General features: G+C 35.2%; 4 protein-coding genes and 1 long non-coding RNA gene across 5 annotated transcripts; 3 read left to right on the forward strand and 2 right to left on the reverse strand.

Annotated features, from left to right (window-relative positions):
• Window positions 1–551: 551 nt before the first annotated feature.
• On the forward strand, window positions 552–2,648 carry LOC133305193 (uncharacterized). The gene is made up of 3 exons (XR_009750735.1): window positions 552–785; window positions 1,202–1,289; window positions 2,402–2,648. It is a non-coding gene; the product is annotated as an uncharacterized LOC133305193 (long non-coding RNA).
• Window positions 2,649–24,421: 21,773 nt separating this feature from the next.
• On the forward strand, window positions 24,422–28,107 carry LOC133305189 (uncharacterized). The gene is made up of 6 exons (XM_061505325.1): window positions 24,422–24,589; window positions 24,864–25,022; window positions 26,493–26,573; window positions 26,675–26,800; window positions 26,962–27,057; window positions 27,700–28,107. Exons 1-6 carry the CDS (start codon window positions 24,490–24,492, stop codon window positions 27,774–27,776), a joined length of 639 nt encoding a protein of 212 aa, XP_061361309.1. The 5' UTR covers window positions 24,422–24,489; the 3' UTR covers window positions 27,777–28,107.
• Window positions 28,108–31,033: 2,926 nt separating this feature from the next.
• LOC133305183 (uncharacterized protein At4g04775-like) lies at window positions 31,034–31,758 on the forward strand. The gene is made up of 3 exons (XM_061505317.1): window positions 31,034–31,186; window positions 31,255–31,620; window positions 31,735–31,758. Exons 1-3 carry the CDS (start codon window positions 31,034–31,036, stop codon window positions 31,756–31,758), a joined length of 543 nt encoding a protein of 180 aa, XP_061361301.1.
• A 4,562-nt stretch (window positions 31,759–36,320) lies between these two features.
• On the reverse strand, window positions 36,321–50,905 carry LOC133305185 (uncharacterized). Its single transcript, XM_061505320.1, has 12 exons — window positions 50,637–50,905; window positions 50,206–50,316; window positions 48,795–48,881; window positions 47,899–47,952; window positions 47,578–47,723; window positions 47,292–47,442; window positions 47,063–47,200; window positions 46,060–46,131; window positions 45,913–45,986; window positions 45,670–45,811; window positions 42,951–43,029; window positions 36,321–36,672 (listed from the first exon to the last, which is right to left on the reverse strand). Exons 1-12 carry the CDS (start codon window positions 50,793–50,795, stop codon window positions 36,575–36,577), a joined length of 1,311 nt encoding a protein of 436 aa, XP_061361304.1. The 5' UTR covers window positions 50,796–50,905; the 3' UTR covers window positions 36,321–36,574.
• Window positions 50,906–66,099: 15,194 nt separating this feature from the next.
• LOC133305184 (uncharacterized) lies at window positions 66,100–67,074 on the reverse strand. The gene is made up of 2 exons (XM_061505318.1): window positions 66,700–67,074; window positions 66,100–66,459 (listed from the first exon to the last, which is right to left on the reverse strand). The coding sequence occupies exons 1-2, from the start codon at window positions 67,072–67,074 to the stop codon at window positions 66,100–66,102; spliced, it is 735 nt and encodes a 244-aa protein (XP_061361302.1).
• Between the last annotated feature and the right edge of the window lie 5,015 nt (window positions 67,075–72,089).

Genomic DNA, 72,089 nt, shown 5'->3' on the forward strand with positions numbered 1-72,089 from the left:
GTGGATCTCTCTTTTATCTTTCCAACGAGACCAAAATCATATATATTGAACGAGTATAGCTCAAGTTGTGCCCAAAATACGAAATCATATTTTTGTTGTTAGAGTTACCTCGCTAGTTTGCTTGAACGAACAAGAAAATGAGCAAGCTAGTTAATTCACCTCTCCAGAATGCTTGAACGAGCGAGCAAATGAGCGAGATAGTCAATTTACTTCGTCAGTTTTCTTAAATGAGCGAGCAATATAATGACCTTTACATTTATTATAGATTTAATATTGAAGGATAATTATAAAGAAAAAGAAATAAAGTCACCTTTGGTGAAAGAGGAGTTAAAATGACAGTTAAGTGGTAAAAATGCGGGTAAATAAAGTTATCCAAAAAGTGAAAGTAAATATAGAAAAGTGACTAGAAAAATATTCTAGTCTATTGGGTGAAGTTTGGTAATAAATAGAGGTGCATAGATAAATAAGCTTATACCCACTAGAAAAATAAACTCACTTAAGTGAGTAGTGAGTCACTGTTTCCCATTCTTCTTCGTCGTGAGACAGAGAGCAAAAGGAGAGAAATGGAGGTTTTGAATAAAAACCTTCCAAAATTCGTAGAGAAAGCTAGAGACCTCCAAATCACTTTGTTCCAAAGCCAAACTTGTGAGAAATTTCGAGAAGAATCCATTGGTACCAGTATTTCTGGGTGGGTTTCACTGTAGAGAGAGATCTTCCTCATCTAAGATTTCGAATTTCATGGATAATGGGGATTTTGATGGAGCTTGAAGCCATGGGAGCTTGAAGTAAGCCTTCCCCTTCGTTCTAGGCAAGTTTATGTTGAGAAATCCTGGTTTTCTTTGAGTTTTGAGAAAGATTGAATTTAAGTTTTCATTTTGAAAGTTTGGTTTGATTGAGCATGTTAGTGCTTGATTGAGGCTTGGCTCATGTTGAGAAAAGTGTTCGGATGAAGATTTTAACGGTGAAAATGTATTTGGAAAAATTGAGATACCGTATTTTTGAATAGTGACGTATGTGAATAGTACCGTATACGTGAATAGTGACGTATACATGAATAGTACCGTTGAGATGAACAGTACCGTATGTATGAATAGTTAAGAAATATTTGATAAGTAAAAGATGAAATCAATAAATGGTGTGTCTGGTTAACTACTTAGTTTTGAACCATTTTATTGATATTTGTATGGATTTCCTATTCTAGGTGCGCCTAAGAGTCTTGTTGAGGATCCTACATCAGAGGAGGCTTGGTAACTCGGTTGTTGGGTAGGCCATCTATACAGCTTAGAGAGGTAAGCTCTATGTTTATGGGGTTCGCTCCTACTTTGTGTTCCGCCATAGTGTACGGACTGTGGTCAGGTTGTATGATATGTATGAGATATATGATATAGATGCATTCATATAGAGCTATATGATAATATGATATGTTTTGTTTTGATGTATTTACTTTGATATGTGTTAATATGATATGTTTTGTTATGATATGACTTCTGTAATATGATTTCTGTAACAATATATGGCCATTGATTGTATAGTACCCGGATGTTCGCTTTGGGTCCTCCCTCGGGACTGATGGTGTACGCCTCTGATATGTTCTGGTTCCGCTTTGGGGTCCTCCCTCGGGAACACGTGCGTTGATTTCCGCTTGGGGTCCTCCCTTGGGAATGACTGCGTACGCCTCTGATATGTTCTGGTTCCGCTTTGGGGTCCTCCCTCGGGAACACGTGCGTTGATTTCCGCTTGGGGTCCTCCCTTGGGAATGACTGCGTACGCCTCTGATATGTTCTGGTTCCGCTTTGGGGTCCTCCCTCGGGAACACGTGCGTTGATTTCCACTTGGGGTCCTCCCTTGGGAATGACTGCGTACGCCTCTGATATGTTCTGGTTCCGCTTGGGGTCCTCCCTTGGGAACACGTGCGTTGATTTCCGCTTGGGGTCCTCCCTTGGGAATATCTGCGTACGTTTCTGATAATATATGTGTATATGTTTTGTTTAGTTATGATATTTGATTATATGACATGTTTTATGGGATATGTATGATGATTTTGTAAATGATATTTGTTACGTACATTGATTTCCGCTTGGGGTCATCCCTTGGGAACGATTGCGTATGTCTCTGATATAACACGTTTTGTTCTGATGTGAGTATTGTGATGATTTTTGTAAAAGATATTTGTTACGTGCGTTGATTTTCGCTTGGGGTCATCCCTTGGGAATGACTGTGTTTGTCTTTGATAAGATATGTATATATGCTTTGTTCAGTTATGATAATTGCTTATATGATGTTTTGTATATTATGTATCTGACTGTCATGCAGGAAGTGAGCCCAGGGTATGGAGGGTTTTCCATAAACCTGGAGTTTACTAGAGATTCGTCTCTAACCCCGTTTGGGGATATGATTTCAGGAACACAGTTAATTGAAGAGCCTCATGGGACAAGGACACTAACCGTGGCTAGAGGTACTAGTATGAGGATGTGGAGTTCTGGGTGGTCGGATGCTACTATTTGTTTTAGACGTATTTTTGGAAAAGATGTATTGTTGCATAGTGTTCATATTCGATACATGTACATTTATGTATTCAGGCATGATGATATGACTATGTAGTATTCAGTTATGTTATGTATTGGATTGCATGCTATTAGATTTGTGGCACGGAGCCAAGTTCAGCACGCGCCCATAGATGGGTATCTGAGTATATTCTCATGACTGGTACTTCTGGAAATATATATTGTTTAAATTGTCTATCAGGAACTCTTGAGGGTGGGATTGGAAAATCCCCAGTTGTTCGATTTACAGAGGTTACTCTGTCCGATTTTCGTCTCCGTAAAATAAGAATTAAATTAGAAGAAGTATGCAATGTGATATGTCATGTGAAAAAGGATTAAAGAAAAAGAAAAAGTTAGTTCGTATTTTCGTAAGTTAAGTCTTCCGCTGTTTCTGTTAAGTATCATATGCATGTTAATTGAACCGGCTCGAGGCTGGGGATGTTACAAGCAACGTCGTAAATGGAGACCCATAGATATTTTCATTAAAAGGGAACGACCTAGGGTTTTTTCATTGATTATTCACGCGGCAAAGGCTTGAGGAGTAGGCAAAGGAGAGCTTTTGGAGAGGAGAAGGAAGAGCTTCACCGTGGATCATCTCTAATCAAGTTTTATCATGAACTTTCTTTTCTTTTCATCTTTTGTGTTTTGTTCCATAAACATGCTAGGCTAATTTCTTTTATGTAGTTAGGGTGAGATGGAATCAATGGGTTCTTGAACACTGTTTATGCTTTCTTGTAATTGATATTTATGATTTGAGTTATGTAATTAATCTGTTCACTGATGATTAGTTTTGTTTATGACTTGCACACTCATAGATAAACACTAGAGTCTTGTATGTCAATAGGAATATTAGTGTCTTGATTCCGATTGATTAATTCCTAGGATTTGTATGATCTATGCATAGACTTATAAATTCTACTGTGTGAGAGATTCCTGACCTTAATGCTTGCTCTAGAAAAAATGTTGTGAGGGATTAGGGCTTTGGATAAAGTAAATGATTAAATCACCAAGGGATTGAGGGATTTAATTAGTTTAGAAAGAATCGCTGATAACCCAATCTTGAATATTGATTGCATGAAAGGGTAAACTTGTTAAGAAAATATTGGAAAAATTGAATCCCTAACTACGCTTTTGAATATTGATTTTAAACTCGTTATTTCGTTCTTGTTTGCCTTCTTGTTTTTAGTTATTAATCTTGAAAATCAAAAATATTATTTTTATTAATCCAACATCATATTATCAAAAACTTCTAAGATCGATCCAACTTTGGTTATATAAATAAGTTATTGTTTGATAAATTAATCCTTTGAGAACGACAATCCCACTCTTTTCACTATATTACTTGTACGATTGGTGCACTTGCCAAAATTGCAACAAGAAGAAACTAAAAAATTGCATCCAAGGGTACAAAGATGAGGCATACCATTTGCATTGTTAAACTAATAGTTTATCTCAAGTGAAATGTTGTGCAGAGGTCATATTGGCCTATACCATGAAACGGTCTTTAAGAACTATTTAAAGGGTTATTCCCTTACTTTTTTAAAGTGGTTTTTATACTTTTAGAGGATTTTTCAGTCTCTGTATCGGCTCACCTCAATCCACCTTCTGAATGTGCACTTGCGTCGTACATATAATGGGGTTCATTGGACAAAATGTTTATGACTCTCCCCATTACGATTAGTAAATATTTTCTCACTTTTAAATACCCATCTATAGCCTTTTATCTTGTATTTACTGTTATATATCAAACTTGGACCGGTCATTAATTTGGTTGGAATACTGAGTCAATGAGTCATTGGTTCAACTAATGAGTCATTAGTTTAATCACATGAATTAAATATATAAAATAAAATATAAAATTAGAAGCATTATAGCTAATAGTTAGACTGAGTTTGGTGGTAAGTGCTATAAATTATAATTCACATGGTCTAGGTTTAAATCTCATTAGTGATATTTTTCAAGCATTTTATTTAAAATTTCACAAATCTGGTTCTACTTGAACCCGATTCAGAATCGGATCACTAGTTTCATACCAAATCAAATACATGAATGAATTGGGGATCCGGTTTATGAGTCAACCGATTGAACCAACATGTCCTTTACATCATTCTCTTTTTTGAGCCTGTGACTAAAATACTCACAATGAATCCCTCGTAGAGTTTTGATCCTTACATCTAAGAACATTATTACATCAAAATACTTCATCCCATCAAGAAAAAAACCTAATATCACCATCAATCCGTTCACCATAAATATTCAAAGTAATTTGAATCACTCTTAGGGGGCGTTTGGTTGAGGAGATATTTTTTGAATACTAGGGAAATGGAATTGATAGGGAAATGGTAAGAAAGTTAGATAAAGTGAGATAGATAGAAAAATGTTAAAAAAAGTTGTTTGGTGGGGAAAAACTTTACTGGAAAAATTAGGTAAATTTTAGGAAATGTATGTTTGGTTGGAGGTGAGATATAGATGGGAAAACAATCTTAAATTACTAAAATAACCCTGATTTTAAATTATAAAAAACCCCACAGCTGTCAAATTACAAAAATGTATATTTGACTCTTTCCAACGACCATAAAAACGAAAGGGGGAAAAATATTGCATCATATCATCTCTGTTGCTTTAGAAAGAACTTAATATTTGTTTGCTTCAGCTTTTCATTCTTTGAGGATTTCTTCTTGGTTTCAGTTTTGCTTATTGGTCTTCAATCTATCCAAGGTCACTTATGTGATTCTTATTTCAGATTTCCTCTCTCTCTTTTTTTCCTTTTTTTTTTGGTTGAATTTGGAATTTTATTGTGTGTTCTGGATTCTGCCCTTTTATTGAAACTACCCCGTTAGCATTTCTGGAAGAATATCGGTTGAGGTACTCATTTTATGCAGATAGTAGAATGCAAAACGGGTTATTGAATATCTGTACTATCCCTTTCTATTAGGAAAAAGCTTGAATTTTTACTCCTGGTTTTGAGTTTCTATACTTGGGTTTGATCTTTCTGGGCTAATTCTGATTATATTTAATTTTTCCATCGGTGTGAAGTTTGAAAGGAAATATGGTTTGATCATTCATTTACATCTCTGTTGCATTTTGAAAGGGTATATTGGTTATTCAAAAATGATTCAGACAGTGGAAAGCCGTTGTTTTACAAAAACCCACGGACGAAAACGCTTTTTAAACAGTACCGAAACCTATCATTTTCCATTTAAATTCAGAAACCTATGCATTTTGAATCACCAGCTTTTTGTGTGAATCTTTTCAACCAAACATTTCTATCGTAGAATCCTTCTCTCACTTGCCTAGGAAAATTTGGAAAAGACCCCATCCAAACACCACCTTAAAGTGATCATGTAAGATTTCCTTTTGTATTATGTGCAGTACATATAAAGATATTAAAATTACCGTCAATGCTGTATAAAATGCATGCAAATAATGTACCCTCCAAAAAAAAAAAAAACAATTAAATAGGACCAAGTCTGTTGAAACAGTGGTTGCTTATACATAAATATCATTTTAATAGGACTAGGGCCCTTCATACCTATCATAGACTAGTGATTTGTATTGTTATCAAGGATGTCTTTCCACAAACAAACAATCATGTGGGAATCACATGGTATGATCACATGGCATGTTTCATGCCATGTTTATAAGTTCCCGATTTGATTTGGTATTATGTTGGGGAATCACCACCACCTTGAGATTTGGCCACATTTAGTTATTTACTTCTCTTATTCTCGACAGAAGCAAATTCCCCACTGGCAATTCGTATTTTTTTGTGAACGAGAATTGATGTCCCAGTGCAAGTATTCATTTGAAAAATATACACTTGTTTTTACGCACCCTCACACGATAGAGTGGATTCATCTGCACATGTTAATTGACCAACACTACATATTAATTTTAAAATTTTAACACGTCATGATTCGTTTTGATATTAAATAATATTTTTAATATCAGAAAAGTATTTCTCCAGTCACTGGAGATAAAGTTATTTCCAGTAAGCTCAAAACGACGCTGTTTTGGGTTATAAGATTAAAAAATTATAATGATACAGACTAATATAACCCTGCAATATATTAGAATTACAAAAATACATTGATTTTTGCCCCAAAACAACACTGTTTGTTGGCTCACCGGAGATATTGAGCCTACACACCCAATTTGTTTTTGCATGAGGGGTTCACACTGGGGTAGTGAGGCAGAACTTGTTTTGGTGCTTAGTTGAAGAAGTGTAGCATTGGCTTGAGTTTAAGATGACAAGGGCACATTTTTTTTTTGTGATATATAACCATTTTCAAACCAAAAAGCCAACCATAAATCATCCTTCATCGAGAAATTCATTTTGAACCTTTAGCCTTTTCTTTTTCACATACCCACATTTCACCCTGCCCCACACATCAATCACACCTTTTAGTTATGATGGAAAGAAAGAAAAAAAAAAAAGAAGAAGCAAAGATGTTGTTGGCTGTTTTTACCAAGTGAAAGCAAGAAGCTGCTAAATAAAAGAGAAATAATAATAATAAAAGAAAAAAGAAAAAAAAAAGAAAGAAAGAAGAAATAGCAGTAAAAAAATGGCAGCCACTGTATTGATTGTTCAAGCTTCAGGATCATGTTAGTTTTCCATTGTAACTAAGTTAGCCGAATCCTCACTATTTGTCCACCCTCCCCTTAGCCAAGTTACAACCTATTCAAGTCCCTTTGATTGAGCTTAGGTCTGTGTATCACTTTAGAGACAAGAGCATCTTAGCAAGCCTATTTTACATCTTTTCCCAGTGTTGGATTGAGAGAAACAGAATCCTTGAGCATTGAGTGAATATTTTTTGTAATTGAGTGAGGATTTGAAAAGTTGCCATCTCTGTTGCATTTTAAAAAAATTCTGCATGCTGTGTTAGAAAGTAAATTTTCAAAGATCTCTTTTGTCATTATTCAACAGTTAGTGAAGCATCCATGCATTTGAATTTTGCACACTGCCTGCTGAGTAATTTTATGGAATAAAAGAATCACTAAGCTGCTTGGTTTGTGATTGACTGATTGCTGAATTAAATACATTCCTCTGTTCCATGTTCTTTGTGGAAATGTGAAGCCCTAATTGGTTTGAGTATTTTTGAATGATGTGCTAAAATTTGTTTCCTGGTTGAGAAGAATGGTTAATTTACTAAATCCATGTGCTAATTTTTTTCTGTTACTTGAGGACAAGTAACAAGTTAAGTTTGGGGGTGTGATAAGTCTCTTAATTGAGACTTAGAGCATATGATTTAATTGGAAAATGAAGAGAAAAAATATTTATTTTGCTGTAAAATACCCCAAAAATGGAGTTGTTGGATCTTTTGTAGATTAATTGTTAATGGGCTGTAACATTTCATTTTTCAAGACCATTTTCCTTTTGCATCAGAAATACCCATGAAAGGAAAGAAAAGAAGACAACATGAGAAGAAAAAAAGGAAGTGATGGGCCAGACCTAAAAGACTAAAGCCCAAAAAGGAAAGGAAGAAAGAAGCAAAAAGAAAAAGGAAAGAAGGAGAAGTAGTCTGAAGCAGAAACGTGAAGAAGAGAAAAAGACGAAAACCCTAGCGAACCCACATCGTGCAATCAGAACCCACATCCTCCATCCCTAATCCCTACCCCAAATCGATCCAGAAGGTCAGAATATCCTTTGACCACGGTTCATCTGTCCAAATTAACCCATACCCACAGTCCATGAAGGAAAAGAAAACACGAAAACCCTAGCCACTATTTTTGGATTCAGAAAAAGCCAAACAAAGATCCGTTACTTAGTGGATGCTGGAGCGATTGTGAGCACACGTCAGTGTACGGGTTGAAGGAACGACAATTCCATCCGGTTTGTAAGAGCAGAGGAGTGGAGCACTGTGGGGACCACCCATTTGCAGCGCACAAGCAGCGCGTCATATTGCTGAGCTGGAGAAAAAGAGGATAGTGTGCAAAGAGCCTTATAAAAAGGGAAATAGGAGTGAGTCATGACGCTCTTCCCTCTCTTCTGGTTCTGATTTACCGTTTTTTAGTTTTTGTTTTCTGAACAATTTTTATTTTATTTTCTTTTAAGTTCTGTTTTGTAATGAGATTCTGGTTCATTTGATGAACTTGATGCATGTCTTTACAGCACTGAGATTGCCGGTTGTTAGGCCAGTGCTGTAATTTAGTTTTTAGAATTTTTATTTTGTGATTTCTGTAGTTCTCTGTTACTGTTTGTAAGCTTCATCCATATGGATAGTGGCTAACTTTTTAGAGGTTGGGTTTAGGTGATACCCAAACCTCAGTGCTTGTTAAATGTTTGGTTTTCTGGTTTTAATTTTTCTATCTCAGTTGTTTAATGCTTTTTCTAATGTTTAAAATTATCTGCATTTTGGCCGAATGTCAGAGGTTTGGTTAGGATTTAGTTGTTGAGAAACAACTAACTCTGGATTCTGCATTAGACACATGGACTTAGATGGGAAATCATCTAAGGGATCTCATTTCAGAAATGAATGAGACCTCATGTAATGTTGGACCTGAGTCTCAAGAGTCCTAATCCCACTTGGCATAGAGATATGGAAGTGGGCAACTTTGGGATAAAATAATTTTTAAGAGATTAAAATTAACAATACAGTTCTGTTAACTGAGAATCTTAGGATGAGCTTTTTGTTAATCAAATTATTTTTCAAGCACTGTGGGGAAGGAGAGCCAGAACTCAACCCACCTTTTTGAACTTCTTTATCAACTCAGATTTCCAATTTCCTTTGTTATTTCATATTTCAATCTTTATTTTGTTTCCAAAATTTTTGTCACATCTGTCATTTAAGTTGCTTCATTCTTACTTCTTATTTTATAACTTAGGAAAGTAATTCAGAAGATTTTAAAAGAATAGTGAACAGTAGTGTTTTAGGTCCATTCTAGATTATTTTTTACTTTACAATTTTATTTCTTCTATTTTCAAATAGTAACTCAGTTTTAAGCAATTACAAATTTTAGTCATTTCAAAACGCCAACGATCCTTGTGGGAACGATAACTGGGACTTATAACAGCCCTATATTACTTGTTGTCGCGTATACTTGCGCGCATTACTTGCACAACGATCTGTAAATACCACTGCTCATCTCATAGTAATGCTTCCCCTCGTATCAAAATTTGAGATGATATATAGGTTATGTGAAAATTTTGTGTATATTTTTTTATATAAATATTAGATATGATATTACGTCTACTATTTTACATGCCAACTTTACATATTTTTCTCCTAGAATCTCAACTGATATTCACTCTTTCTCTCTGCTGTTGAGATTCCGATCCAATATTGTTGGAAAGGAGTATGTAAAGTATAATAACCCTAATTTGTAAAATATCAAATTGCATTAGATTAATTATTTAATCATGCATAATGGAGATTAATTAAGTGAGGGGCTTAATAAATTAAATAAATGTTGGGAGAGAATTATGAAAAAAATACTCAATTTGAGTGGTTGTGTTTGATTAAGTGAGAAAGTGGGAAACTATGTTAAAAATCCCCATCAGCCACTCCTCGTTGGCATACATGCTGAAGTGAGCTGTTCAGCGAGCGTTGTAATTGCTCACTGAAGCGAGGAGGCCGGCGAGCAGATATAAAATTTTAAAACACTCACTTAAGTCATCCTCCTTCCTTACCAACCCACTCTTCTCCTTCCCCAACTGAGGGTTCCCCCATTTATGAGCATTTAGAGCTCTTGAAAACTGAGTTTCTTCGATACTCAATGGAATCAAACATGGTTGGAAGCAAAAATGTATAGGAGTCTTGTGTGAACAAAAACCCCAACCTTAGAACCCATTGTGGAGCCTTGTGTGTGGAGAAATCCCTTGGAGAAAGTGGCAGTTTTGGTGGCATTCCATGAGCTTGAAGTGGAACATTATCTCTATTGTGTTGGAGAACATCCCTAGGGCTATTGTGGAGTGATTGATGGTAAGTATTTCTAACCTCCTTGTGTTTTATGGATATATGCACAATTAGGGTTTTGTTAGAATGTTAGTTTATTGGGTATGTTGGAGCTTGATGTAGGCTTTATGCATATTAGTGAAAATGTTAAGAAAGTAAAATAAACGGTGGAAATGTGTTTGGAAAACCATTTTGATCACACTCGTTAATTTTCGAAAATGCATGCCTATGTATTGGTGTTGCTTGTGTCTCAAGTGATGTAAATGAGTTGTATTTATTGTGTCTATGGTGTTTCTAGGATTGATACTTGTGGACCATCATTGATTGATCAAGCATTGGAGGATCCAATGGAGCTTGATTTGGAGACTTGAGTAATTTCAAGCCTAGGTAAGTTCATGACTTCCATGGATTGAGTGTGAATTATCTAGAGTATTTGTGAATATGTGTGTGTTCACTAGCTTGCAATTAAACTTGATTGTTTGTTAGCAATTTGTTGATTGCAAGTTCACCTTGTGATTAGGTGTAGTTTGTGAATTTATTGTGAGTGGAATTTTGGTGCTTGGAGCAAGCATTGGGTGGAGAGCTTTTACAAGTAAGTTTTCGGATCTTGGGATTTATCCCTTGATTGTTCCACCAAGCCCGTGTAGATTTTGGTTTATATGGTTATGCAATAGATTGAATATAGTGCATGTTGTGTGATGCTTGTTATGTGGTGTAAGAGAGATTCTTATACAGGTATGTGGCAAGACGATTTTTGCGTAATTCATACAGTATGTTGCACGGTTGCGAAATTCATACATTGTTTTCTGGCCTTAGGATTTTTTTTGTCTTAAGCATCCTATTTAAGGTAGGTTTACCAAGAGGGATGGCTAGGACACTGTCATTTGCATACATACATTCATGATTATGTTGTTTATTGCTTGTTGCCTGAAGTGAAATTTGGGGTGGAGAAGTCCTCCAATTACTCCTAGTTTACTGAGATGTTTATCTCATCCCACATTTTGGGGACCCCTTTCAGGTACCAGTGAAGCAGGAGTATCTATTGGCATGAGGTCACAATAGATAGCCATTACTACATGTTGCTACAGATGTAATTTTGTACAGCATGCTACTTTGGATAAATGTATATGACATGATTATGTAGTCTCATTTTGAGGATATGTACATTTGTTACATTTTGGGACTTAGCCCATGATCATGGTTTCTTGTTATCCTTTATGTTGTTGGTGCATGCAAGGACATTGATCATTGTTTTGTATAGCTAAGTCCATTGATGTATTTTGTTGGTACTACATGTATAATGGGGCATTATGTAATCATGGATTTTTATGTCTCTGTGATGGAAGGGCATTGACCCTTATTGTATAAGTTTTTAGGATTATTACTTATTTACCTTATTGGCAATGTGTATGAGATATGCATGAATTGATGGTTCAAGAAGGTCGAATTAAATATGTATAACTTGTAAAATAAGAAAAGAAAAGAACGATAGCTTGTGCAGTAAGAAAGTGTATAAATTGATACATGTGTTTGGATGTAAGTATACCCATGTTTGTTGGGCATGTGGTTGTGATTCCTAGCCTATTACGTACCCAAAAGGTGTGCGAAACATGTAAGGAATGAGCCATGAAATAAAAATGATATGTTCAAATTCTGGCTCTGCGAGTTCGCTTTAGCGAGGAGGCGAGCGAGCTAATTAAAAATGAGACAGAAGCTGAGTTGGGGCAAGGGACTGCTCGCTGTTGCCCTCGTGTAAGAAACTGCACCGTTAATTAAGGAAGTTAATTAATTAATTAAGAGAAATTAGGAAATAATTTCATAATAGACCCTAATAATTATTAAGAGGCTTTAATAATTATAGTAAGTGAGTTATAATGCTGAAAGTCACTTTTCGGACGAAAAGTGCAGATACCGGTTCTACTACTCAGTATAAATGCGTACCGGTGAAGTATCCCGGAAAATTATGAAAAGTGTGTATATGTCACTAGAATAATATATAGGACTTGTATAACAAGTTTCAAGTTAAAATAATGAGAACTGGTGTCAGAACTGATATTGGCTATGGAAAAGCGTGTACCGGAAAAGTGCTGCGAAAAAATAAAATAAAAATATGATAAATCTTAAAAAAATGAGTAGGTTCAGAATCCTAAGTTTGAGATTAAAATTCTAAGCGTATCTATTAGCGCTAATACAGTGTGATTAAAATTGATACCCCTATAAATTTAAGGGCACATGTCCCTAGGTCAGATTTTATTGCATGTTGCGCCTCCTTTCTGAAGCTGGTTGCCTCCCAAGCTTGTCACCTTCTCTTTTCCTCCATTTTTGTGAGCAAAGAGACCTTCTCTTCCTTTAAACCTTCACCTTTGCACTTTGAATTAGTGTGAAATGGTCTTGTGAGTGGGTGAAACTTCCTTTTTCTGAGTTCCAGCTTTTGAGTGTGAGGTGTAGGGGGCTGACTTGGTGGTTTGAGTGTAGGGAAGCCTTTGTTCCTTGTTTGTTGAGCTTCAAGGAGCCACATTAGGTGAAAAAGAACCTTGCTTGCTTGTCATTTTCGTGTGCCTTGGGAGACAGAACCTTGCAGCTGTGTGGTGAGCTCTAAGAGCAACCTTTTCTAAGTTTTGAACCTTGGGTAAGCTTCCCCAACCTTGATCATGAGTTTTCTTGGTGTAAAGGTGAATTCTTGGCATGTTAATGAGTTAAACAAGTAGGTAATCTGTATATGAACTTAAAACAGAATAAAAATGCATGATTTAACGTTGGAATGGGTTAAAAACCCAACCTTTGGAGTGATATCTCGCGGAATGCAGAAACTGCATTCTGTCGCGAAATATCCGGATATGGATATCCGGATATGGATATCTGGATATGGGGTCTTGTGATATCCGAATATGGATATCCGGATATGCATAGATATCCGGATATGGCCCCGACATATATCCGAATATTCTGAAATTTTGAAGAACAGTAGCTGCACTGTTCATACAAAATGATATTTGGGGTTTGTGGACCCTAGATTGGCTAAGTTGAACCTCTGTAATAATTAAACTAAGTTAGAATCTAAGTGATTAAGGGCTTGTGGCTTTGTGAGAAGCCTAAAGATATGAAATGTATGAACTCGTACCGTTAATTAAGGAAGTTAATTAATTAATTATGTGAAATTATGAAATAATTCCATAATTGACCCTAAGAATTATTATGAGGCTTTAATGATTGTAGTAAGTGAGTAATAATGTTGGAAGCCGCTTTTCTGACGAAAAGTGCAGATACTGGTTCTGCTAGTCGGTATAAATGCGTACCGATGAAGTATCCCGGAAAATTATAATAAGTGCATGAATATTCCTAGAATAATATGTAGGACTGTGATTTCAAGTTTCAAGTTAAAATAATGAGAACTGGTGCCAGAACTGATACTAGCTATGGAAAAACGCGTACCAGAAAGGTGCTGCAAAAAATAAAATAAAAATATGAAAAATCTTGTAAAATTGAGTAGGTTCAGAATCCTAAGTTTGGGATTAAAATGCTAAGCGTAGCAATTAATGTTAATACTGTGTGTTTAAGTGTTAAACCGCTATAAATACACTTGCTTGGCCCAAAACCCTAGGTCATACATTCAGAATACGTGGGTTGGTGGCTGACCAGCTCTTCCTTGTACTGTTCCATTGCCTCTTCTTCATTTCTTGAGCCAAGTTGTCACCTTTGCTTGATTCTTCATCTCTAAACACTTGAGCGTTGTGTGAGTGGGCATTGTGAGGGTGTGAGGGTGCTTCATTCTTTGTGTTGAACCTTTGTCAGTGTTGGGTAGGGGCTGACTTCATAGTGAGGGTTAAAGGAACCATTGTTATGGTGTTTTGAGGTTCAAGGAGTGACCTTTAGTGTGAAAGAACCACTCTTGACCATCATTTTCGTGTCCTTGTGGGTGCTGGACTTTGGGAGCTTCAAGTGAGCTCCAAGAGCATCATCCTTTGCTGTTTTGAGCTCGTGGTATGATCATCATCTTTGTTCTTGAGTGTAATGGTTTAAAATGGAACCTTGATGCATGTAATGAATTAAAGTTGATAACTTAACGTTGGGTAATGTTAAACACACCTTAAATCGCATGTATGAACTTCTGTATGCTTGAAATGAACTGCCTTTGGGAGGGATATCTCGCGAAATGCAGAACTGCATTCTGTCGTGAAATATCCGGATATGATATCCGAATATTGATATCCGGATATGGGGATCTGAATATCCGGATATTGGCAGAGAGATATCCGGATATTGATATCCGGATATGCCCCCGACAAATATTTGGATATTTTGGATTTTCGAGGACAGTAATTGTACTGTTCATACAGAACTGAGTTATGGGTTTGTGGACCCTAGATTGATGAAGTTGAACTTCTGTAATGATTAAGTTAAGTCAGAATCAAGGGATTAAGGGCTTGTGGCTTCGTGAGAAGCCTTAAGACGTAAAACGTAAAAGAGAAACGTTGTCTTTATGTTTATGCTTATGAGCTATGTTTATTGATATGATTGCTGGTCCAAATTAGATTGTGATTCTGCTGTGTTTGGACTTTGAGCATTGGTTGGACTCTTGGCTTGGATTGTTAGCTTGCAAGGTAAGCTTTCGTGTCCTCGGTTTAGCCATTGTTGGTTCCACCATGTCCCATGGGGGTATGGTTATATGCATGTTGTGTTACATGCTTTGATATTTGAAATGTTTTTGAGCTGTTAAGTACAAATGCTTATGATATGTATGTGGTGTTCACCTGATGGGATGTGATCCTAAGGGTAGGTACGGCATGGCGCGTACTGTGTGGGTAATAGACGTATTCCTGCATTTCTCTAGCCAGTAGATTATAGCATTGACACACATGACATGATTATCTGCCATTTTGCACTATTTTGGAAATAATGTTGATAAACTGCTTTTGAACTTATATTGCACATGTAAGTGAGCTTGGGGTGGAAGATCTGTGAGGACCGCTTGTCTTACTGAGATTTCTTGTTTAGAGATCTCACCCCACGTTTGGGGACGCTTATTTCAGGTTCAGGTAACTTGGGGGCTGATGCCTCTGGCGGCAGGAGGCCGGCGCTTAGTTGATGATTATTGTTATTTATATGCTGATATGTTTGGATGCTGGATATATCTGCTGATGTTATGTTTTTAGCTTGCTTTTAGTATGTTGCTGTTGTTGAGACTTCTGTTGGGCTTTGTTGCCTTATTTGGGTGAGCATGGGGATTGTCCATGCCACTTTGATTTCTGTTATGTTTAAGTTTAACTGAGTTGTATAAACTATCAGGGTTGTCCGGTCTACGTGTTGTAGTTCCGTGACTAGAGACTTATATCTGTTATTTAATTAATGAGGTATTTTAGTTAGCTGTCTTTTGCAATTTACATACAGGCAATGTTTTGAAAATGATTAAGTAATCAAGTTGGTAATGAATAATGACGTCATAATTGAAAAGAAAAAGATATTCCGCATTTTTAATTAAGTGCAGCTTAATACGATGATATGATAACATTACCGGATATATACGGGGTGTTACATGAAACGTAAAGGAAGGGTGTTGTCTTTATGTCATGTGCGTGTAGAGTATGAATATTGATGTGATTATTGGTCCAAACAGATTGTGATCTTGCTGTTTGTGGACTTTGAGCTTATGTGGACTCTTGTTTTGGATAGCTAGCTTGCAAGGTAAGCTTTCGTGTCCTCGGATTGATCTGTTGTTTGTTCCACCGACCTCCATGGGAGGGTGGTTTATATGCATGGTATGCTTTTATGAAAATGTTATATACATTGATATATGCCTGAGATATGTGAATATGTCTGTTGATTACTTACACAATCAGACTGCGACTTTGGTGTGTAAGGCATGTAGTGTATGGAAGTAATGTTGTTTCCTTACACAATCAGACAGCGACTCTGGTGTGTAAGGCATAAGACTGCGACTCTTATGTTTAGATGGGTCGCAAACGTGCATAATCCCTATCTTGTTCCCTGGCCAGTCGAACCGCATCTACATACATCACATGATTAATGAGTTGTAGTATTTAGCTCGTTGAGCAAGAGATTCTACTGTCATGATATAAATGCCTTAACATGAACATGCATTTAAATTACTGCTTTTGAACTTATATTATACTTGTAAGTGAGCTTGGGGCGGAAGAGTCCTTGAGGACCCCTTGTCTTACTGAGATTTCTTTTTAGAGATCTCACCCCACGTTTGGGGCACACATTTCAGGTTCAGGTAATGCTGAGGTTGAGACCTCTAGCGGCAGGAGGCCGGAGCTTAGCTGAGAAATATGATGTGTATGATGATATGCTTTGGATGCTGACATACTTTATATTATTGTTATGTTATTTGGTTTGAGACTCTGTTGGGCTATGTTGCCTTAGTTGGTGAGCATGGGGATTGTCCATGCTACATTGATTGACTATGTCCTATTTAGTTTCGAGTTGTATTAATGTATCAGGATTATGGTCCGGACTGCGTGTTGTAGTTCCATGATTTAGATACACTCACTTATTTTATCTATAGAGGTATTTCAGTTAGCTGTCTTTTGCAAACTACATACAGGCAATGTTTTGAAAATGAATTAAGTAATTCAACTTGGTAATGATTATGACGTCATGATTGGAAAGAAAAAGATATTCCGCAATTTTAATTAAGCGTGGCTTAATACGATGACATGTTAACAAACCGGGTTAACACGGGGTGTTACACCTCACTTCAGCAAGATGAATTGCGAGGAAACAGAGCACCTGAGTAGTAGCTACTGCCTAGGGAATTAATTTGCTCATTGTAGTGCTCGCTTTAGCGAGCTGGAACAAATTGCTCACTAAGGAGCTCGCCTCAACGAACTACCCAGTTTGCTGAAAAATGAAAATAGTATTGTGGGGTGTATGGGAACCCCATAGTTATGTCTAACAAGACTAATATGATATATTTAAGCTAGAATTAATTATTTCGCAATGTCATTGTGTTGCAATTACAATTTTGGTTTAATTTGAATATAGTAACTATTGTTAATGGAATACGCAACGTTTAAAAATAAAAAGTTTAGCCGTGTTTAATTGAACTGTTGTGATTATAACTAAGCTTAATATCATACGTAATGATAACATACCGGAGTATTATGGGGTGTTACATAGAGTATAAATGAAAAAAGTTAAGTGTAATATTCTATCCTTGTAAATATTGGCAAATTTAATAGAGATCCACCTATTTAATATCTCTAAATAGAAAAATAAATGTAAAATCTTCACATAATATTAACATATGAAATTTTAATATGAGAGGATTCGTCTTGTCTCCATCCCTTCCGGGCCCTATCTTATTTAGATCTCTTCAAACACATCAATAATGTGTAATCGGAGCTAGAGAACTTCAAATAAGGCGTGTGATACCTTGTTGTAAAGGTAATTGAGTCTAGTTAAACATACTAAAAGATAGGAAATTAATAATGTGTAGAGCATGCCCAGTAATAAAAGGACAAAAGTACATTCAGTTTTTATAAAATCGTAAAAGTGAGATTTATGCTAAGTGGGTTTATGGGAAGTGGGAACCCCTTAGTAACTTAAAATAAGTAATGTATGATAGTTAATCATGTGTAATGTTAATTACACATATAGATTTTAGTTATGATCATAGTTTATACCATCACATTTTATATTGTTTTCAAACGTTTACGTAATGCAAAAGAAAAAGTTTACTCGTATTTTAAATAAACTACTATGATTGTAACTGCACTTAATATCTTAATCAATGTTAACAATACTGGTGTACAACGGGCTTTTACATTAATGCTCTAGGAATGTCTCGGGAGTTATATGATGGGATCTTTACATAATATCCTTGTTGGGATGTTCTTGGATGTTTTCCCAGTGACGGGATCCTTGAGCAATAGTTCTTGGATGTTTGCCCGATGATTGTTGTGATTGGGATCCATGAGTAGTAGTTCTTGGATGTTTGCCCAATGATTGTTGAGATTTTGTATGTTATACTGTATATTTGTTATCATTGCATGCACATTGAGTGAGCCATTGGTTGAGTGACCCTCCAGGACTCGTGGTTTCCTTAGATTGTCAAATCTCACCCCGCATAATGGGGCATTATTTTAAGGTATAGTGCAGCTAGAGAAGCTTTGGGCAAGAAGTCTACTTAGTGTGGATACGAGCATATGGAGTATTTTGACATGTACATAGGAGTTGTAACATCCCCGTCTCGAGTCGGTTCAGTTAACACACATATGATACTAAACATAAACAGCGGAAGACTTAACTTACGAAAATACGAGTTAACTTTTTCTTTTTCTTTTATCCATTTCACATGGTATATAACAATGCATAACTCTAGTTTACATTCCATATAACGGAGACGAAAATTGGACAGAGTAACGGCTGAAAACTAGACAACTGGGAATTTGTAAATCTCACTCTAAAGGTATCCTGATAAACAATTTATACAATCCATGAATTACAGAATATCAGATGTCCATCACAGATAACATACCCATCCATGGGCTCATACATAACTTGGGTCTGTGTCACTAAGTCTATCACCATGCATAACCAAAAGGTAGACATATGACAGAATAATACATCATAATATAGACATACCTTAATACACAATTGTACATGCATCAAACTGAAAACATGTACAAGACATATACAGGTCATATATACAAGTAATGGATCCGAAATCGTGAGGGATCACCGGATATCTGAACACCTGAAATGATGTCCCCAAATGGGGTGAGATAACAAATCTCAATAAGCTCCAAGTTTATAGAGAATTCTCCATACCCTAGGCCCACGCCTGCATGAAAGTCAGATACAGGGTATACAAGGCATCATATAACAGATATCATAACTGAACAAAACAGATATACATATCTTATTAGAGGCGTACGTAGTCATTCCCCAGGGAGGACCCCAAGAAAATCAACGCACGTGTTCCCTAGGGAGGACCCCAAGTGAAACCAAAGCATATCAGAGGTGTACACAATCAGTCCCGAGGGAGGACCCCAAGCAGACATCAGTGCACATAGAATCAATGGCCAAAGATCATTACAGAAATCACATCAAAACAAAACATATCATATTATCATATAACTCTATATGAATACATCTATACAAAGCATCAAATACAATCATACAATCCAACAATAGTCTACTAACCATGGTGGTGCACACAAGTAGGAATAGACTCCTTAAACATAGAGCTTATCTCTTGAAGCTTTACCAATTTGCTCACTCGTAACACAAGTTACTTATTTAGCTCCAAAGGAATCCAAAGACTCTCAGTCCCTAGGCACACCGAGAGAAAGAATCCAAAACAAAACTCAATAAAATGCTACAATGCCAAGTAATTACACAAGACATACACTTTATTATTTACTTTCACTTCTTAACATTAATGCCAATCATATGTCAATTCACAAGTCCAGACCACATTCTTTAAGCTCTCTTATTAGACCAATTAAGGATGATTATTCATACAACAAGCAACCAATGCCATGCCTTGGAACCTAAACATATCATCAAAATAATTTTTAACATATCAACCCCCAAATAACCTTATAGGCCGAATTCAATGAGGAGGGTTTTCCAAAGGATTATTTTTCATACTTTCAATTTAATCACTAAATTCACACTTCCACAAACATAAAACCTTCACAAATTATGCAATTTAATTTTTTGCACTCCAAACCCTTATCATCACTACATGGCCGAACCTAGGGAGAAAAGCCAAGGGGATTTTTTCAATTTTTATACACACCTTTATGCTTATTTAACACTATTACTTCATAAACCATACTAATTCATCATCAATTTCAAATTTTCAACTTCATAACTTTCCACAAAATATGCTCATAATATTTAAAACTTAAATCATGACATGTAAACCATTGGAATGAAGATCTCTTACCTCAAATCACCTATACAAGCTTGGAGAACAAAATCCAAGCTTGGTTCCACCCAAAAACCCAATTCTCTCTTTAGGATGAATAGTGACCAAAATTTGAGAATGAGAGAGCTCTTCACACAAGCCTTTTCAGCCCAAACAAATGGGTGGAATGGGTTCACAACGATTTCTACTAAAAGTTTCATCTATAACACTTTGTATTTTGGTGATTGTTTGAGTGAGAAATCAAGGAATGAAAAGCTTGAAGACAAGCTTCCATGGAAGGAGGGTGCTTCCAAGAGAGACAGAGAGACGAAGAGGGTTCTGATTTGAATAGTGACTTAGGAAGAAAACTTAGGTTTATAATGATGTGTAATCTTTTACCGATTATTTTTCGCTCACTTAATTTCACTTAAATTAACCCGACATTAACTTAAAGCTAACAATTCACAGTATGGTTTCTGCACTGTTTTTTTTTTACGAAATGTGAATTACTAACTATACACTATTTACACACGAAACTGTAAAACTTATAAAATTAACACTTTTGGGCTAAACATGACTTGTTTGGCATATATTGGACTTTCTTATTAAACCAGTACCGGTTTTCTCTTCAACCCGGTTTTTCAAAATTAGTTACAAAATGTTTTTTTGCAGCGAGTGGGATTCGAACCCAGCACATTGGAGTGAGAATAGCCATTTCATACCACTAGGCTACTATCATTGGTTGAATAAATTACACCATTTAATATATTTATTATATAACTATTAAGTTAAGAGAATTATTTCAAAAATTGCATGTAATGGGTTCGAACCCCTTGCATTAAGGATATACAACATAGCAAATATCACTAAACTACATCAGGTTGTTGTTTAAATGGCACCATTTAAAATATTTATTATATAATTAAGTATAAAATATAAATTTATATATATATATATATATGTATATATATATCCGGTTCATGCGGTTCAACCCGTGATCCACCGGTTGAACCATTGACCCAGTGACCCGGTACCTCGACCGGCTTAATGACCGGTCCGGTTCTAATAACATTGCTACTGGTTGCTTAAACAGCGATACAAAATACCCGGCAGAAACACTATTCATGAGATTTTCACGGAAAGTGCCAGACTATACAATTTTTCGTTCTGAACTCCTATTTGGCATCAGAATTGCCAAATTAGGTCGCTAAACTCATTTTGCTCATTCTAAGCTCTACCGATTGATTCACAACAATGCAGATCATCTGGCAGAATGCACTGTTTATGACTTAGTCACGATTATAGTCAAAATATTTAAAATCACGTTTTAAATCTAATTATGGCATTTAAATCCTTAAATTAAATCTCTAATTAAGATATTATAGGATTGTTTGATGATTTACCTGACATTTTGAGATATTATTTTGATTGACTTGGTAGTTGCTTATTTGGTCTCATTATTTTAGTGCATGAAAGTCGGTCTTGTATGTAATAGTTGTATTTACTTAGTTGTTGTAATCCTAAATGTATCATTGAAGGATCTTGTGTATGTAAATGTTGATGTATGTGATGGAAGGGCTATTTTAGATATTGAAGATGTTTAATTATAATGGATGACAATTGGGACATTGTGTATGAAAAGGTAATGAGAGAAATTAATAATGTGAGATGAAAGTGTAATTTGAGTAAAGAGGTATAATATGAACTGATGAGTATTATGGGTTGTAAGTGCACCAAGGTATGTTGATCCTTTGGATGCCACCCTTTGGTCTATTAGGTACCCTTTTTGAGTATTGTAACACACTTGTATAAAGTGGGGGAAAGTTGTAAAAACAAAGGAGACTATGCTGAAATCTCAAGAAAAACAGTGAGATTTTACACTAACTTTGAGAAACCATAACTCTCTTCATAGTGGTCTAATTAAGGCATACCATACCTTATTATGAAGCTTAGGATGTCTCCTACAATGTCATGTAATTTGGTGTCATTTGAAGTTGTAGAAACTGCCTAGTCTTCATTTGAATGCAGATTGTTCTTGTTCGCGCTGTATTTTACAGCATTGGTGTTCGTTTTTGAAAAATTCATATCTCTTTCATTTCTTACCCCAAATTAGGATTATGATATATCAAATTGAAGGTTGAGGTGTTTACTATAACATATTAAAATTTGGTGGAAAAAAGAAGTGTGAAACGTCTGCAGTTCAAAAAGCAGTGAAGGATATTTGTGCACTTGAAAGTGCATATTTGACAGTTTTAAGAAATTAACTTACGGCGAGCGTATTCGGAGTTGTAGAACTCCAAATGGGGAGTGTGATACCTTGTTGGAAAGGTAAAAGATTGTAGAATAACATATCAAAAGATGAGAGTTTATGGATAAGTAGTCCAGTTGCAGTTTTGGAAAACTGAATGTACCTAAAGAAGGTAAAATGTCAAATTGTGTATTTGTGCTTTATTGGTTTATGGGAACCACTTAGTAACTTAAAATAGATGTTGTATGATGTTAAGCGATAGTATTTATGATTTCGCAATAGTTTTGAGTTACGATCATTTTTTTGGAAAATGTTAAATATGGATGTTTTATAAACGTAAGGATTTTGCAAACGGTTTTAAAATGAAAAAGGTTTACCATATTTTTAAATGAACTGTTGTGATTGTAACTACGCTTAATATCATAATTGATAATAACATTGTCGGTCGTGAACGGGGTGTTACATTTAGTTAGAGAGTTTTTTATAATGAATAAAAGAAAAGGAAAAGCTAGGAGCAATTTTTTTTAAATGTATGCTAGCTTTTTGAAATTTTCATTTTATTTTATAGTTTTACTCTTATTCTATTTATCATCTACCCTAATGATAAATTATTTCATCTCTTTCCTTCAAAACCCTAAATATATCACCAAAATTTTATATAATCACAAACAATTTTTAGTTTTATTTTTTAAGTTTTTTTTAACTTTAACTCTAAAAAAATATTTAGGTTAAAAAAAATGTGGCAGAGCTCTTAATAGGATGTAATTTACTTAACTTACAAGTTAAATGACCCATATCATAAATCTCATGCTATGGCTCTATACTATTAGTGTGTTTGGTTTTCTGGTTGAAAACATTAAAATCATAATTGGTAGGTTGTTCTAGCTTATTTTCGGTCCAATTGCATTATAGTCTTGTTCTAACGAATGATGACCATTGATCCTATTCCCTTAGTGATTTGAATTTCATTGTGCCAATAAAAGGGCATTAATGAGGCAAAATAGGTGATATCCGCAAGTCTATGTTGTTTTGGGTTCCCAATTTTTCCACTCATCGTTAACAAGAGAATATGAAAATGAAGGGGAAGTGACTTGCAACAAATCAAAGAGGATGCAAATTGAAAGTTCGAGAAAATAGCTTTTCTTTAAAGTTATTATAGTATAGCTATAACATATGGTTCTTAACAATCAAATCAGATATAAATAAGTCTGACTCTCGTTGATCGTTTTTATTTTCATAATATGTGTCAAGAGAATAAAACGAGAAAGGATATATTTATTATCTTTTTTATTTTTTTATTTTTTTATTTCTTTGATTACTGTTAGATCAATTTAAAATTAACAGCAATTAATTTTTTTAACCGTTGATTTCAAATTAATCTAATGATAATTAAATAAATAATTAAAAATGATAAGCATATAATTGTAGTAAGTAAAGGATGAACTCGTCATCCTTAAGTGAGAAAGGAATCTAAAAATTTAAACTAATAGATGAAGGTGATATTAATAATTTTATATTATATTTTCTTACTATAATTCAAAAAAAAAAAAAAAAAAAACGTTTGACTTTTGCCAATGGTGTTCCATGCTGAAACAGGTTACACTCTGATCAATCTATTCATATTCACGTTGGCCGGTTGCATCACCATAAATCTTTATGGTTGTTAATTACTACGTGGAGTAGCACAATTGGTAATGGTAGGACCAAAACATAAAGTAATAGATCTAATAAAGACGTTAACATCCAACCACCAACTGTGTCCATGCCACTACCTTTTCATATGTTCAAAAAAGTCTCAAGTCTCAATTTTCAAAACTTTCCCAAAGAGTCATTTATATGAGGGTACTCAAAATCTGAGCTTTGTTTGTCACTGTTGTTATGTAAGCCCCCCTCTCTCTCCCTCTATCTTTTTGTCTGTTAGAAATGGCATTTGCAAGTGTCATAGCTTTTGTTGCATTTCTTGTTCTTCAACCTCTTTCAGCTAGAAGTGACTTCCTTTCTCCTATGCTTTCTCCCATCTTTGGTTTGTAACTATTTCTTCTTTAATCTGTTCTATTGATAGCAAGGATATGATTCTGTTGGATAGAGAAATATAACTTTGCATTAAAAAAAAAAATTGTATATTTTTCTCTCCAACAAACCATATCTTGTGAATCCAAACCCTTCATTTAAAGGGTCTTCTCAAATTCTTTTTTTTATTTTTATAATAATAATAATATGTACAGCTTGGGATTTCTGAATTGCTTTTTTGACATGCTGTTTTGTTTTGTTTTGTTTTGAATGTGAGATGAATTCAGATGATGTCTGCAAAGAAGTGGAATGTGGAAAAGGAACTTGCAAATCTTCTAAGAATAGCACTTTCTTCTTTGAATGCGAGTGTGATCCAGGTTGGAAGCAATCTCCTGGTTCCAATGATGAGGCAGATTTGAAGTTTCTTCCTTGCATAGTTCCCAATTGTAAAGATTCTCTCTTTCCCACCAAAATAAAATTGTTCACTATTATTTTAGTTTTCTTTGTTGATTTAATCTTGACATTGCCTCTAATGCTTGCTTTCAGTACTATTACTAACACATGGTAATTTTGCAAAGCAAAAAATTTTAAGCTGTACTTTTTCTTCTTGGTTTCTATTTTGGCTCCATGTGGTTGAAAAGGTTTTCGGTATGTGGTGAAATTGTTTACTACAATGTGGAAGTGTCTAATCACGCTAGTTTAGAAGCAAGCAATTAACTATAGCAAAGGAGGGTAGCGCGATAACTTGGTGGAAATCTTACCAAGATGGATACGTTTCTTGTTTTAAGGGTAGAGATTTTCTTCATATACTTAGATACTGTCAAAGTGTTTTCCTCATGTAGGAATAATTGGATCGGGGGAAGCATGTAGGAGCATTGTGATTTGGAATGTTAACGAATTATCATAGTTCATCAACACACAAGATATATACCTCTTCTAGAGTAAGTGCTCCGGATACCTTTGTCTAGAGTTGAATCTCCTCACTGCTACAGATGATCTTCTCGTAGGTAGCAGCTAGATGGACAGATCTTTCAAGCTATGACTCGAGGGCAGAGAGAATTGTGTGGACACTATTCATTATTTCAGAAAACATTACGTCGCTTAAAAATGAGTATATATAAGGATAAAATATAAGGAAATAATTATCTTATCTTGCATAAGATAATTGGGAGAGGTTATAGTTACTACTCTTTTTTCTTACTACTTGTTACTATTAAATCTTAACCATTGATTTTCGTCAATCTAACGGTTATAATTTATTAGAATTAATAATTAATTAATAAATGTGACCCAATAATTTATAACCGTTAGATTGACGGAAATCAACGGTTAAGATTAGGTAGTAACAAGTAGTAAGAAAAAAAGATAGTAACTATAACATTTCCCAAGATAATTATCTTATGCAATAGAAACAATTTATTAAGGTCCATTACTTTTTTAATAAAAAAGAAAACAAAAGAAAAAAAGAAAAGGGTTGGCACTGATATCGATATATGTGTAGGAAGAAATTCTTATCTCCTTTTAAAAGGAGAAAAACATTGCCTTAAAATATAACCCTAGATCTCCTTAGGCCCTTCTCATCTACTAAAACACAAAGGGATTTTAAGTAAGAAGAGCATAACCAACACCTCGGACTATGTTGTAATATTAACACAAAGCATTAACTATTTGTATAATGGTCCACAATTGCATAATTTTCAAGATAATTGATCGTGAGTTTGTAACACGACGTAATCCCATTATAAAGCTGTGAAGAGGATTACTACAATAATGTGATAGTCTGTCCAAACTTTCTAATGAACAACAATAACGATGTTTATGATTGTCTTGAACAGTTCTTGAATTTTCTTCATGACTAAAAGTATTTTATTTTCTAGGATGCTGAAAGATTTGCATGATATCCTTTAAATTTGTAGGTACATTGAACTACTCTTGCTCCAATGCCCCTTCCCCTGTTCAAGAAAAAGCAAGAAAAGCCAATGAGTCAATTTTTGATGGTAATTAAAATATATAACTATAGCATCTTATACTTCACTTTAACATTTTTTAATTTTTATTTTTTGAGATATTATAGTATTTTATTCATATGTTCATGTAGCTTGCCATTGGGTTGATTGTGGAGGTGGCTCATGCAACAACACATCCATGTTCACCTATAGTTGTGAATGCAATGCTGACTATTACAATCTCCTCAATGTCACAGCCTTCCCTTGCTTCAGAGAATGTAAGATTACAAGCCTCATTCATAGTTAAAACCATTTGTTTTATAGCAAATCATATGTTCTATGATTGATTTTGATGTTAAAAATGCTATGAGATATTTTCAAGTGGTGCCCCAAAGTAGTTTAACATTACTTACTTGAGATTTGGATTTTTGGATTCAAGGTGCTATTGGCTTGGGTTGCCCTGATCTTGGAATAACAATGACAAACCCATCTTCTTCTCCACTATCAGCTTTGAATGACGGTAGTAAGAATGAAGGTAAGGTCACAACTGAATGGCTAAGTCAGCATTTGTTTTTCTTTGCTTATCCTAAAGATAAACAGAAGTTTTAGTTGCTTAAGTTGGTCTTTATTGAGACTTTGCATAAATGTTTTTACTTCTAAAATCTCAAGAGAAGCAGAACTCTGACTCAACAAATAAACCTTCCTGGTTTCATGAATACTAAACTCTTGAAAAATCAAACTTTTTTATTCTTTTGACAGAAATATGGTCCAATTGTTATCAAAGTTGCAATTAAGACGGTTTTTCTAATTTCTCTCTCAAAGTTAACTTATCATACTATTTGTTGTACATTTGTTGGAAATATTCAAGTATGAGTATCGGATGAAATCCCACAATTAGAAATGAACTAAGCGAGGATCATATAAGTACAAAAAGACCCATTGATTTTCACCTTTTAAGGTTTTGGATTCAAATATGGTATCAGCTCACTTATTATGGTTTGTCATTTGACTCATCGGTGAAGGTATCATTTATCTTTATAAAGGGTCTTGGCTCCCTCGTACCATTATATTGACATTATTTTAAGCATATTATAACAGGATATAAATCGTAATATGTACCTTATCCACATGATAATTCCTTTCTCTTCTCTGTTATTTACTTTTTTGTGTCTATCAGCTAGCTCAATTCTACAAGGAAGTTCCCTTTGGCTGGTCATGCTGATTATCTTCATGGCAAAGATCGAGTTTCAATAGGACAAATGCTGGATAGTTTTAGCAGTATCTCATATTATGCTATTGATTTGGAGAGGAATGGTGATCATATAAATAATGCATCAGGGTTTAATCATATGGCAGTTTTAGTCATAATATATCTAGTGCAGATGAGAGAGCATGAGTTTTTTGCCTTGGTTTTTTCATTCTCTTTGTACAATTATTCCATAACATATATTGATGATTGATGGTCTTATATCTTATTGTGTTCCCCAAGTGTCATGAATTTGATTGTTTATAGAAGGTTATATTTTCTTGCAACTTGCATTGGTGCTTGTATTTCTCTTATACATATTACTGTAAATGGGGCATAGGAGGAAAAAATAAGAGTTGTTCATGGAAAATGTTTGAGAAAATGACAATTTAGTTCAATGCAAATAAAAATTTATTTCACTTGAGCTTATCAATACATTTTATTATTATTAATGTTCTGATACTCCAATAATTTACATTGGTTAATAAGGCTCATTTAAGGGGATAATTCTCATGCTTCCCAAAAGAGAGACTTTTTAGACCCTCATAGTAGAGGATCTCACTCCATTGTACTACTGCATCTCATTTCACTCACAGGAGGTAAGCTTGTCTCTGCACATGATGAGACCCATTGGTCAAAATAGTTATAATTCTATTTTATGATTAGGAAGTATTTCTCACATATAAATACGCCCTCTTTTGCTATTGAAGGGGCTAATGGAATCCATTATTTTATGAGTTGTAACTATGCCAAATACAAAGTCATTTTACCCTCTACACAATTCCCCCTCTCAACTTTCACGTGAGATACTCATTGTGACTCCCTCATATAGTTTTGATCCATATCAATTGCTTCTAGGAGCTTTGTTATATCAAGATACTTCACCCTAGGAAGGAAAACAAGTCTAATCTCACCGTCAAATAGTTCAATCAAATAATCATGATTTTAATAATAAAATAGTCTCATAAAAATCGAAGTTAAATAATTCTCTGACAAAACTATCTTTCCTCAACGAAAAATGCCAACATTCTACCGAAGAAAGAAAATAAGGATAGAATTTCTTAGTCAAGGAAGGAGAGAGTGAAAGAGACTATGAAACACGGACACGTCATTTTGGAGAAAAAATGCGTGTCCGACACAGACACGTTCGGACACACGTCCGACACGTAGTTGACTTTTTAGGACGTTGACTAGTGGGACACGCGAATTTGACCGTATCCGACATGCGGTCAACGTAAATGGACACGTTTTGCAGTGGAAGCCTGGAACCCTATTCTCCTCCGATCCTCTCTCACGCTGGAGGCTTTCTTCTTCGTTGTCGGTGGTTGGTTGGTCGTCTGCATCTCCGGTAATAATATAGGCAGTGGAAGCGGAGATCAATATAGCTCCTCCTCCGGCTTAGTCCGCCAAGAAGCTCCTCATCAAAGTCCACAAAGGTACCGCCTCTGGCGGCGAAGATCGATGAGATTGACGAAGGGAGCGCGATGTTGGTGTGAGAAATCGAACAAAAAGTAAATGAACTAAAATGGGTCTCTGATGAGATTAAAATGGAGCTTCACTTTGGTGTTTGAAATGGGTCTTTGAATGATTTAGGAAAATAAATAAGAGTATAAATGATGGTGGGGAAGAGTTTGAAAATATGAGGAGAGATCATAAAGGAAAAAAAATGAAAATAAGAGTTAGAGCGTGGAGAACGAAGAAATGAGCGTTGTAGTGAGACGATGAGGAAAAATGAATTTTTAAAAGAGAGACTAAAAAATAAAGATATAAAAATTAAACTCTTTCTTGGGTTAGTAAATAGTAAGTGAGATATGACTAAAGCAAGATAAGTCATATCGCCCCTCAATGAATAGTCCCTTTTTTACTACCTGGTGAATAATTTCTCAAAGGTGCATTAATGGTTAGGATCAGCTTTTGCAACCTCTATTCAGCTAATTTTATGACTTATTATGGATTTATTAAATATAAATTATATTATATATTAAAAAAAAATTAATATCAAAACGTGTCCCAACGTGTTTAAATATGACATTTTTTAAAATTAACGTGTCGGCGTGTCGTGTCGTGACGTGTCCCGTGTCCGTGTCCGTGCATCATAGGAAAGAGAACTCAAGGGTGAATATCCCTCCTGAAGTTTTCTTACCCAATTGTTTTTTTTACTGTCTATGCATACGGTAAATTTGTAAAATTTAGTCATAGAACCTGCTGACTTTAATGGAATAAGATCCACTTATATATGTGTAATAATAATAATTTTTACACCAAATCTTAACCGTTGATTTCTGTAAATCTAATTGTTATAATTTATTGAAAATTAATAAATATAACCCAATAAATTATGGCTTTAATGTTTCTACAGTGAATACAAATAAGTTATCTACATTCACTTCCAAAATGATGTCGTTTTGAGTTGAAATATTAAAAAATTATAATGATAAAGACTATTGTAACCTTGGAATAAATTATAATTACAAAAATACCTTAATTTCCGCTTCAAAACGATGTCATTTTTTGCTCAATGAAAATAATTTATCTGCATTCACTGCAGAAAAAATGAACCCATAAACTATAACCGTTAAATTCACAAAATCCAACAGTTAAAACTTGATGGAAGGCTTTATTCATACGTCGATGTGAATTGATTATGCCCCAACTTTAATACAGACTCGATTACCATAACAGCAAGGTTGAGGTTGTTTGTTTAAGAAATTAATATTTGATTCTTCCCCTAAACAAGCTGTGAATCGTGAACTGTAAACTTGGACCAGCCTAACAAGTCATGTCTCCTCTCTTTTTTTCTCTGTCCAACATTACAAAAAGCGTAAATACCTTTTTTCGTCCCTGTCAATTTTCACAAGGCACAATTTAGTCCCTAGAAGAAAAAAAGTCACATTTCAGTCCCTAATTTTTGAAAAAAAGGGACACGTTTGTCCTTCTGTTAGATGGAATGTGACGGCCCACTTGACGGAGCCCAGCTGGAACGTTAAGTGGCTGAGTCACTAACGTCACAAGCCACGTGGACATAATACGACGTCGTTGTGATACATACCTTGTGTCTAGTTGGATTTTTGGGCAGGTGACCCTTGCATGAAAGGGTTAGTGACCCAATATAGTCCCTGTGAAATTAGGAACCCTAAATCAGCCTAAACCATGAACAAAAAAAACCCCAAAAGCTCCCCACGATGAAGACTGAAAATTGAGGACAGTAGGAGGTGTTTACTGGCTATTTTCTGGTGCGTAGAAGAAGATGAGTATGTCATCTGGCATGGGGGCATCAAGTGGGAGTACGTCTTTTGGGTGTAGAACAACCTCACGGACTGGCGGTCGAAGGTGCAAATGTGGGAGGCAAACAATCGTCTATACATCCAAAACAGAGAGAAACCCAAATAGGGCATTCTTTGGGTGCCCTAATTTCAAGGTATACATTTGTAAATTGAAGTTAATTAACTTGGAATATTTGCTTACCGTGGTTTGCAATTTTGGCAGGATAAGAAGCCCTTTCGTAATTTTTTTAGATGGGTAGATGATGTATGTAATGAAAAGCTGGAGCTTGAAGATGGAAGAATCAACAAGGTGGAGTTGGATGTTGCTGAAATGAATTTTAAGTTGAAGTATGTGGACATGATGATTAGTGAGCAATTGCAAGCTAAGTTGAATGACCAAGGGGTGAAGATTAGTGAGCAACAACTGAAGCTTAATGAGCAGGAAAGAAAGCTGAATGAGCTATATCTGAAGATGGTGGAGGAGTTAGATAGGATGGACAAGGAAATTAGGCATGTTGGTAGGGCAGCTAGGGTCTTAGTTGCTGCTTGTGTAGGGTTTGGGATGATTTGTATTTTGATTGCAATTGTGGTAACAATGAAATGTAGTGTACGAAATGTATTTTTACTTCAATGAAATGTAATGACTTGTACACTACTATGATGATTAAAGTTCAGAATATGCTATTATTATATGGCAATGTAGTTCTATATTGTGAGGGTGGACTGATGTTATGTGCTGTATTGTGATGATTATGACTTTAGTTCTGTATGGCAATGTAGTTCTGTATTGTGATGTAGTTCAGAAGATGCTATTATTAATGACTTGTTCTGTATTGTGATCCTCATGATGGGGCATAACCCTTTTTAAACTGGTTATTGGGAACTAAACACAAAAACGAACATCCCAACTTGGTCCCTGACAATGTGTATCGGGGGCCAATTTGGTCCTTGACAAATGATATCGGGGCCCAATTTGGTCCCTGACACTTAAAAATTGGACATGAACATATGGCAGCAATGGAATGAACATATTGCAGTAAAATGTGTCCACATATGTAACTTCAAACCAGTAAAGACCAACCCCAAACATTTAAAACCTGCATTGTAACTCATGACAGAGATTCAAACATTGGACATGAACATATGGTAGCAATGGAATAAACATATTGCATTGAAATGTGTCCACATATGTAACTTCAAACCAGCAAAGACCAACCCCAAACATTTAACACCTGCATTGTTACTCATTGAATCACAAACTTTTTCCAAAAACATATACACAGAATCAAAAACACCCATACAGAGATTCAAAAACCACCATACAGAGATTCAAAAACACCCATACAGAGACATATTGCAGCAAAGGGAAAAAATGATATAAAAAGGAACTTGTAGTCATTTACAATTCGAAACCCTTCCTTCATAATTATAGGCCTGCCAAAAAGAGAACTTGTAGTCCACATAAACCATTCTAAGCCATCCTTCAAACTATTCCCCTATTATTATTATTTTGCTTCAAAATACACCCATACAGGGACATATTGTGATTCAAAAAAAAAACAAGTACTTCACCTAAAGGCCTTAAATACAAAAAAAATATGGGGGTACAGCTGACAGTCCATACAATTCAAAAAATGGGTACTAAGGACCATTGTTGCCTATACAACAAAAACTGAACCCCTATACAAAAAAGACTGGACCTACAACTGATCATCTTCATTCAAGCTGGCCTTGGTGGCCTAAACCCAGGTGTGGCCATGAATGCCATAAGCTTGCTCCTTGTGCCACTGCTTGTTGCATTGACAGTTTCAGTTGACAATTGTTGTGCTGGTGGTGGGGCAGTAGGTGGTGGGCTGTTGCCCCTAATGGATTCCTCAGCTGCCTGGGACTGTCTTGAAGGTCCTCCTTGACTCAGAGGGAGCTCCTCTTCATGTCTTGCTGGTATGTTGACATTAACTTCATGTGAAGGTGGTGCTGCTCTCTTCCCTCTCTTGCTTGCAGCTGGTCCCTTACAGGTCTTTGCATAGTGACCAGACTGCCCACATTTAGCACACTTTGCAGCATATGTCCTTTTTAATTTTTTAACCATAGCCATGATCTTCAAAAGACATATTATGTTCATCCTCTTCCAAGTTTTCTTCCCTGTCACTCTTGTTAACTGCCTTTTTTGCCTTCTTTCCTTTCACCTTTTTTTCAATGCAATTATTGGCCCATCCTCTTCATCTAGTTCATCCTCCGTTTCGTCATCAACACCCGTTGGCGGAGGCTTATAAGGCTCATCTTCTACACTATCATATGAATCACTTGACAGTCCATTGCCCTCTCCCTCTTCATGTTCATCAGCATAAGTGATATGGAAGTCACACGAACTCCCAACTGAATCACCTAAGACCCCCTCCTCATCATCACTTTGAGGTACAGACCCATCACTCCCTTCTGCATGCCCAGCCAAAATCTCAGGAACTGCAATGCAACCATCAAAATATATGTCTATTTTGTTCCCATTACTTAAGGTAGCCTTGACCATTTGCAAAACATCTGAATCCTTTTCAAGAAGATGCAACCCAACCTCTAAATCACTCTCACCAGGCCTCAACCACCACATCTGCCTACATTTGTGGTAACCATACCCCTTGAACAGAGCTTCAAGGTCACAAAGGTTTACATAGTCTGCATCCATTTCAGGTAAATCATCCACTCTGCCATTCACATAATTCAGCTTCCCTTCATCATTCCTAACCAACACACCCCCATGATGATATCTTATCACTATATATTCATCCATCTGTATAGAAAACAGAACATAATCATTTTTTGCACTACCTTAATATTATTTTACAGTATCATACAACCAATCAATTATTATCAATATTACTATAATACTGTAACAGTCACTGTTATTTTAAATGCTGCATTGCTAAAAAAATTAGGGTTTTTTTGTAATCACTACACATAGCAACTTAAAATAACAACAGGGGGACCACATGCAACAAGTTCCTAAAATATTCTACCAAAGGGGACCACATAAAATAAAACCCTAACCATCACTTGCCCTAAACCGCACATGGGAGACCACATTAAGCAAAAACAATGACCAAAAAGGATAGAGGGACCACAGATAATAAAGAAAGGGTTTCAGTCACGTACCTTGCACGAATGTCACCACACTCACAACCGTTTTAAGGATCTTCACCCTAAACCACAATACTTCCAAATGCTTGCAACTGCAGAAGACACGTACACCAACAAAGCACCGTAGGTCACCAACCTTCACCGAAAACGAAGCTCACGAGCAGAGGAAATGGCGGACGAAATGGCGGGTATGGAAGAGTTACTTGTTGTCTGACTGTGTTAACTGAGTCAAGAACATAGGTTCAAGAAGTCTCTCTTCATCAAACGACGCCGTCCCCTTCTACTCACCTGACTAAACCTTCCAATATAAGATGACGTCGTTCCTTTCTCCTCCACGTGGCTGTGACATTAGTGACTCAGCCACTTAACGTTCCAGCTGAGCTCCGTCAAGTGGACCGTCACATTCCATCTAACAGAAGGACAAACGTGTCCCTTTTTTTCAAAAATTATGGACTGAAATGTGACTCTTTTTTTCCTAGGGACTAAATCGTGCCTCGTGAAAATTGCCAGGGACGAAAAATGGTATTTACTCTTACAAAAATTGCTCAATTTTTGTATTGCATAAATATTAATTGTTGGACAAGTGGCCTCAAACTCAAGAGGAGGGTGAATTGAGTTTTAAAAATATTTTCGCAAAATGCTTCACTTTCTTTCTTGAAAACGGATTTCTTGAGTTTATATGATTTGACACAAGTAAAGTTTGAAGAATAGAAATTAGTACAAGCAAATAATATGCAAAGTATGAATTTAAATATGCTTAAGTATTCTAATCATGCTTATGTAAAGAGATAAGGAGTTAGAGAGATTGCAAACAAGATATATCCTAATTCGGTCACTACCACCGTGACCTACATCCAGATTGAAGCCGCTCGATCAACTTTCCACTCATGGTCAAGCTTCAAGGTGCTTCACAAACTACTACAACCTTCAAGAATTTTGGTTCTAGAAACCCTTACACTTCCACTCACTTTCTTAGGCTATGAGCAACTTTTCACTAGGGTCTTACTACCCTCAACTCAAATAAACAGAAGCAGAGTGTTTAGAAATAGATTTGTACTCTTAAAGTACAGATTATACAAGTTGAAGCTTATGGATATTGATCAATGACACAAAGCTCAAAGGAGTTTTATGATTAATATGAGTAAGAACAAGTAATGAATGTGTTTGATTTAGAGAATAATCAAGAATAATTGTAAAATCAATGGAACAGTAATTCTTAGTTTTATGAATCGCAATAAATGAGTTTATATAGGTGTTGGTACGAAACTAGTTGTTTATAGCCGTTGGAATGTTTACTACCCAATAAGTATTCGAATACTTTTCGTGAGGTATTCGAATACTTCATCAAGTATTCGAATACTTTTCATAAGGTATTCAAATACTTTGTTCTCAGCACAAGTATTCGAATACTAGTCAAGAAAGTATTCAAATATTTTCTTGACAGAAATTATGTATTACAATTTTCTTTGAGTTGTAAAGCATTTCAACTTGCCTCTAATCACTTTTAGTGCAATTCCTTGACTTGTTAAAATTGTTTTAAGGTTACGAAATATGTCAAGGGTCTTTTTTATGAATTATTCAAAAAAATTCAAGTGATTAGAGTCATAGATGATGCATGTACATAATTAAGTATCCTTTGAGCTCATTTATGCACCATTAATCAATTACCTTTACATTCACATCTAAGCCCCAAGGATCTACGACTATCTTGTTCATGTGTGTTGAAAGCTTTGCTTCTATTATCTTGTTGAATTGCTTCCTTGAACTTTTTGATTGTTGCGAATTGTATTATCCTTGAAGTCGCTTCCAAGCTTGTTTGTTATCATCAAAACTCTTGTATAATTTCACTTTTCATTTGAAATACATTGGTTTCACATTAACTGCTTAGCATCGATGAGTTTAGTAGCCTCAAAATTTGGATGATTATGCTAGCTTCAGATTCGATCCCAATTTATATCTTCTGAGGTAGCTTCGTTGCAGTCATTCCTACAGTGAGAGAAATATGATTGCAGAGATTTTCTAGCTGTTGCTGTTTCTTAGGGGGCTTGGCCGTCCATTGTTATATAAGAACACGATTTACAAAATATCCAGGAACTTGAAGATTTGTAGCCTACTTAACTAGTATAGTAAGAGAATGTGTCCAGTAAAAGAAAATGGTTACACAAGGACAACCGCAGTTGCTTTCCTCGAATATTCCACAATATAGCCCATTTCAATTAAATGCAAATAACTCTAAAGCTATAAGAGAATACTGGAGTATATATGACAACAAACTATAACCTTTATTGTCCATATATCGAAAATGAGTACACAACGCTACCTAGCTCTAGATAGTTACATATCTACAGAAAAAGTTTTGGAACGGTAGAACATGAAGGGAGAGGGAAAACTAACAGGCTAAAAAACAACAATCATTCCAGTGACTTGAGAAGCCTAAATAACGCGGCGGCCTCTCTAATCCTCGAAAACTCTATGCAAAACGCTTGAACTTCAATGAAGAGATCTTTAACTGCAAGATGGGATCATTTACTAAAATCAGTGAGATGCTGCCAAATTCACTATCCTCTTTTTATGTCAGTAAAATAATAATACAAAACTACATCCAAAGCACGCCAGAAAACACAATAAAAAGTCCAGACTAGCCAAAACAGATCGAAAATTGTGGATAATCAGCAAACGAAAATAAGTAACCCACAGAAACCAGGCTAAATCATCACTCAATACTGAGTGTTTTTTTCTCATTCATATAATGAAATAGGCCCAACAAATAGTTAGATTCACCATCATGCTTTTGCTCTAATAACTCTGCCTAAAATGGTACCGTGTATACACATCAGGGAACTTAGATATAATATAGAAAGTTTGAATGATGGAACCAGTTTTTCCATTAAAACTACAAGAAAAAAAAACGTACAATAAATAGACACCAGAAATATTCCAGTGCAACAAATCCCTATAATCAGGGAAAGAGATAAAACTAGAAAACTGAATCCTATTTTAACTAAACAGGAAAAATATCAGAAACAAACTAATCCTAGGAATTTAAATAACAAATAACGAAACAAACTCCTAAGATTAAGGAGGAAAAATAAAACATTCTAGATGCTGAAAACTAGGGATTGCAACACTCCCGCTCAAGCTGGGTGGTAGATGTCCAGCATTCCCAGCTTGGAAATTAGTCCTTCAAATTTAATTCTTGATAAAGACTTGGTTAAGATATCAGCAATCTGGGACCCTGTGGAAATGTGACTTAGATCAATAATATTTGCATCAATTTTTTCCTTGATGAAATTTCTATCAAGTTCAACATGCTTGGTACGGTCATGATGGATTGGATTATTGACAATTCCAATGGTGGCCATGTTATCACAGAAAATCTTCATAGGATCCTTGTATTCGAGGTGTAGCTCCTTTAGGACTCTTAAAATCCACATTCCCTCACAAGTGCCTAAGGACAATGCCCTGTATTCGGCTTCAGCACTGCTTCTGGCTACCACAGACTGTTTTTTACTCCTCCAAGTGACCAAATTTCCCCACACATATGAGCAATAGCCTGTGGTTGATCTTCGATCGATAATGGATCCTGCCCAATCAGCGTCCGTGTAAATCACAATATCACGGCTGGAATTTTTCTTGAAGAACAATCCTTTACCAGGAGTCATCTTTAAGTATCGTAGGATTCTGTAGACGGCTTCCAAGTGCTCTTCATTTGGGCTGTTCATAAATTGACTGACCACACTCACAGGGAAACTAATATCAGGCCTAGTGTGGGCTAAATAAATGAGTTTTCCAACTAGTCTTTGATATCTCTCAGTGTCTACCGAAGCACATTCTTGTTTGAGTCCTATCTTGTAGTTCGCCTCCATTGGTGTATCAGAAGGTTTACATCCCAACATCCCTGTTTCATTCAGCAGATCAAGAGTATATTTTCTTTGAGAAACTGAAATTCCTTCCTTAGTTCTTGCCACTTCCATTCCAAGAAAATATCGTAATTTTCCAAGGTCCTTGACCTCAAATTTGTGAGCTAACGTCTCCTTTAATTGCTTTATCTCATCCTCCCAATTACCAGTAATCACAATATCATCAACATAGACAATTAATATTGTAATTTTCTGATGAGGTGCAGTTTTAACAAACATAGTATGATCAGTTTGACATTGGGAGTACCCTTGATTTTTGACAACTGCAGTAAACTTATCAAACCAAGCCCTTGGAGATTGCTTCAAACCATAAAGGGATTTTAATAATCTACATACCTTTCGAGATCCTTGACCATCTTCCACTCCTTGGGGAATTTCCATGTAAACCTCTTCTTCTAAGTCACCATTTAAGAATGCATTCTTCACATCCATTTGCCAAAGGGGCCAATCTAGGCAAGCAGCAATGGACAAAAGAATTTTAATTGAATTAAATTTTGCTACTGGAGCAAAGGTTTCCTGGTAATCAATGCCCTGTGTCTGAGTGAATCCTTTGGCCACAAGTCTTGCTTTATGGCGATTAATACTCCCATCTTCATTATATTTGATGGTAAAAATCCACTTACAGCCAACCACTGATTTTCCTTGTGGTAAGGTAACTATCTCCCAAGTGCCATTTTTTTTGAGTGCATGCAATTCATCCTGGATAGCAGAACACCATTCAGTAGTCTTAGATGCCTCAAAGTAGGATGTAGGAATGGTTTCCTTGTCAATGTTCTTGACTAGATGCTGCATCCTGGAGGAAAGATTAGCATAGGATATAAAATTACAGATGGTTAGACTTGTACATGTCCTTACCCCCTTACGAAGTGCAATTGGCATGTGCAGAGCATCATCAGAACTTGGCAGCAAGGATTCAGTTTGGTCAAGTGCAGGACTAATGGTTTCTTCAGTTGGACCAGGAGCCAAGGTAATCTGTTTGTCAACATGTTCAAGCATCTCAGAAGTTGTTCTGTATTTGGGCCGTCGCGTGTAGACTTGCAGGGGCTGCTGTTCAGGCGGTTTCTGGAGCGGGCCGGAAGAGGATAATCCATTAGATGAAGTGTCATTTTCCTGAGATTCACCTAAGACCGGTGTAGGGGCTGTTGAAGCAGAGTTTTCTGGAGTATTAGTCACAAACAACCATTCCTTGGAATTAGGGATCTCCCCCTGAATGGCGGTTTGGGAAAAATAAGGCTGATGTTCAAAAAAGGTGACATCTTTAGTAATGTAGAATCGATGTGTGGCTGGACTGAAGCATTTATACCCCTTCTGAGTAGGGGAATAGCCAAGAAAGATGCCCTTAAGAGCCCGAGGATCCAATTTACCACCTTGAGAGTTATGAATGAACACGGTGCAACCAAAAATTTTTGGTGGGAGATTTGGGGTTAAGGTAAATGAAGGGAATGCAGTGAGGAGTGTTTGGTAAGGTGAGGAGAAGTGTAATACCCGAGATGGCATGCGGTTGATAAGGTAAGTGGCTGTAAGAATAGCTTCCCCCCAATAATTTTTGGATGTATTTGAGGCAAAGAGTAGGCTACGAGCAACTTCAAGTAAATGGCGATTTTTTCTCTCAGATACACCGTTTTGTTGTGGGGTATTGACACAAGAGCTCTGGTGGATGATGCCATGGTCTTTTAGGTAAGCTGAAAGGTCCAAGTTAAAATAATCACGTGCATTGTCAGATCTAAGGGTAAGGATTTGGGTTTGAAATTGGGCAAGGATCATTTTGTGAAAGACTTTAAAGGTGGATGTGACTTCAGATTTATTGGCTAATAGGTACACCCATGTCATTCGAGTATGATCATCAATAAATGTGACAAACCAACGAGCACCCGTAAGGCTTTTAACAGTTGCAGGTCCCCACACATCACTGTGGATAATGGCAAATGGTTTAGAAGGAACATGCATTTGTAAGGGATAATGAGACCGAGTTTGTTTTGCAAGTTGACATATATCACATGAAGGAAAATTCGAATTCTCATTAAATAAAGAAGGGTACATCTTTTTCATATATTGAAAGTTTGGATGCCCTAATCTAAAATGCCATAAAAGAGCCTTATTCAAATTGCTAGTTGCTGCAAATGTGCTGTCTTGAGTCTTCATAACCGCGGCTGTGTAAAGTTGATATAAACCATTAGAGACCCTAGCACTGCCAATCGTCCTCCCCGATGCCAAATCCTGAAAAATACAATCAACGTGGGTAAATTTGACTGTGCACTTTAAATCCTTGGTCAATTTGGTAATAGAAATTAAATTGCAGGTAAGAGATGGAACGTAGAGAACTCCAGTTAAAGATATGGTTGACGATAGGTGAACAACACCAATTCCGTGAACCTTGGCTAAGCCTCCATTTGCTGTTTTTACTGATTTTGCCTCGAAAATGGGAAAGTATTCAGAAAGAAGAGAGGAATTACCAGTCATATGATCTGTAGCCCCAGAATCTACCATCCAGGAATCACATTTATCAAGATCGGATTGGAGAGCTGTATGGAATGTACCTGATTGATGACTATCAGATGAGGGATTAGATTTGTCCTTATTGCAATCTTGCAGCATGCGTTGTATGGCTATCACTTGTTCCCTTGTAAATGTATGGCCTTCGGATTTTGCTTGCGGAACATCTTCTACAACTGCAGCAACATGATTAAAGTCTCTGTTTTGTCTTGGCTTCCAATCAGCTGGCTTGCCATGGATTTTCCAGCATGTATCCCGAATATGCCCAGTTCTGTTGCAATGGTCACACCAGAGCTTACCATTTCGCCTAGGTCTGGAGTCTGCATTGTTGGGTCTAGAGACAAAGGCTGCTGCTTCCAAAGGTGCATCAACTTTTGGGATGCTATTGGTCAAAACTTTGCGGCTTTCTTCCCACTTTAATTCAGAAAAAACTTCTCGCAAGGATGGCAGAGGGCGAGTGGCCATGATGCGGCTGCGAGCTCCATCATAGATTGGATTGAGTCCCAAAAGAAGGTTGTAGGTGCGGTCTTGTTCAACAATTTTCTTATACTGAAGAGTATCGGCTGGAGTAGTCCATTCATGTTGATCATAAAGATCCAATTGTTGCCAGAATTTTAGGAGTGAATTATAATAGCTGGTGACATCCTTGTCCTCCTGTTTGAGATCACGAAGAATCCCCTTGATGTGAAACAAGGCAGCTGTGTTATCTTCCTTAGAGAAGGCTTCCTTCACGCCATCCCAAATTTCCTTGGCTGTGGAGCACAACATGTATGTTTCAGCTATTTCAGGCACCATGGAATTCAGCAACCAAGACATCACAAGGTTATTTTCAATGGACCACTTCTTGTATTGTGGATGACTGGTTTCCAGAGGAGCAGCATCACCCGTACCGGTGAGATGATCTCCCTTGCCACGGCCTCCAATGAACATACGAACGCTGCGTGACCACAACAAATAATTGTCTCCATTGAATCGATGACCAGTGATGACTAATGCTGGACTATCGTTGGTAATGACAGCTGCTGAGTTGTTGTTGGTTTGGTTTGATGCTGAAACATTGAGTGGGGTTGTTGTTGGAGTGGTATTTGTACCGGTGGTATTGGAAGAAGTAGTTTGGTAGGCTCTCATGGTGCCAAAGAGTGGCACATTGGTAGCCATGGGTGGATCAGTCCCTTAAAAATCAAGCTCTGATACCATATAGAAAGTTTGAATGATGGAACCAGTTTTTCCATTAAAACTAAAAGAAAAAAAAACGTACAATAAATAGACACCAGAAATATTCCAGTGCAACAAATCCCTATAATCAGGGAAAGAGATAAAACTAGAAAACTGAATCCTATTTTAACTAAACAGGAAAAATATCAGAAACAAACTAATCCTAGGAATTTAAATAACAAATAACGAAACAAACTCCTAAGATTAAGGAGGAAAAATAAAACATTCTAGATGCTGAAAACTAGGGATTGCAACATATAATGGTTGCAAATGATTATCCAATGATGGTTTGTTCACGAGCTTTATGCAGCTGTATGTTTGAATATAATGGACAGGCAATTCCCAGCAAAACCCCTTTGGAGGTTTATCTCGCTATGCTGACACAACTTTCCTACTAGCTTACAAATTAAAGAGCATATTATTGGTAATTGCAAGCGACAGAAATATTTCTGGACATATTCAGGGAAGAAGGGACAACCAAAAGAACTTGAATTGGGTGCCTTCAACTAAGAACATGTCATTTACAATCTTCTCTACTAGGCTTTTAACAAATTCCAAACATGTTTCAAGTATGCTATGTACCTAATAATCATACTTGTCATAGAATTTGTCTAAAACAAAACTAGCTATTTATACTTTTGTAGACATTCAACTATGTCCCAACTCACTTAATGTGTCAAATACCTATTCAAATACTGGATTAATAAGCGATGATAACTGTAACCACAGTCTGCCACAATGGATAACAATGATCACCATAGACATGAATGCAACCGCTCATTCTCTAAGCTAAGTAGTAAATATTGTTAGAGTTATATAAAACTATTAAAGAGACCCTCACCCAACAGTTTAAGCTTTTGAGTTGAATTGGTTCTTTACATAGTATCAGAGCCTCGGTGTCTAGGGTTCAATCCTAAGAACCCCCTATTTTCTTTGTGGAATTTTCTTAACACAAGTAGATTGGGCCTAATGCATCATCCACCTTTCAAGCCCAATGGGCTCTCTTGTGAGGAGGCATAGAGTTATATAAAACAATTAAAGAGGCCCTCATCCAACAACTTAAGCTTTTGGGTTGAATTAGTTCTCTAAATATACATAAATACAAAATGTCATTTACGAACAACAATTCCAGGTTTCAGCAAAAACTGAGTTAACTCACCATTAATAATGTTGTTCCGAATTAGGCTTTGCAGAAAAACACAAACAAGTCTAACAAGTCGGTTCTGCATGTATTTATCCTGAAAGAAAAAGGTACAATGCTTAGATGTTAATTATGAAAATGGAAGAGACACAAATGGTTATGGAAACTTTTTTAAATTTGCATTTTCCTATGCCAAATTATTTGTATTGATACAACAGACCGCTGCTAAATAAATAAACATAATAAAAAAGGGCAACCATAAAACTTTGCAGTACTAAGACATACACAATGAGCAGATCATAAACCCATTTCAAAATGAAACTGATGCTATGATACAACTTATTCATCCATTAGAATGAAACAGCTCCACCAGAACATTAAATTAACTTCTGTAAAATATGTTCAAACTGAAAATATATAATGGTAGCACAACTTTCACCAGGTTATTTAACTTTCCTCACACGTCTAGCTTCTTACAAGTGCCACAAGAAAAAAAGGCAGAGCCCTCAAATCATTTTGACCACAAGATCTTGCACAAATGTTAGGAAAAAGAGACCACTCAAAGATCAAACAAACACTTAAAAAACTAAAAAAGTTAATGATGCAAAATATAACTTCTTTTATGGACCATTATAGCAATCATTCAACATTGAAAATAGGAACAAACAAAATCCAAAAGTGGCTATTCTATTATGTTAATTATACGCCACAGTTCAGTGCCTCCCACTGATTTTTGGATTTGCGGAAAAAGAAAGCACTCTAGCATTCACACATGGGTGATTAAGATAAGGGCACAATCATCTGATAGGACGAAGGTATATGCTAGGAAGCGTTTAGGGGATTATTGGAGCATGACAAGTATGATAGTCAGAATATTCTAGAAGAATGAGTTTGTTAGAGGAAAGAAGGAGGGTTGTGCTGAGGTGGCAAGGTTGTTAAAGAGAATAAAAGATGCAGGGTGGCGTGAGGATAGGCATAAAGGATTGGGACTGGACTTGGAGAGCTCAGCATCTCTCTAATCTGCTGATCTTTAGCTTCTGTTTTTAGCATCAGTTTCTGTAATTAGGATCTTATCAGTGTTAGGTGTCACTGTAATTTTCTTTTGTTTTTCCATTACTGTTGAATTGTCTCTGTAGTTGCACTTCCCTTTGCTGATATAATATAGAAAATCCAGCTCTCTGGGCCACTTTTTGGTGTTTGTTGCATTAAAACTCTAATATTTGATCCAGTTCTTATCAGTTGATATCAGAGCACTCCGATCCTAGGGGTGCTTTGAACGGTTTAATGCGCGCCAAGGAAAATCACTTCGAGAAGGAGTTCTAAATCGACGGAATCAGGAGAGTTTCAACGAAGACTTTCACCATGTTGATTGGCCAACTCCTAAGCTGGAGCTTCCTCGATGTACGGAGCTGTTGCAGAAAAACCCACCTACTTTGACAAAGATGATGAAAGAGACGATGCTAATGTAGAGAAGAAACTTGGCGAATGATGGGTTTGGAGTTACGGGTAATGGCAAAATAGAGGAGGGGCAGGTGGAGGGAGAGACCCTCCAATTGTTGATGTTCAGTGTGATGGGTTTCTCTTCAACCCAAATGTTGAAACTAGGATGTTCAACCAAGAGGGAAAAGGTAGTCATGTTGGTAGATAGTGGCGCGTCTCACAATTTATTGAGGAAATTAGTGGCGGAGCGGCTCAAATTGTCGATACAGGAGTGAACATAGTTGCAGAATTCCCCGATTGAACTTGTTATGTGGGGACTCATCTTTAATATACTTCGAGCATATACGGGGCTCTACAATTCAAGCAATGGGATCCTGGTGGAAGGCTGTTGAGGGGTTAAACCCCACCTTGAGGACAAGGTGAGTGTTTTGGGGGGGGGAGTATTGATAGGACGAAGGTATATGCTAGGAAGCGTTTAGGGGATTATTGGAGCATGACAAGTATGTTAGTCAGAATATTCTAGAGGAATTAGTTTGTTAGAGGAAAGAAGGAGGATAGTGCTGAGGTGGCAAGGTTGTTAGAGACTATAAAAAGTGCAGGGTGGCGTGAGGATTGGCAGAAAAGGATTGGGACTAGACTTGGAGAGCTCAGCATCTCTCTGATCTGCTGGCCTTTAGCTTCAGTTTTTAGCATCAGTCTCTGTAATTAGGATCTTATGAGTGTTAGGTGTCACTATAATTTTCTTCTATTTTTCCATTACTGTTGAATTGTCTCTGTAGTTGTACTTCCCTTTGCTGATATAATATAGAAAATCCAGCTCTTTGAGCCACTTTTTGGTGTTTGTTGCGTTAAAACTCTGATATCTGACACAGTTCTTATCATCATCCTTGTAAGCACAAAAAACATGTTTGTGCATTTGTCATGCACTCGTGAGGATACGTTTCTTTCCAGTTAAAAGAATGTTGAATTGAAGTCAAATTGCTATCTAGAAAGCACTTCTATATACCACAAGGCAACAAATAGGTTGGTGATTATTGTCAAAATTCAGACCTAACAAACTCCCTTAAGGTCAATCATTTTCCTATCCACAGTCATTTTGAATTCTACATAATCTTATTGTCTTTAAGTTTACCAGAAATATCATAAAGAAACTCAATCCGATATCCCTACACAATCTACAGTATATGAATTAAACAGAATGCCACTAACTCCATTATTTCAGAAGCATACTCTTCCCGTGAAAAACACATTTTTGTTTGGCAGAAAATAAAAAGAGCACAAAGGCAAAGTGATGTACCTTGATGTTCACACAGGATGATATACAATTAGTTATGTACATGTGAATGAATTCTGAAGGCAGTTCAACTGCTGTTGTAAGCCTGTTCACAACTTCCATTGAGTGTAGACTCATGTCCATATTGACAAGTACTGTAAAGTATCTGTATCCATAAATAAGCAAATAGAAATAAAGAAAATAATAGCGATTGGGTAATTTATAAACAGAAGGACAGAAAAATAATATAAAGGCAAAAATGCATACTCTGCTATTTCGGGAGAATTTATCAACTTAGTGAGAACATCAACTGCGATAAGCGGATTGTTTTCCACCAGTTCCTGATAAAAAAGAAATGAGAAGAAGACATCAAGACCCAAAGTTATTCATTAAAAAGATTACAAAAACACGTACTGGCAACTTTCTTGGAGTCAGTCCACAGTGATATACAAGCTTTGGATCGTTGGCCAGCTCCACCAGGACTTGCTGGATTAAAAAAAATCACAAGCATTTCATTAAAGATTTGACTAGATAAGAACTAAGGTATAGATATCACTTTCCATACTGCAATGTGATGTAATTTGTAGCATGGAGTCTGTACAGGAGATCAGCTTAGCTATTACAGATAGAAGTCATCATGTTGGTTTTTTTTTTTTATGCTTTCCTTAAGACATCCCAAGAGAGGGGAAAAATTTTCATTACAAATGAATCACGAAAGTCCACCATGTAATCTCATTTCTACATAACAAGTTATGGGTTCAGATGCCATACATGGCTCTTTCCCTTAATAAGTGTGTTGTGTGTGGTGCTTATGCAGAATCAGTTCCTCATCTGTTCCTACATTGTTCTGCTGCTGTCTCTTTATGGCATACACTGACTGTCCTTTTTGGTGAATGCTAGGTGTGCCCTAAGTCCAAGGACTGATTATTGTTAACTAACTTTAATGGTTTTAGTCAAAGTAAAAAGGCTAAAATTTTTATGGCAATTAGCAATCCACACTACTATTTGGTTCATTTGGTTAGAATGTAACACTCATATTTTAAGGATGTTTATTGTCTTAGCAAATGATTTGAGAAAAGATGAAGAGTATAGCTTTTGTTTTGTGTAAAGCACATGGTCTTTTCAAGGGGGCGAACCGGAGCAGTGGTAAAATTGTTCCTTCATGACTGAAAAGTCATGGGTTCGAATCCAGGAAACAGCCTCTTTGCAATTATGCAAGGGTAAAGATGCGTACAAGGATTTCTTCCACCCCACACTCGCTAGTCGGGTTTAACAGGGAGTGGTTTTTTTTTTTTTTTTTTTTTGGTTTTTTATCCTTAACAGATATGCACATGGATTGAGTAATTTTGCTCCTTTGATGCTTTCTTATCATTTTGATGAATTTCTTCTTCTATCAAATAATAATAATAATCATCACCTCTTGCTGTGCAGGCGCAAGGGCTCCCTTCAGAGCTTTTGCAATTAAGTCCCTTACTGCAGCCCCTCTGCTAGTATCAACGCACATACCATAGTCCCACATAAGTTCATGATTGTCATCAGGGTTGAGCCAAACTAGCTGTAAAGAGTTTCCCAGCATAAATAGTTTGAATAATGAAGCCTCAGGAATTAATTAGTTTGAATAATTAAGCCTCGTAAATATGCAGTACCTCCCCATCAAGTATCGGGAGCCTTGGTGGAAGAGGCCTGATCCAGTCAGGACTCAATCCTTCCAGTGAAAGATTTGACAATAACCCAACTACTGCCTCATCTTTATCTCCAGTGCCAAGTTTGGGTTTTGTTCCAGGTCGCAAATCAAATCTATAAATAGGTCATTAATATCATAGAGAACAGATAAACTTTTAATTGCCATTTAAAAATAGCTATTGAAAACTATTGAAGGGTGAAAAAAAAAAAGAATAAATAAAAAGCTTCGTAAACTGCATAGAACCGTACTCTAGTGAATCTGCATCACAACTTGGAGGGACATCAGGATCTGGGACAACATTTTTTACAGAATCATCCTTAAATAAGCAATGATATGGTTCTTGATGAACTTTATCAGAAAACTGCTTCTGTAACTGATCTAGTGGAGGGAAATCCTGGAATCAGAGAGGATAGATAAGTATAAACGTCCACATGACGTAAAGCAAAGGAAGGATAATCCTGAGACATTTGAGAGAAGGCAGGGATACATTTCAGAAAAGTTAGATACTATGGAAGGACAATATTCTATATATTATGGATAAGTACTTTGCATATCTGTAAGTAACTTACATGCAATGACTGATCAAAACCTTTCACATAATCTGATGCCGACTGTTTAAGAAACTGCAATCCCTCAGGGAAAAAAAAATAAGCACCTCAGAAATTACAAACCATTATAGATAAACATCTAATGAAAGAGAAAGTAAGGAACCAATCGTGCACAACAACAAACACATCATGCCACATATACTTGATAGAGACGTACCACAAATATTTATATGCATGTCGAAGGTGAAACAAGCGACAGAATATAATAGTGAAAACATGTTAGAAACATGTTTGACAAACAAAGAACATCCCATTTACAAATTTTTTAATCTAAAACAAAATTTAATGACTAATAAGAGGAATGTTTTTATCAAGGTACTATTTGGAGGGTAGTAGGCAAAGGCTACATGGAAGGAAGATAAAAACTTAAACAGACAAGGATGAGAGGCAAACCAAAACAAGCCAAAAGGAAAAATATAAGGACAATCAAATCAGCAGTCTCTTATAATATGATCCAGACAAGTAAACCCCCTTAAAAAAAATTGATTTCCTATATCATGCATCTTCTGGCTAAATTTTCTACTTTCCAACTAAATACTCCCAATTTAAAGAAAACAAAGCACGCCCCTATAAAATCTTGCTTTGCTCATTCCATACTTGACTAAGAGAGGTTGTTGCAGATTACCAATAAAAGGATTACATATTGTAACTTGCACATGCCTAATAAGAATATCTATAGACATCCTCTTCCCAAACTCCGAGTTTAAAGAAATTGTAGCTAATAGATAGAGAGAAATGATGTGTCACGAGATAATGGGAAATTTGTTGAACAGAAAACGACATCAGTAAGGAGGAAAAATAGAGCGATAACAATGTATATCACTAGTGTTTTAAGACATAATAAAATAGAATATAACCTCTTTGCTGCTGTTGGAGCTATCAACACCTACTAGCTGTAGAATAAATGCTCTCTCAACTTTTTCTGACCCTTCATGACAGGAAGCCTGTAACCAAGAAATTATCCTTATCTCAACACTCACAACAAAATAACATTGCAAAAATTCCATTAGAAGCATTTAAAAAAAAGATGATAAAAAAATGCAAAGAGAAAAAACACAAGCTAACTTAATAGTATAGAGATAAAACAATGCAATATCAGTTGCTTACTATTAACCTTGAGTAATTGTTTTAGCTAATGTTGTCTTCTTAGGTCCTCCACTCCCCTTTAATTGCACTATCTTCTATTGACTCCCCTTTTCTCATTGGCATGGTTGTCAAATTGCAAGTTTAACTCAAACTTGTACGGTTTTATGCCTTAATGCGACAAAATCGCATTAACTCACAGCAAATTCACGATATGATAGAATCATTGTAAACTTCGCTCAAATTCAACTCACATAAACTCGAGTTTAAGGACATATTTGTGAGTTTAACTCATTTTCATAGACTACACATTCTAAAATAATTTGGGTTATCAATGACCTTCATATCCAGCCACATTTTCTCTAAAAACAGTGTTTCTAAGCTCCAAAACTCCTCATCAGCTGCTTTTAGCAATGCTTACTCTATGTGCATCAGTCATTCAGACTGGAGAGGTTACTGTTTTGTTCAACCTAGCCCCATAGACAGTTTTCTCTCAGCAGCTTCATTGGCAGTTTCTTCACAGGACTGGCATACATTCAGACCAGTTCCAACTTCCATCATTCTTGTTTCCTTTGCTACTATGGTTTCATACTTGCTAATTTTATTATTAAATGTCTAGCTCTTCATCTGGGCATAAGTTTAGAGGTAGCTTCTAAATGTACCTTCATACTCCATATCAACTACAAAGGTGTTTCATGACATTTTCAGATTTCTAATTTTGGATGAAATATAGTTAGTTCTATTTTGTTAGAATTTCAGACTTGAGAAACTGTGCATGGTAGAAAATTATTCTGCAGAAAGAATATTAGCTTTCAATATTTGTATAAGATTTTGATCACAAACTTTTTATTCATTTACATGAGCTAGAAAGAGGAAATAGGATAAGCTGGCATAAATGTACCATGGTACAGTGTGTTCCTAAGGAGCAGTTTTCCCATTTTGTTGAGCTATTTACTGTCTGATATTGACAATCTTTTAACTGATTTCAGTGGCAAAGCCTTATTTAACGTGTTTGCCTGTCTTTCTTTAGTTTTTTCATTGTGTCTTTGTTGAGGAATATTTTCCTTCTCTTCCACTGTACTTATTCTTCTTCCCTATAATTCAAAAACTCGTTCCAAGAAATGGACAAACCATAGTAGTAACCGTACATAAAAGATACAACGATTAAAAACAAAAATTGCTTACATCTATGATAAAGCTTATGAAGGGATTTGAAGCGGGTTTCTGGGATGAATAAGCCTCAACTAGCAGAGCAAAAGCTATTAATCGCTCAGTGGTGTTGAGTACCTTATTGTCCTGCTTGAAAAAGGTTCCAATTAGACAATATTTAACACCATTACCAATTAACTAGCAGGAACCAAAAAACACATACACACGCAGAAGCCAAAATCTGTATCTAACAAAATACAAATTTTTAATCCACAAAAAAATGGCATGCCAAAATCTGAATCTGACTAGGTACAACATTTCTGATTAAAAAAAAAAAAAAAAAAACAGAACCCCATTATTTGAACTGTGATTACAAAATCAAAAGCAACCTAAGAATCCTAAAACCCTAATGAAGTGACATATGCAGAAAGGTTAAAATTCGAGAAAGCGATTGAAGAGAGTGTTGCCTGTAAGAGCATGAGAAGATAGGAACAGAGAGTGAAATGGCGAGTGGTAGTGATTGCGGAGTTGAATTCAGCGAGGATCTCATGGAGTGGACGCTGTTCTGCTTTGAGCAAAGAGTAAAGTGCTAGTGATTCTTCCCCACTCAACCTCCGAATACTCATTTTCACCGATTGCGAACAATTACTGTGTTTGCGTTAGGGTTTCGGAATTTGGGACTCAGTGAGTTTCAAAACGCGATTCTTTTAGGTCTATTCTACTGTTCCCACCATGAATTTGATTAATGTGAATGATGATCCAGATGATTTATTTATTCCATGGCTACATTGCTACGTTTATTTTATTATTTTATTATTTTTTATTTTGTCGTTTACATGAGCTGCTCCGTTGCTCTCTTTTTTTAAAAAAAATAAAATAAAATCGTTTGGATGTTTTTTTTTTAGCCAAAAATAATTTTATTTTCAGAAAAAAATTATTTTTATTACAGAGTTCATTTCGATATTTACTTAAAAAAAAAAAAAGTAGAAATCACAAACAGTTTTATTTTTAGCCAAGCTCATTGTCCGTTTTAAATTCTTCATTCTTTTATCCTTATTTGCTCAACCACATGAATTAGATTAATTGACATTATTATTTTATTATTAAATAAAGGAAAAAATATTTATCATTTTAAATAATATATACTAAGTACTTTTTTAAGGTAAATGATAGTGTTTCACTTGAAAAAGTATACCCCTCACAAGTTTTCACTGTTCTAAACCCTGTCAGCATACAAATATACAAGAGTCAATACAACAAATTCACTAGGGTTAGCCTAGTGGTGTGGGTGTGTGTAATAGGGTGTGTGTGAATGTGTGGTTGTGTGTTCTATTCCTTGTAACCTACCAAAAAAAAAAAAAAGTCAATACAACAATTTCCTTTCTCTTCACTGCCATATCCTCACTTGGATCCACTAGATTACCCATTCCACATTGTTCCAAATTTTCGTTCTTCCCTTCGTGAATCCTGTAACACTCCATGTACATCGACGTATTATTTAATTATTATATTAAACGCAGCAAAAAATAATTATTAAATAATATTGAGAAAAATAGCATTACTTTTATACTTATACTTTTATTCTCCTATAGAAATATGGGTTGAGTTTTTCTTTTCTTAGATATGGCATTAAACCTAGGGGTGTTCGCGGTCTGGATTGGATCGGTTTTGGAAGCAAAAATTATCCGATCCAATCCCTTCGGTTTGATCATATAATCATCCATTCGGTTTTGATTTTTTTTCAAATCTGATCCGATCCAATCCAATTTTTTTCGGTTTGGATTGGATCGATTTTCGATTTTTTGAAAATCCTAAAATTTATTTCATGATTATTGTGCAAATAACATCTTTGGTATATATTGGCTTTGTAAATTTTTTTTTGAAATACAAAAGCATTAGTAAACTATAATATAATTTTTTTAATTTTAGCAACGAGATATGAAGCTCTACAAAGATAAAATTTTGTTGATGAGATATGACTAGATTTTTTCTTGGGTTTAGTTGATGGGTTAATGGGTCTTGGGTTTAAAAATTTTTAGGCTATGATTAGGGAAATACCCAAGTAGGTAGAGAGAAATTAATATATTGGCTCGGTTTGGATTGGATCGGTTTTCATCATCCCATCCAAAAACTGATCCAATCCAATTAAAATTTGCGGTTTTTAATCGGTTTTCGGTTTATTCGGTTATCGGTTTTTCGGTTCGATCACCGCGGTTTGAATCGGTTTGGATCGGTTGATGAACACCCCTAATTAAACCCAACTTAAACATTTCATACTTTAAAAGGGTTCGTTTTTTCTGCAGTTACTGCAGATAAGTTATCTGCAGTAAGTCCAATACGATGTCGTTTTGAGACGAAAATCATGGTATTTTTGTAATTTTAATTTATTTCAGGGTTATAATAGTCTTTATATTTATAATTTTTTAATATTTCAATACCAAAACGACGTCATTTGGAAAATAAATGCAGACAACTTATCTGCATTAATTGCAGAAATATTTTTCCCTACTTTAAATAGATCATATAACTACTTAACCAATTCAAATCTTCACAACTTAAAAGCTTCACTAATTCATAGATAATGGATAATGCATTCATAACCATTCAAATGGTTGTTCCAAAGGATAAAATCCCCAAGAAAAGTTCATACATGATAATTCCAAGGGTTGCCCCTTACGATGAAATCCCCAAGAAAAATTCCCCTCCAAGAGTTGTCCCAAAGGATAAAATCCTCAAGGAAGGTACACTTTTAATGGCTATTCCAATGGATGAAATCCCCAAAGAAGGCTCGTGTATGAGTTCATTGACCAAGAACTAATGAATTAAACATCACATAAGCTTCTAGGTGTTTGTCCATTGGTTCACTCACCAATGATACAATAACTTTATATGAATACAATTATACTACTTATCTAACATTCAATCAATCATCCAATCATAATCATAACTCCCAAAGGAGCATGGTGGAACAACAAAATGGATAAACTCTCAAGATCCAAGAGTTTACCTCAAGTAGTTTCTTCCTTTCTAAGCTTTCTTCAAGCTCAAGAATCAAGTCCTCAATCTTTCCACACAAAAACCACATATTTCAAGGATGTCAATCCAATTATCAACACATACAACATACAAGCTATTAAGTCAATGCTTTGAATATCCTCAAAAAACATGAGTTTAGAGTACTCACCCTACACTTGACAACTCAAGAATTCAAGCTTCCACCAATGGAATGATCCAATGTGAAGACCTCCTAAGCATTATGAAATATATCTTTTAATGATGTCAAAAGTTTACAAGAAGTCTCAAATTAAAGATGGAGCTTGAAGTAGGGCTGTGCATGGGTCAGGTCGGGTCAGGTTTTTGTCCGACTCGACCCAACTTGGTTTTTATAGGTCAGGTATTTTGACTCGACCCGCTTTCATTTGATCCAAGTCAGGTCTGACTTGGATTGGATTTTGTTGAACTAATTCAGAACCAGTTTGGATCTGACCTGACTTGGTTTCTAAAATGGGTCTGACTTGGTTTCTGAACCGGGTCAAATCTGACCTGACCCGTTTTTGACTTGATTTTCTCACAAAATTTTGTCAAAATTTTTACGTTGCAAAAGACAAAAATTTCGTCACAAAATTATTTTTTCGTCGAAATTTTTACAAAAAAAATTTTTCTATTGAAATTTAGTTCCGTCAACAGTTTTGACGAAAATGATTTCTTCCATCAAATGTTTTGAACGAAAAAAGAATTTTGTCAAAAAATTTGACGGAATGTTTTTCGTTCATAATTTCGATGGGAATGTGTTCTGACGAAAATTTTGACGGAAATTATTTCGAGGGAAATGTTTCATTTGAAAATTTCGACGAAATTTAGATTCTCTAAAGAATTTTGACAGAATATTTTTTTTCGCCAAAATGTTTATTTTGTCAAAAAAATTTACGAATTTTTTTTATAGAAATGTGTTTCGTTGAAAATTTTGATGGAAATTTTTTATCAAAAAACGTGACGAAACTATTTAGTTGAAAATTTTCGATGGAAATGTGTTTCGCTAAAAATTTCGACGAAAACTTTCGCCGAAATTTGAAATCTGTAAAGAATTTTGATGAATTTTTTTGCCGTCGAAATTTTTTGCCGTCAAAATTTTTTGATGACGAAAATGTTTCTGTCGAAAACTTTCGCCAAAATTTAAAATCTGTAAAGAATTTTGATGAAACTTTTGCCGTCAAAATTTTTTGATGACGAAAATATTTCGGTGGAAAACTTTCGTTGAAATTTGAAATCTGCAAAGAATTTTGATGAAATTTTTTGTCGTCGATATTTTTTGCCGTCAAAATTTTTTGATGACAAAAATATTTCCGTCGAAAACTTTCGCCAAATTGAAATCTGTAACGAATTTTGATGAAATTTTTTGCCGTCGAAATTTTTTTATGACGAAAATATTTTCGTCGAAAACTTTCGCCAAAATTTGAAATCTGTATAGAATTTTAAGGAAATTTTTTTATGGAAATGTGTTTCGTCAAAATTTTCAATGGAAATTGTTTTGAGGAAAATGTTTCATTTGAAACTTTCGACGAAATTTAGATTCTCTAAAGAATTTAGACAAAATATTTTTTCTGTCAAAATTTCTTATCGAAATATTTTTGTCAAAAAATTTTACGAATTTTTTTTACAGAAATGTGTTCCGTTGAAAATTTTGATGGATATATTCTTTATCAAAAAATTTGACGAAAATATTTAGTCGAAAATTTTTGATAGAAATGTATTTCGCTAAAAATTTCGACGAAATTTTTTTTTTGTCAAAAAGTTTAACGAAAATGTTTCCGTCGAAAACTTTCGCCGAAATTTGAAATCTGTAAAGAATTTTGATGAAAATTTTTTTCGTCAAAGAATTTCGATGAAAATGTGTTTCGTCGAAAGTTTTTATGAATATATTTTTTTGTGAAATATTTTGACGAAATTTAGATTTTGTAAAAAAATTTGACAACAAAAATATTCCGTCAAATTTTTTTACCGATATGTTTATAGTCACAAATTTTGAGGAAAATATTTTTCGTCAAAATTTTTTGCGAAAATTTTTATGAAAATATTTTTCATAAAAAATTTTGACGTAATTGTTTTACGTTAAAATTTTTCTTTTAATGTAATTGTGATTTTTTTCACATAATGGGTATGGGTCAAGTTTTGGGTCAGTGGGTCAATATTAAAACGAGTCAGGTCTAAAACTGACCCAAATAAAAGTGGGTCAGTATTTAAACCAGTTCAAAAAATATGGGTATTTATGGGTCAGGTCAAGGTCGGATCAAGGGCAGGACAAGTGAACCAGTTTTTTGCACACCCCTAGCTTGAAGACATATGGAAGTATAGCAACTTAAATAGGTTAGATTTTTGTAACACACTTTTATATCACAAAATGTCATATCCTAAGCTCCATTGCATTATATGCATTTCATATTAAAAATAATAATTTATTTTGCTATGGGTTTAGTTTAAAAAAATTCAATTTTAAAAAATTAAAAAAAAAAGTAGGCTTTCAAAATAAAAAGAAATAACGCACTTTGAATTTTCAAAGTTGTTGTTATATCCACGAGGGTTTGTTCTTTTAAAAAGAATATAAAAGTAATATAAAAGTAATGAAAGATAGAAAAGCTTTACTCTTTACCAATTCTTTTTCTTCGTCGTTAGTTGTATGCAGAGCTTACTTTCTTTTTCATATGCTTGGAAGCAAACAATTTTTTTTATTAGAGCTGCACTTGACCAAATCATTTCCCCACGTACAAAGAGAAGAAATCGAGAGTGTACAAACACAGAGAGAAAAATATATATTTCTATTGTCTTCTTCGTGCTTTGAAATGGAAAACAAGATTCTTCCTCCAAGAGTGAATAATATTCTTCAGATTGATGAGAGTTAAATCGTGACTGAGTTTTTTTTTTTTAGATATCTTCTTTAAAACCCTCAGTTTCCTTCGACAGTGATAAATAGAAAATGCTGGTCTTTTTTGGATCTTGGATATATATGCTTGAATAAAATATTATATAAGGTGTTGAAGCAATGTTCTATAAGAAAACTCATTCTTGTTATAGTTTTGAAATTCTCTATTGGTTGTTAAAGTGAAGTGCTTGAGTGTGTGAAAAATTTGTCCTAGGTGTGCAAGGTGCAACCAAGTGGGATGGCAACCTTTGCTTGGTTTGAGAGTGTGTCTCAAGGCCTGAAGCCTCAAGAATCCACTAGAGTGTGTGGATTTCTTGTGTGTGAGAGCAGTTTGTGGACTCCTAGGTTCCGCTTTAGAGAATTCTTAGAGCTTGGAGCAGTGTAGGCATTAAAAATATTTTTGATATTTTGTTTGATTGCCTGTATGACGCGTATTTATAAAACGGTACATTTGTTATCAATAAAATATCTACAGCTACTTCAATTTAGGCATAACATCTCATTGCACAAAAATGTGTGAACCAGGATATATCGTGTGTCTCTGTCTCTGCTTTTAATTTTTGAATTTTTGTATTGAGAGTAACACTTAATTTTGGTTAATAGTGTTATAGCTATTTTTTTGTAATTACATAGTGCTATAACAGTTTTATAAATTCTGGTTTCTGCTGTACTTTTAAAGTGTTGTAGCAAAAAAACAATTTGTTCTAGCACCTTACTAGTTCTCACATAAGTGTTGTAGCACTTAAACTGTTTTCAAATATTTAGAATTTAATCATTTTATGATTTGTATAAGAAAGGTTATTGCTGCGTTTATTCTCTATTTAAAAGGTCAGGTACGATTTATTTACTTTCATATATTCATTTATGACAGTGTTATCATTTAGGTATATAGGGACTATGAGTAAAATCATAACACTATGATAATTGTGCGACTATTATCTGAACTAAAATAGTAAAATAAATTTTGGATTGTCAATCTTGTTGTGCTGGTGCAGTGATTAAACTATTAAGTTCTACTTTGTCTAGGCTTATCAATTTTAAAGATCTACTAGCAAAATATTTTTATAAATTTGTAAACACCTATTCATCCCCTAGGTGTTCTTCGGCGTCCTTTGTAAAGAAGTCACCAAACCAACACAATAGTCAATCCTCCACCAAGGTATTACTTGGTTCAACATTACATAGTCAATCAACCATGAAACCTCCATCAAAATCCAATTCCAAGACTTAAATCACAAAAAACCCTTACTTTGTTCATGGACAAAAATTCAAAAGTGGGTTAAATGGTAGTTTCAATGCTTTTTTCCCATTAACTATAACTCCTTAACATTTCTTCCAAAGGGACTCATGTCCATTTCAACACTCATTCATTAAAATCATAAATACTCACTTTGACATAACCTAAGTTATTCAAATCCTAATGAAAACTCCATTAGAGTGGTGGGTTCTTACCTTGAAACTTGAAATAAGGTTAGAAGGAGTGATTTCTAAGCTTTAATGAAACCAAAATCTCCTCCAACAAAAAGAACCAAAAGTGGCGCCTCACTTGTAGTTGGATTTTTCTCTTCACTCAAGGCTTTTTTATGGAAAGTGATAGATGATTCCTACTAAGGGTGGGGAACTAAGAAACTTTTGTGACAAAACATAAGCCTTTTGGTGGCTATTATGGAAGTGGGTATTTCAAGCTTTGGCAACAAAAGTGTTCGGCCAAATGAAGGGAGAAACATGAAGAAGAGATAGTGAAAGTGAGAAAACACACAAGTGTTTAAGTCTTCATGATGTCTTTGACTTTTGGTCAAAGTTCCCACTTAGCTAATTACTAAGTTGCCCTTTATATTAATCCTATTTCTGCTCATTAACTTAACATCTTTAACTTGAGTTTTTAAGTCATTAGTCTCCTAAAAATAGTTTTCCGGTATACTATTTTTAAGTTTCAAGTAACTTTTGCATATTTGCATTTTTACCCCAAAACTTTCACTATTTTCACTTTTGCCCCAAAAAGTGACTTAATTTTCATAATTAGATTTTTAATCTAATCAACATTTTTTAATCCTTAACAATTCCCAATTACTCAATTTAATTATTCGGGTTTATTATAAATCCCCACCAAGCTATTCAACACCACCATGGCCTTATTAGCAGTGTTATCAAACTTGGATCAGTGATCGACTCAGTTAGGGTACTGGGTCAATGGGTCACCAATTCAACTAGAATGTCATTGGTTCAACCGCATAAATTAAATATGTATAATAAAATATAATAAATATAAATTTAGAAGCATTTTAGCTAATAATTAGAGTTGGTTTAGTGGTAAGTGCTATAAGTTATAACCCACATGATTTAGGTTCAAATCTAATTAGTGGTATTTTTCAAGCATTTTATTCAAAATTCCACAAAATTGATTTTTTAAAAACACCGGTGCCAATTGAACCCAGTTCATCGGTTTCAAACTTCGTCAAATGCATAACTGGTACAATACCTAAACTGGATTAGTGGGGGTCCGATTTACAGGTCAATCGGTCAAACCGACTTAGTCGCGTCAATTTTTATAACATTGCTTATTAGTCATAGCATTCCCTTACTTCACCACATACTCCACCAAGGGCTTCACTACTCTTCGGATAGGTGTATACCTAGATATATTGTGTGAGGTAAGACTCATACATGTTACATGATAAATGAGGGTAAAAACCCATTTTATATATGGTGATTATCCAAAGTCCCCTAAAAGGGTCTAAGGTTTCCTCCTAAGTTAAGACCCAATGGGTAGTTGGCCTAAGCCTAAATAATATGTCGAGAACAACCACCTCTCCTTGTTTTGCTTCATCAAACACAATTTAAACAACATCACTAGGCCACCATTTTTTCCTCTATTAGAACCGCTCAATAGCCTGGTTCGATCACCACCACTTGTGATGTACATTCAAACTAAAGCCAACTGATCAATTTTCACTATAGGCCAAGCTTTACAGGTGCTTGACAAACCTCTACAACCTTCAAGCTTCCAGGTGCTTTGAAACTTTACAATCCACTAAGCTTTACAGGTGCTTAGCAATCTTATAACCACTAAGCTTCATAGAGTGCATAGAAATCTTTCAACCACCAAGCTTCTTGGGTGATTGGCAACCTTGCAACATGATTTTATAATAGGAGAATGATGATCAAATGATATCTCTTTCAAAGAGAAAGTATACAAATTGAAGCTCTAAATGGGTATAATGAATTTGCAAGAATGAGCTCAAGATTAATGGATTTTTGTATATGATTTCAATGAATGTTTATGAAACTTTTTCTACTCTCAAAATACTCTTAAAATATGTACAAATGAAGCCCAAAAATTTTTAGAGTCGTTTGGAATGCATATATAGTGTTTCCATTGAAAACTAGTAATTTATAACCATTATATGCATTTCAAACAATCAGAGTTCAAATCCTTTTTCATAAGGGATTGGAATCCTTTTGAGAAGGATTCGAATCCTCCCTCGATAGCAATTGAAAAATGGTCAAAATGCATTTTTTACACTCCGTTTCACTTTCAAATGGTTCTTAACGTTATAGGAACACATAATTGGCTTTTGGAAAGATGTTTATAAGGTTAAAACATGTTCAAAACATGATATAATCATGTTGAAATAATTTTCCAAACCTTATTGACTCTTATGTATGAATTTCACAAATTGAAGCTAATATGATTCAAAAAATTGTTTCACATACATTCTTGGCTCTTGTATAAAGGACTATCACATTTAGCATACATATCTTATTTTTCTTTGTTTCAAAAGCATGCCGAGATGATTTCTATAAAGAGTCATCAATTTTGAGAGATTATGCAATATTGAGCTCATGCAATGCAATTCACCATATACCCTTACAATAATATCTAAGTCCTAAAAGAGTATTCTAATAGGGAATTGAACTTAGCTTGTTGCTTTCAATCTTGGATCTTGATTCTTCACTTGATCTTGATGCTTTGACTTGTTGGATATGACAATACTTGACATTTTGTTGATTTTGCTCTTTTTTCACTATGGTTATGATATTTGAGCTTCTCTTAGATGTTGTTCATGGTTTGTTGCCTTTGATCTTAGTTTTCCTATTCTTCCTTGTTGCACTTGATTGAATTGCTCTTAACTTGTTGCTATTCTCAAAGTTCGTCCATGTTGTTGCAACTTTGATGTCAATAATCTTCTTATATGGCTCCAACATCCATCTCTAATCCCCACACATGGTTAATGCTTTTGCTCTTGATCAAGGTTGTTCTCTTTATGTTGTTGTCACTTTGTTATCATCAAAACATACCTTGTATCTACAACTTGGTTTTAAGTAAATAATGTAGTGTTATATTAGTGACCTATGAACATAAATAATTTCTTGCACTCTTTTTTTTCCCTTATGATATTTTGTTTATATGGTTGTATATTTTCCTTATATTGAATGGGATTATATAATATATGATAAATGAATATGTTTCTTTGTTTTGAAATTTAATTACGCCTTCTGCATCCTTACCATTATTTTAGGTTAGATTTCTAGTAATGTAATTAAATTGTCAATATTTTGGATTGTGGTTCCATCAACTTAAACATACAAAAAAACAAAGTAATCATAATCTAGAATTTACAGTGCACAATATGTCATTTTTGAATGCTTGGTAGGCTTGATAAGTTGTAACATCCCCGTCTCGAGCCGGTTCAATTAACATACATATGATACTTAACAGAAACAACAGAAGACTTAATTTACGAAAATACGAGCTAACTTTTTTTTTCTTTAATCCTTTTTCACATGATATATCACATTGCATACTTCTCCTAGTTTAATTCTTATTTGACGAAGATGAAAATCGGACAGAGTAACCTCTGTAAATCAGACAACTGAGGATTTGCAAATCCCACTCTCAAGGTATCCTGATAAATAGTTTATACAATATATAATTTCAGCACTACTAGATATCCATATAGGACCATATACCCATCCATGGGCGCATGCATAACTTGGCTCCGCGCCACTATGTCTAACATCATGCATATCCAACATGTAATTATATAACTGAATACTACATCATAATATAAACATGCTGAATACACAATTGTACATGCATCAAACTGAAAGACATGTACAAAACATATACAGGCCATATACAAGGAATGGATCATACATCATGATCCCAAAAGAACAAAATACTGAAACAACAAAATATCCACCAAATATCAGTAGCCTAAAGCTACTCCAAAATTCGGTCCATCGCAACCCCTCTAGCCACGAGTCGTGTCCCTGCCTCGTGAGGGCTCACCGGGAATCTAAACACTTGAAATGATGTCTCCAAAAAGGAATGAGATAACAAATCTCAATAAGCTCCAAGTTTATAGAGAATTCTCCATACCCCCGGGCCCACTCTTGCATGAAAGTCAGATACAGAGTATAAAAGGCATCATATAACAGATATCGTAACTAAACAAAACATATATACATATCTTATCAGAGGCGTACGCAGTCATTGAAATTAACGCACGTGTTCCCAAGAGAGGACCCCAAGCGAAACCAGAACATATCAGAGGCATACACAGTCAGTCCCGAGGGAAGACCCCAAGTAGACATCAGTGCACAATACAATCAATGGCCAAAGATCAATACAAAAATCACATCAGAACAAATCATATAATGTTATCAAATAACTCTATATGAATGCATCTATACAAAGCATCAAATACGATCATACAATCCAACCATAGTTCACTAACCATGGTGGAGCATTCAAGCAGTAAAAGACTCCTTAAACATAGAGCTTACCTTCTGGAGCTTTACCAATTTGCTCACTTGTAACACAAGTTACCTATTTAGCTCCAAAAGAATCCAAAGACACTTAGTCCCTAGGCACACCTAGACAAAGAATTCAAAACAAAAATCAATAAAATGATACAATGCCATTTAATTTACGCAAGTCGTATATTTTATTGCTTACTTTCCTTTCTTCACACTTATGCCAAACATATGCCAATTCACAAGTCAAGATCGTAATTTCTTAAACTCATTTATTAGATCATTTAAGGATTCTTACCTTACATAGGCTCTTAGAATGACTCAACCAAGCTTCTAAAATAAATTTTTACAACACTTATCCAGTATATCCAAGTGGTTCCCATCACCCAAGGCCCAATTTAGTGTTTTTATATTTTTCCAACTTGAGTTACCTTCATTCAATCTAAATCTGGGAATGAACTATATATCAATAAATCCCAATATTTTAGTATGTTTTTTTAGACTTCCTAAGATTTCCAACAAGGTATCATATACCTTAATCAGAGCTATATAGCTCAAGTTACGATTTTTGGAAGTTCAACTAACAAAGCGGTTTTAGGCAGTGCAGGGGAATCCCAACCTCCCTCACGGTTTTCGTCCTTGTGAGAGTTCTATAAGTATGATTTCTCTCAAATTTTAATATGTTGTAGCAGACACCTAGGGTTTTAATTCGAGGTATCATAAGCTTAATTTGAGTAAGTAATGAGAGATATATGAATTTTTGAAGTTGAACCCTTGGAAACGCCCCTCCACTTTGCAATTTTAGGTAGTTTGGACTCAAATTCACTTTGGGGACAAAGCACAACACATAATCATCTCAAATTTTAGAGCCACATAGATGACATCTCAAGATTTAAAATGAGGTATCATGAGCCTCATTTGACCAAGGTATGAGGGAGATATCATCATCCAATGTCAGAGGTACATATCCAAAATTTTCAGCATTTGACAACTCATTTTTCATTTAATTCATCATAGCTTTAATTCTAATTTATGATTCCTCTTGGAAAATTTTATAAACACTTGGTGTGCATATTTTTACACCCCATGGCTGAACCATATAGGGTTCTTCAAAGATCATTTACAACTTTTATTCACAACTAAACTTGCTTTAACAACCTCACCGCGATAATCAATTATAAATCATACTCATTTCCACCAATTTAAATTTGAGAATCAAAAGCTTCCCCCCAAAATAATGCTCATGAAAAAAAATCATGAAGATCAAGAATCTAGCAATAGGAAATAGGGCATCTTACCTTGAATGACTCCTAAACACTCAAAGGATTAATCTCCAAGCAAAGAATCACTCAAAAATTCAACATTTTTCCCATGAAGATGAACAATATCGCGAGCTGCCATGGAGGGAATTTCTCACTCAATATTGCTTCCCAAGGTGAAAAGATCTATGGGTTTTCTTTCTAAGGACCTAAGGAGCAACTTTCATGTTGGGACTTTTTGAATTTGATGAGTGTAAGATGGTGAAAAGAATAAGAAAAGGAAAACCGCACTATGCCTTCCTCAAGGTGCTGTCCATGGTCTGCACATGAAGGGAGGAAGGAAGATGGAGTTATATTTTCGCTCTCCTAGTGTTATTTAAGTAGGAAAAATAGAATGTGTGTATTTTACCTACTTAATTTACATTACTTACACTTAATCTTACAAACTTAATATATTTTACATTTTTTGTCCTAAAATAACTTGTTAGGCATATATTAGACTTTCTTATTCTTATTTCATCAATTATTTAGTTTTGGACTCTACCAGTTGCTTAAACAGCGGTGCAAAATACCCGGCAGAAAACACTATTCACGAGATTTTCACGGGAAGTGCTAAACTATACAATTTTTTGTTCTGAACTGATATTTGACATCAAAATTGCCAAATTAGTTCTCTAAACTCATTTTGTTCATTTTAAGCACCGGTTGCTACACAGTAATGCAGAATATCCGGTAGAAAGCACTGTTCATGACCTAGTCATGATTACAATCAAAATACTCGAAATCACGCTCTGAATTCAATTATGACATTTAAATCCTTAATTTAAATCTCTAATTAAGATTTAACAAATAGGGTAATTATATAAGTTATGTTAAGCCTTGTATTTTTAAAATAAGTCTGATCAAACTTATAATTTATCTTATATTAGGTTGATCAGCCAAGACATAATTGTAATATTTTACATAGTCCTAGCATATTTAAGTTAAAGTTTGGATTGATTTGTCTTATTTACACCCCTACACCAAAGTAAAGGAATCAAAGAAGGACTGCGCCATACTCACTAATCACAGTACGATTATACTCTCGATTCTTGGCCAACATGCTCAGCTTGGCCGTTGTTTACCGCTTAATTGCGATTGACAACGATTATAATCCGTCAATACAAATCTTCACCATTTGCAAAAGATCTTCTCGACCATGACACAAGGCAGCACTATATGGCGCGACAATAGCAGCGAATACAAGGCAACATGTTGTAAAAAGAAAGGAAACATATGGGAAGGGATATGGAAGAGTTTTTTTTTAGTGAAACACCGTTGTTTTACTTAAAATGATACATAATTATGTCCTTTAAAATGTCAAATTGTATTTGTTAAATTAATAGTTAAATAAAAATTAACACTGTATATAACTCTCATTTACGTCGTGATAGTTTCAAATCCCTAAAAATTCAAAATTGTTAAATTATGATAATTTAATTATTGATTTTTTCTTTCCTAATTTTTCAAATTAAAAACAATATTTTACAAATTTAATCAAATAAATATTTTATTAATACATATTTTATTAATTTAATTACATTATTTTCTTTTCATTGATTTTTTTTTGGAGAAAGCTTAAACAAGGGTGATTTTACTCTCAAAATTAAAAAAAATCACTTTTTTTTAATTAGAGTAAACCAACCACATCACACGAATGAATCCAATAAATTATATTTAAAATCTGCACACCATTTATTTGAAATAATGTGGTTATATTCTCATGTTGTTGACCAAATAAATTTTCTCGTTTCTCATGTATAAAAAATAAAATAAAAAATTATCTTTCTTTTTTAGCTAATCAATTAATTATCTTTCCTTTTTATTTTGAGATGATACACTTAATATAATTTGGAAAATGCAATTCCTATAGACTTCAAAATATTACAACTTAAATTAAAATAATTTTTATATGAATATTTTTTAAAGACTAATAAGAAAAAAAAATCAATCATTAAAGTAATATTATTGATAATAAATTTAAAAATTTAAAATTTAAAAGAATTTTGAAATATCATAACATAAACGAAAATTATTTATGTTATTAATTAAATTAATTAATTTAATAATATCTTTAAATTTATTGACAAAATAATAATATCAAGAGTAAATACCCTTTTTGGTTCTCAGCAAATTTCACGATTCTGCTTTAGTCCCAAGGCTATTCGTGGTCCCTAAAAAATTCAAAATGGATCCATTTAGTTGAAATCGTGATCCCTCACAAATTCAAAAAAGACCCATATTAGTCCCTCAAAATGACTAAAATGGGTTCACTTTGAATTTCTTAGAGACCACGAATAGACTTTTTATTTGCTAGGGACTAAAACGGGCATCGTAAAATTTGTTGAGGACCGAAAGAGGTATTTACTCTAATATCAATTTAAGGTAATTTATGTAAAGTAAAAAGATAGGAATAAAAAAAGAATAAAATTTAATATGAACGATTAGAAATATGTCACATGAGGCATAACACCATATTCTTCCACGTTACTCAATCGATCCCACTAGACACAATAGCGAAACTTAAAGTGAGGTAAATGGGGAAGATTTTCTCACCTGATGACATTTTAGTATATCATTTTTAAAAACATGGCAGCTTGGTCTTTTTTTTTTGGTAAATTAAAGGCCGAAGCCAAAAAAAACAAGAGAAAATTAATGAACTACCATGGCACGAGCCCTACCTACATAAGAAACATCAGCTAAATGCAATAACAAAATACCGGAAGAAGGTTCACGATCAACAACAGCATCCACATCCTCCCCATTATCAAGAATGAAATTAGCCATCCAGTCCGCACACATGTTGCCCTCTCTATAAGTGTGACGAAGCTTAATTCTCCAATCTCTTTTAAACCATGTCTGTATTCGAGAGATAAGGTGACTCTCACTGACTGCTACACCAAGGTTGGTTAGCATAGTGACTGCCCTAGATGAATCACTTTCAATTTCAATATTTCAAAATCCTTCATTCCAGGCCAATTCTAAACCACGAAGAATACCCCAAAGTTCAGCTTTATAAGAAGAGCATGTTCCTAATTTAAATGCAAATCCACTTAGCCACTTATCGTTAGAGTCACACAGTACACCTCCATAAGCAACATGTCCAAGTTTACCACGCGAGGCTCCATCAGTATTTATTTTAATATAGCAATCTTTTGGAAAAAGCCTGGAAATATTAATAATAACAGTTCCTCTACCCAACTGATGGCTATTAGGATTGGAGAAAACATCATCAATCTCTTTGACCAGGTTGCGAATAATAATCTCCCTGTTTATCCAACTAGGAATGGTAGAACCATGACGAAGCTTATTTCTCTATTGCCAAGATTTCCAACAAGTGATGAAAAATATAGATAACCAGTTACTAGGAGCACTAGTTCCATTCTAACCCTTTAAATTAAGCTTTAGCCACTATTCTAAATTAACAACGAAAAATTCAGTAGCAATGCATGAAGGAACCAACTTGTTCCAAACTATTTTAACCTCATGGCAATCCCTTAAAGCATGTAGAATAAATTCACTTTCTTTATTACAGATCGGGCAAATATCCTCTACCTCTCCCCATTGAGATATTTTCTTCATAGTTAGTAATCTGCCATGCAAAATCTTCCACAATAAAATCTTGATCTTCTGGGGGCCATTCCACTTCCATAAAATAGACCACAACTCTTGCCTCTCCTCATTAGCATCTCCTCTATTCAAAAGTGTTTCATAAATATTCCTAATCGAGATAGATGGATTGCTACCAAATCTCCATGATTTCTTATTCGGACTGTCTTCTTGATTAGGAGGTAAAGTATTTTTCAAGATGTTAATAGCATTAGGAGTGAGCCATTGCTTCAAGGCTACTGGATTCCAATCTCTATCCTGTGTGATCATATCAGCCACCTTCTTACTGAAATCAATATTGGTCACAACAAAAAGGATCATATCTTGTAATAAAATATCATCATGAAGCCATTTATCATACCAGAAATTTATATCCTTACCATCTCCCAGATTCCAAACTGACGCACTTTCAAGTCTCCTCTATATTCTGCAAACGTTCCTCCATAAATTAGAGTCTCTATTTTTTCCTCGAAAAGATGATTAGGTCTAATACCATTTGTATAACACCTCTTATTTCTAAAATATATATTTATATATTAAATGTGGATTAAAGGGTAGGATTAGTGAAAGTCTCAAAATTAGGGTCAAAATACATAAAAAAGGTAAAATGGTAAATTGCCAAACACGTAACCCTAGAAAAGAAAAATTAAGTAGAAGGTCTCAAATGGGAAAACTAACCCTGGACATGGATTTAGAATGAAAAATAGAGTGGTTAGGCAAGTTTCTGGAAATTTGATGAATAATGTTTTTACCGGGTAAAAATACTATGGTACAGTTGCACCGTAAAGCGTGCCGAATGAATTTTGAGCTCTAGGTTTGAAAATAAGTTATAAATGGTACTTAGGACTTGAAAATATGATTTCTGGTAAAAATTGATGAAAATTAGAGTGTTTGGGGAAGCATGCCCACAACGCACATAACAGCTTAAAACTGTGATTTCTCCGAATAACCGGAAAACTCCGGATTCATCTGATCAAGCACAATTAAAGGACAATGGTTAATGTTAAAAATTAGAGTTTCTAAATAGTTTAGGAAATTATGGACGTTTAGTGGAAAAAGCGAGAGATTTGAATTAGTTTGAATCGCGTGAGGTGGCAGTGGGACCCACCCCATTTAAATGACCTTAAAACACATGTGCAAGTGCACTATTCATCATCTCTTCATCCTTTTCTCTCTCCAAAAACCGAGCTTCCTCCCATTTTTACAAGTTTTGGGGCAAAATCTTCTTTCCCTCCAAACTCACTCAAATCTCCACCGAAATCTAACTTCCACTACATCAAACTTTAAGTAAAGGACCTTCCAAACACAACCATGATAGTTTTAGGGCTTGAAACTCAATGATTTGGGAGAAAAATCACATCTAAACCCGCATCCATTTGAGGAATTTTGGGATTCTTGGAGTTGATTGATCCTCCAATGCTTTGGTATGTTGTGGAGGAGTCCTAAGCCTTGCTTGTGAGTAAGTTTCTACACTTTTAATTGGTTGATTTGATAAATTTAAATTTGGTGACCTAAAGCTATTGTGCATGGATTGATATAGTTAGAGAGCTCAAATAAAAATGTGTATTAGATAAATGTGGCTTAGAATGATGTTTTAGAGTGATTGAACTCATAAAAATTATTGAGAAATTATTTGGTAACTTAGGCAATTTTGATGTTGATGTTCATGACTTTGTGGAATGGTATGGTTGTAGGATTGTGTAATTGAGTTATGGAGTAATTGTATGAGTTAATTATATGATTGTATGATGTGTGGAAGTGTGAAATTGGATTGAATATCCCTAGGCATATGGACATGAACAATTCGGCCATTTGAGGGCATATAGGGCTTGATGATGTAAAAATTGTATAATTGATGCTGTGTGGTTGTGAATGGTGTTTAAATGAGTTGTATGTTGAGTGGATGCATTGAATTGGAAGGAAAAATAATTGGAGTGTGAGTGTGTGCATTCGGCCTAAATGAGGTGATTTGAAGAGAATGGTGTTATGATGGAATTGGATAGAAAATAGGGCTTGAATTGGTGTTATGATAACCTTGGGATGCTAGTGGTAAAATGAAATAAAATTTAGAAAATGGTTTAGTAAATTTAAGGCCATTGGCTGAACCTATACATGTGGGGGGTGGACTTTGGTGCTTTGTGATTAGTTGGTTGCACCTTGTATTAATGATCCTTGTGTGATTATTGTAGGTTGTCTCCCACGGACTTAAACTTGGAGCATTGAGCTTGGTGGGTTGCCTTTGGTCCTTGACCAAAAGGATTGTGGTAAGTAATTATGTAAATATGCATGAATACTTGGATAATATGTATATGGCTTGGTTGATCATAATTGTAATGGAAATGACCTATGTGTAGGCATTTCTTGTTGGACCAAGCTCGAAGGTACTATGAATTGGAGCTACCAAGAGAAGGAGTTTGCATCAGGTAATCCCTTGGTACTGGGGTTTAGTCCCTGTGTGTGCTCCACCATGCCCCTTGGGGGTAGTGGTTGGAGGTGTATGTTAATAGTATATTATAACATGTTCATGCATTATTGTATGTATAGTGGTACATAGGATGTACCGTGTCTCTGGCCAGTAGACTGTTGCCTTCGGGCGTTACGGACTTCCACTGGATAGGTCTTCGTGAGGGAGTTCCAGTTGACCTGGGGTCATGGGGTGTTATCTGTTGAGAAGCACTCTAGGAAAGTCTCGGGTGTATATGGATGGATGGTGCCTTGGTTGATGTTTTGGGAACACTTCCTTGAATGAGAACCTGTAGGCTATATGCTGAGGCCAATAGGCCGGATGTTGTGTGGCTTTGGCATTGACCATTCCAGCTTTATCGTATTTTTACTCCCTATGCTTCCCTACTTCACTAAATCCCTTGCTTTATCCCTTTTTGGATGTTGTGGTATATTATTCATTTGCATATGAGTGAGCCATGGGGCGGAGTAATCTCCAGAACCTCTGGGTTACTGAGATATATTCGTATATCTCACCCTGTTTTAGAGACTTTATTTCATGTTGTGGTAGTGGCACAGGAACAGTGGGCAAGAGGCCCGTAGGATGAGCATTGGAGACATAGATCCTATTTTGCATTTTGAGGCCACTTGGCCTAGGCTAGACTTAGGGCATGAACATGTATGTTGATTTAGGATTATACATATTGTCATCTTTGTTCATGCCATATTTTGTCTAAGTTTAGTTGATGATTTGTCATGTTTATTTTGAGGATTTATTATGATGTAATTGGAGATTCATTTGTATTTTGTTTCATTGGAGGCTTGTAATTGTAATATTGGATCTTGCATATTATTGAAGACGATGTATGATGAAAGGGCATTAGGCTTATTTTAGTTGATGAATTATGTGTATGTTTAAAGTATGTATGCAAATGGATCAAAGTGATTGAAATGTTTTAAGATTCATAATTTAAGAAATGAATTGTAAAGTGAGAAAATGGATATAAATTGGGATGGGTTGTAAGAGCACCAAGGCATTGCGGGTCCTTGAGTGCCACCCGTATCTATTAGGTACCCTTGATGATAGATAACACACTTTTACAAAAATGGGATATGTTGGAAAAACAAAGGAGATGCTAGAGAAATTTCTATAAAATGGCAGATTTTGGATGAAATTTGGGAGAGTATATCTCCCTCCATAGAAGTCAAATAAACACGAGCCATACACCATTTTGAAGATTGAGATGTCAATTACATTGTGTCAAAATTTCAGAAACATAGGATTAGTATGGAGACGTGTAGAGGTAGAAGAGTGAGGACTGTCCGGAAATCCCCTGCACTTAGGGCTATCGGGACTGGTTTTTGGGAAAATTATTCCCGCCTCAATTATTGGTCAAATTAGGCCTATGATATGTCAAATTGAAGCTTGAGGTGTCTAATTTACTGTATAAATATTTGAGAGAAATTTGTGGAGTGGTTTTTCCGAAATCGTGGAAAGAGTGAGGGCTGTTTGGAGCCCTGTTTGAGGTTGCTTGCAGATTTGCTTGTCCAACTTCAAACAGTTATAATCGGAGAAAACGAGAACTTTATGGAATGTGTGATAGCTTGTTGGAAATATAATCAAGTCTAGAATAACATACTAAAAGATGAGAGGTTCGCGACACACGAATTTTATACAGTATCCAAAATACTGAACCATATTCGGATAGGTAAAATTGTAAAAGTGAGATTATGGCTAAGTGAATTTATGGGAATCCCTTAGTGACTTAAGAGAAGTATTATATGATAGTAAGACAATTAATATTATTATTCCGCATTTAATTTTCAGTTATGGTCAGAGCTTTTATTCATTATGCTTTATTATTGTTTTAAATGCTCGCGTAATGAAAAGAAAAAAGTTTACTCGCATTTTTATAAACGAACTGTTGTGATTGTAACTGCTTGATATCATAATCAATGTTAACAATACCGGTACATAATGGGCTGTTACAATCTGCATACTCGGCTTTCAGAACTTGTACCCAAAGTTGGCCATCATCATTGAAAATTTCCTACGCCCTCTTAGCAATAAAGGCATCGTTCCTAAGCTCCAGCTTCTTTAAACCCAGGCCTCCAATTCTTTTTGGTAAAGTGATTGAATTCCAATTGATCAGATGATGCTTACGAGTTCTATCATGATCACCCCAAATGAAGCCCCGTTGGATTCTTTCAATCTCTTTAGACACCGACGAAGGAATTTTTGTGCTTTGCATCTGAAAGTAAGACATAGCATCCATAACAGATTTAGTCAAAGTGATTCTACCCGCTTGGGATAAACAATGTTGATCCCAGTTGTTTAATTTTAGTTTGACCTCCTCAACAATATTAGCATATAAACCTTTCTTCACTATCTTATGTTGCATCATAGAACCGAGGTAGCGACCAACATTTTTAACCCTTTTGAAACATTAACCTGCACAATTTCATTGATCTGATATTCTTTAGTCTTTTTTGAGAAAAAATGGAAGTTTTTTCCACACTGAGTTTTAGCCCCGAAGCATCCTAAAAACTACTAAGACATTTCAACAAAATGTTTATCTGATCCACCGACGCCTCCATGAAAATGATGAGGTCGTCTACGAAAGCTAAATAAGATATATTAGGACCAGCTTTTCCAACACGCATTGGTTTCCATAAACCTCCATTAATAGCTGTTGATATAATATGAGACAATTTCTTCATGGCAATGACAAACAGGTATGGTGATAGAAGATCACCTAGATGAATTCCTCTAGAAGGATTGAATTCTTCTGTTTTACCTTCATTCCATATTACATTAAATTTAGTAGAATTCACACAGCATATAACCAGATTTACAAACTAATCAGGAAATGAAATTTCTTCTAGAGAATGCT

The sequence above is a fragment of the Gastrolobium bilobum genome, unplaced genomic scaffold (genome assembly GCF_033153095.1).
Source record: "Gastrolobium bilobum isolate Gb01-03AN ecotype WA unplaced genomic scaffold, APGP_CSIRO_Gbil_v1 utg8309, whole genome shotgun sequence".
NCBI lineage: Eukaryota > Viridiplantae > Streptophyta > Magnoliopsida > Fabales > Fabaceae > Gastrolobium > Gastrolobium bilobum.

Excerpts from the sequence above, each read along its gene's own strand:
- LOC133305185 (XM_061505320.1), bottom strand. The coding sequence starts at position 50,795 with ATGAGTATTCGGAGGTTGAGTGGGGAAGAATCACTAGCACTTTACTCT. Across the intron at positions 47,953-48,794 it reads GCTCCAACAGCAGCAAAGAG|TTTCTTAAACAGTCGGCATC; the intron begins GTTATATTCTAT and ends GAGGGATTGCAG. Across the intron at positions 47,443-47,577 it reads TGTGATGCAGATTCACTAGA|ATTTGATTTGCGACCTGGAA; the intron begins GTACGGTTCTAT and ends ACCTATTTATAG.
- LOC133305183 (XM_061505317.1), top strand. The coding sequence starts at position 31,034 with ATGGGGGCATCAAGTGGGAGTACGTCTTTTGGGTGTAGAACAACCTCA. Across the intron at positions 31,187-31,254 it reads TTGGGTGCCCTAATTTCAAG|GATAAGAAGCCCTTTCGTAA; the intron begins GTATACATTTGT and ends CAATTTTGGCAG. Across the intron at positions 31,621-31,734 it reads GTATTTTGATTGCAATTGTG|TTCTATATTGTGAGGGTGGA; the intron begins GTAACAATGAAA and ends ATGGCAATGTAG.
- LOC133305189 (XM_061505325.1), top strand. The coding sequence starts at position 24,490 with ATGGCATTTGCAAGTGTCATAGCTTTTGTTGCATTTCTTGTTCTTCAA. Across the intron at positions 24,590-24,863 it reads TATGCTTTCTCCCATCTTTG|ATGATGTCTGCAAAGAAGTG; the intron begins GTTTGTAACTAT and ends AGATGAATTCAG. Across the intron at positions 25,023-26,492 it reads TCCTTGCATAGTTCCCAATT|GTACATTGAACTACTCTTGC; the intron begins GTAAAGATTCTC and ends TTAAATTTGTAG.
- LOC133305184 (XM_061505318.1), bottom strand. The coding sequence starts at position 67,074 with ATGATCCTTTTTGTTGTGACCAATATTGATTTCAGTAAGAAGGTGGCT. Across the intron at positions 66,460-66,699 it reads AAATATCTCAATGGGGAGAG|AGAAATAAGCTTCGTCATGG; the intron begins GTAGAGGATATT and ends TCTTGGCAATAG.